This window comes from Dendrobates tinctorius, unplaced genomic scaffold (genome assembly GCF_039654945.1).
Source record: "Dendrobates tinctorius isolate UK_male_01 unplaced genomic scaffold, ASM3965494v1 ptg000184l, whole genome shotgun sequence".
NCBI lineage: Eukaryota > Metazoa > Chordata > Amphibia > Anura > Dendrobatidae > Dendrobates > Dendrobates tinctorius.
Genome location: NW_027361851.1, coordinates 15,938,838 through 16,010,926, shown reverse-complemented (window position 1 = coordinate 16,010,926; position 72,089 = coordinate 15,938,838). Strand labels below are relative to the sequence as shown.

The following is a 72,089-nucleotide window of genomic DNA, read 5'->3' as shown; positions in this document are numbered from 1 at the left end:
TGTTGGCGTGCCATCGAAGCACACACTTTTCCTGTTGGTGTGCCACCGGAGCACACCCTTTTCCCGTTGGCGTGCCACCGAAGCACAACCTTTTCCCGTTGGCGTGCCACCGAAGCACACCCTTTTCCCGTTGGCGTGCCACCGAAGCACACCCTTTTCCCGTTGGCGTGCCACCGAAGCACACCCTTTTCCCGTTGGCGTGCCACCGAAGCACACCCTTTTCCCGTTGGCGTGCCACCGAAGCACACCCTTTTCCCGTTGGCGTGCCACCGAAGCACACCCTTTTCCCGTTGGCGTGCCACCGAAGCACAACCTTTTCCCGTTGGCGTGCCACCGAAGCACAACCTTTTCCCGTTGGCGTGCCACCGAAGCACAACCTTTTCCCGTTGGCGTGCCACCGAAGCACAACCTTTTCCCGTTGGCGTGCCACCGAAGCACAACCTTTTCCCGTTGGCGTGCCACCGAAGCACAACCTTTTCCCGTTGGCGTGCCACCGAAGCACAACCTTTTCCCGTTGGCGTGCCACCGAAGCACAACCTTTTCCCGTTGGCGTGCCACCGAAGCACAACCATTTCCCTTTGGCGTGCCACCGAAGCACAACCTTTTCCCTTTGGCGTGCCACCGAAGCACAACCTTTTACCGTTGGCGTGCCACCGAAGCACACCCTTTTCCCATTAGCGTACCATCGGAGCACACGGTTTTCCCGTTGGCATGCCACCGAAGCGCACCCTTTTCCCGTTGACGTGCCACCGAAGCACACCATTTGACGTTGGCGTGCCACCGAAGCACACCATTTCCCGTTGGCGTGCCACCGGAGCACACCATTTCCCATGGCCAGAAGGTCCCAATACTTGGGCGCACAGCCATCTTGGGCTTTTTAGCCTGATATCGAGATACATTCATTGGCCTCATTGTCTGCCACCTTGGCGTCCATCTTGGTTTTTTTTTTACACAGCCACTGCGGTTCATTTTCTGTCCCTTTTGCTTACCACCGGGACACCCATCTTGGCCTTTTTAGCCTGTCACCGCAGTGCTTTGACTTTTCTATTTGCCTGCAGGGTACCCATCTGTGCCTTTTTAGCCTGCCCTGCCAACAGTATAATGCCCCCCACACATAGCCCTACATAGGAGTAGAATGGGCTCCACATAGCACAACATTTAATGTAATGGGCACCGCACAACCCAACATATAATGTAATGGGCCCCATATAAAAGGCTCTACATAACCCTCCATTTTATACAATGGGCCCCATGTAGCCCTCCAATTAATATAATGCGTCCCACAAAGAACTCAATTTAATATAATGGGACCTGCATAGCACCTATTATAATGGGACCCAGAAAGCCTTCTATTTAATATACTGTGCCCCCTATAGCATTAAATTCAAAATAATTAGCCCTACAAAGCCTTCCCTTACCCGTGCCACCGAAGTACACCCTTTTCCCGCTGGTGTACTACCGAACCACATCATTTCCCTGTTGGCGTGCCACCGAACCACATCATTTCCCTGTTGGCGTGCCACCGAAGCACACCCTTTTCCCGTTGGCGTGCCACCGAAGCACACCCTTTTCCCGTTGGCGTGCCACCGAAGCACACCCTTTTCCCGTTGGCGTGCCACCGAAGCACACCCTTTTCCCGTTGGCGTGCCACCGAAGCACACCCTTTTCCCGTTGGCGTGCCACCGAAGCACACCCTTTTCCCGTTGGCGTGCCACCGAAGCACACCCTTTTCCCGTTGGCGTGCCACCGAAGCACACCCTTTTCCCGTTGGCGTGCCACCGAAGCACACCCTTTTCCCGTTGGCGTGCCACCGAAGCACACCCTTTTCCCGTTGGCGTGCCACCGAAGCACACCCTTTTCCCGTTGGCGTGCCACCGAAGCACACCCTTTTCCCGTTGGCGTGCCACCGAAGCACACCCTTTTCCCGTTGGCGTGCCACCGAAGCACACCCTTTTCCCGTTGGCGTGCCACCGAAGCACACCCTTTTCCCGTTGGCGTGCCACCGAAGCACAACCTTTTCCCGTTGGCGTGCCACCGAAGCACAACCTTTTCCCGTTGGCGTGCCACCGAAGCACAACCTTTTCCCGTTGGCGTGCCACCGAAGCACAACCTTTTCCCGTTGGCGTGCCACCGAAGCACAACCTTTTCCCGTTGGCGTGCCACCGAAGCACAACCTTTTCCCGTTGGCGTGCCACCGAAGCACAACCTTTTCCCGTTGGCGTGCCACCGAAGCACAACCTTTTCCCGTTGGCGTGCCACCGAAGCACAACCTTTTCCCGTTGGCGTGCCACCGAAGCACAACCTTTTCCCGTTGGCGTGCCACCGAAGCACAACCTTTTCCCGTTGGCGTGCCACCGAAGCACAACCTTTTCCCGTTGGCGTGCCACCGAAGCACAACCTTTTCCCGTTGGCGTGCCACCGAAGCACAACCTTTTCCCGTTGGCGTGCCACCGAAGCACAACCTTTTCCCGTTGGCGTGCCACCGAAGCACAACCTTTTCCCGTTGGCGTGCCACCGAAGCACAACCTTTTCCCGTTGGCGTGCCACCGAAGCACAACCTTTTCCCGTTGGCGTGCCACCGAAGCACCACCTTTTCCCGTTGGCGTGCCACCGAAGCACAACCTTTTCCCGTTGGCGTGCCACCGAAGCACAACCTTTTCCCGTGGGCGTGCCACCGAAGCACAACCTTTTCCCATTAGCGTGCCATCGGAGCACACGGTTTTCCCGTTGGCATGCCACCGAAGCGCACCCTTTTCCCGTTGACGTGCCACCGAAGCACACCATTTGACGTTGGTGTGCCACCGAAACACACCATTTCCCATGGCCGGAAGGTCCCAATACTTGGCCTTTTTGCTTACCAGTTGTGTGCGCCCATCTTGGGCTTTTTAGCATGCCATCAAGATACATTCATTGGCCTCATTGTCTGCCACCTTGGTGTTCATCTTGTTTTTTTTTTGGCCTTTTTAGCCTGTCACTGCGGTGAATTCTTTGACTTTATTTGCCTGCAGAGTGCCCATCTTGGCCTTTTTAGCCTGCCCTGCCAACAGTATAATGCCCACCCACGCATAGCCCTACATAAAGTAGAATGGGCTCCATATACCACAATATTTAATGTAATAGGCCCATATAGCCCAACATTTAATGTAATGGGCACCGCACAACCCAACATATCATGTAATGGGCCCCATATAAAAGGCTCTGCATAACCCTCCATTTAATACAATGGGCCCCATGTAGCCCTCCAATATAATGCATCCCACAAAGAACTCAATGTATTATAATGGGACCTGCATAGCACCTATTATAATGGGACCCAGAAAGCCTTCTATTTAATATACTGTGCCCCCTATAGCCTTAAATTCAAAATGATTAGCCCCACATAGCTTTCCCTTACCCGTGCCACCGGAGCGTACCCTTATCCCGTTGACGTGCCACAAGAGCTCACCCGTTTCCCACTGGCGTGCCACCAAAGCACACCCTTTTCCCGTTGGCGTGCCACAGGAGCACACCCTTTCCGGTTGGCGTGCCACCAGAGCATACCCTTTTCTTATTGGCGTGCCACTGAAGCACATCCTTTTCCCATTGGCGTGCCACCGAAGCACACCATTTCCGGTTGGTGTGCCACCAGAGCATACCCTTTTCTTATTGGCGTGCCACCGGAGCACATCCTTTTCCTGTTGGCGTGCCACCGGAGCACACCCTTTTCTCGCTGGCGTGCCACCAGAGCACACCCTTTTCTCGCTGGCGTGCCACCAGAGCACACCATTTCCCGTAGGCCCGCCAGAAGGGCCCAATACTTGGCCTTCTTGCTTACCACCATAGGTACCAATCTAGGGCTTTTCAGTCTGACACCGGGGTGCTCTTTGGCCTGGGTGCCTACCACCGGGGCACCCATCTTAGGCTTTTTTTTCTGCCACCGGGGTACATTCTCTGACCTTTATATCTACCAATGTGGTGCCCACTTTGGGCTTTTTAGTCTGCCACTGAGGAGCATTCATTAGCCTTATTGCCTACCATCAGGATACACACTCTGGCTCTTTTGCTTACCACCGGGACACCTATCTTGGGCTTTTTAGCCTGCCACCAGGGTGTGTCATTTGGCCTCTTGCCTACCATCGGTGCACCCATCTTGGGCTTTTTAGCATGCTACTGGGGTGCATTTTTCGGTCTTCTTGCGGTCCGCCAGTCTGCCCCTCCAGAGCATTTTAGATTAGTAACGGGGTACACTTTCTGCCTACGACCAGGGCACCCATTTTAGTATTTTTATCCTGCCACTGGGTGCATTCTCTGACCTTTTTATTTTCAAGCGTGGCGCTCATCCTGGGTTTTTCTGCCTGCCACTGGGGTGCATTCATTGGCCTACCACCAGTGCACGTTCTTGGGCTTTTTAGCATGCCACTGACATACATTCATTGGCTTTATTGTCTACCACCATGGCGTCCATCTTAGGATTTTTTTTTACCCTGCCACTGCGGTACATGTTCTGGCCCTTTTGCTTACCACCGGGACACCCATCTTGGGCTTTTTAGCCTGTAACTGCAGTGCTTTGACTTTTCTATTTGCCTGCAGGGTACCCATCTGTGCCTTTTTAGCCTGGCCTGCCAACAGTATAATACCTCCCCACACAAAGCCCTACATAGAGTAGAATGGGCTCCATATAGCACATTTAATGTAACAGGCCCCATATAGCCCAAAATTTAATGTAATGGGCAATGCACAACCCAACATAATGTAATGGGCCCCATATAAAAGGCTCTACATGACCCTCCATTTAATACAATGGGCCAATTAATATAATGCGTCCCACAAAGAACTCAATTTAATATATTTTGCCCCTTATAGCCTTAAACTCAAAATAATTAGCCCCACATAGCCTTCCCCTACCCGTGCCACCGGAGCACACCCGTTTCCCATTGGCGTGCCACCGGAGCACACCCTTTTCTCGCTGGCGTGCAACCAGAGCACACCCTTTTCTCGCTGGCGTGCCACCAGAGCACACCCTTTTCTCGCTGGCGTGCCACCAGAGCACACCATTTCCCGTAGGCCCGCCAGAAGGGCCCAATACTTGGCCTTCTTGCTTACCACCAGAGGTACAAATCTAGGGCTTTTCAGTCTGACACCGTGGTGCTCTTTGGCCTGTTTGCCTACCACCGGGGCACCTATCTTGGGCTTTTTATTCTGCCACCGGGGTACATTCTCTGACCTTTATATTTACCAGTGTGGTGACCACTTTGGGCTTTTTAGTCTGCCACTGAGGTGCATTAGCCTTATTACCAACCATCAGAGTACACGCTCTGGCTCTTTTGCTTACCACCGGGACACCGATCTTGGGGTTTTTAGCCTGCCACCAGGGTGTGCCACTTGCCTACCATCGGTGCACCCATCTTGGGCTTTTTAGCATGCTACTTGGGTGCATTTTTTGACCTTCTTGCGTTCCGCCAGGCTGCGCCTCCAGAGCATTTTAGCTTAGTAACGGGGTGCACTTTCTGCCTACGACCAAGGCACCCATTTTAGTATTTTTATCCTGCCACTGGGTGCATTCTCCGACCTTTTTATTTACAAGCGTGTCGTTCATCTTGGGCTTTTCCGCCTGCCACTGGGGTGCATTCATTGGCCTACCACCAGTGCACGTTCTAGGGCTTTTTAGCCTGCCACCGAGATACATTCATTCGCTTTATTTTCTACCAACATGGTGTCCATCTTGGGTTTTTTTACCCTGCCACTGCGGTACATTTTCTGGCCCTTTTGCTTACCATCGGGAAACCCATCTTAGACTTTTTAGCCTATCACCGCGGTGCTTTGACTTTATTTGCCTGCAGGATTCCCACCTTGGCCTTTTTAGCCTGCCCTGCAAACAGTATAATGCTCCCCAACACATAGCCCAACATTTAAAGTAATAGGCCCCATATAGCCCAACATTTAATATAGTGGGCACCGCACAAACCAACATGTAATGTAATGGGCCCATATAAAAGACTCTACATAACCCTCCATTTAATACAATGGGCCCAATGTAGCCCTCCAACTAATATAATGCCTCCCACAAAGAACTCAATTTAATATAACGGGAACTGCATAGCACTCTATTATAATGGGACCCAGAAAGCCTTCTATTTAATATATTGTTCCCCCTATAGCCTTAAACGCAAAATAATTAGCCCCACATAGCCTTCCCTTACCCGTGCCACCGGAGCACAACCTTTTCCCGGTGGCGTGCCACCGAAGCCCAACCTTTTCCCGGTGGCGTGCCACCGAAGCCCAACCTTTTCCCGGTGGCGTGCCACCGAAGCCCAACCTTTTCCCGGTGGCGTGCCACCGAAGCCCAACCTTTTCCCGGTGGCGTGCCACCGAAGCCCAACCTTTTCCCGGTGGCGTGCCACCGAAGCCCAACCTTTTCCCGGTGGCGTGCCACCGAAGCCCAACCTTTTCCCGGTGGCGTGCCACCGAAGCCCAACCTTTTCCCGTTGGCGTGCCACCGAAGCCCAACCTTTTCCCGTTGGCGTGCCACCGAAGCCCAACCTTTTCCCGTTGGCGTGCCACCGAAGCCCAACCTTTTCCCGTTGGCGTGCCACCGAAGCCCAACCTTTTCCCGTTGGCGTGCCACCGAAGCCCAACCTTTTCCCGTTGGCGTGCCACCGAAGCCCAACCTTTTCCCGTTGGCGTGCCACCGAAGCCCAACCTTTTCCCGTTGGCGTGCCACCGAAGCCCAACCTTTTCCCGTTGGCGTGCCACCGAAGCCCAACCTTTTCCCGTTGGCGTGCCACCGAAGCCCAACCTTTTCCCGTTGGCGTGCCACCGAAAAACAACCTTTTCCCGTTGGCGTGCCACCGAAGAACAATCTTTTCCCGTTGGCGTGCCACCGAAGAACAACCTTTTCCCGTTGGCGTGCCACCGAAGCACAACCATTTCCCGTTGGCGTGCCACCGAAGCACAACCATTTCCCGTTGGCGTGCCACCGAAACACAACCTTTTCCCTTTGGCGTGCCACCGAAGCACAACCTTTTACCGTTGGCGTGCCACCGAAGCACACCCTTTTCCCATTAGCGTACCATCGGAGCACACGGTTTTCCCGTTGGCATGCCACCGAAGCGCACCCTTTTCCCGTTGACGTGCCACCGAAGCACACCATTTGACATTGGCGTGCCACCGAAGCACACCATTTCCCGTTGGCGTGCCACCGGAGCACACCATTTCCCATGGCCAGAAGGTCCCAATACTTGGGCGCACAGCCATCTTGGGCTTTTTAGCCTGACATCGAGATACATTCATTGGCCTCATTGTCTGCCACCTTGGCGTCCATCTTGGTTTTTTTTTTTTTACACAGCCACTGCGGTTCATTTTCTGTCCCTTTTGCTTACCACCGGGACACCCATCTTGGCCTTTTTAGCCTGTCACCGCAGTGCTTTGACTTTTCTATTTGCCTGCAGGGTACCCATCTGTGCCTTTTTAGCCTGCCCTGCCAACAGTATAATGCCCCCCACACATAGTGCTACATAGGAGTAGAATGGGCACCACATAGCACAACATTTAATGTAATGGGCACCGCACAACCCAACATATAATGTAATGGGCCCCATATAAAAGGCTCTACATAACCCTCCATTTTATACAATGGGCCCCATGTAGCCCTCCAATATAATGCGTCCCACAAAGAACTCAATTTAATATAATGGGACCTGCATAGCACCTATTATAATGGGACCCAGAAAGCCTTCTATTTAATATACTGTGCCCCCCCCCCTATAGCATTAAATTAAAAATAATTACCCTACAAAGCCTTCCCTTACCCGTGCCACCGAAGTACACCCTTTTCCCGCTGGTGTACTACCGAACCACACCATTTCCCGTTGGCGTGCCACCAGAGCACACCCTTTTCCCGTTGGCGTGCCACCGAAGCGCACCCTTTTCCCGTTGGCGTGCCACCGAAGCGCACCCTTTTCCCGTAGGCGTGCCACCGAAGCGCACCCTTTTCCCGTAGGCGTGCCACCGAAGCGCAACCTTTTCCCGTAGGCGTGCCACCGAAGCGCAACCTTTTCCCGTTGGCGTGCCACCGAAGCGCAACCTTTTCCCGTTGGCGTGCCACCGAAGCGCAACCTTTTCCCGTTGGCGTGCCACCGAAGCACAACCTTTTCCCGTTGGCGTGCCACCGAAGCACAACCTTTTCCCGTTGGCGTGCCACCGAAGCACAACCTTTTCCCGTTGGCGTGCCACCGAAGCACAACCTTTTCCCGTTGGCGTGCCACCGAAGCACAACCTTTTCCCGTTGGCGTGCCACCGAAGCACAACCTTTTCCCGTTGGCGTGCCACCGAAGCACAACCTTTTCCCGTTGGCGTGCCACCGAAGCACAACCTTTTCCCGTTGGCGTGCCACCGAAGCACAACCTTTTCCCGTTGGCGTGCCACCGAAGCACAACCTTTTCCCGTTGGCGTGCCACCGAAGCACAACCTTTTCCCGTTGGCGTGCCACCGAAGCACAACCTTTTCCCGTTGGCGTGCCACCGAAGCACAACCTTTTCCCGTTGGCGTGCCACCGAAGCACAACCTTTTCCCGTTGGCGTGCCACCGAAGCACAACCTTTTCCCGTTGGCGTGCCACCGAAGCACAACCTTTTCCCGTTGGCGTGCCACCGAAGCACAACCTTTTCCCGTTGGCGTGCCACCGAAGCACAACCTTTTCCCGTTGGCGTGCCACCGAAGCACAACCTTTTCCCGTTGGCGTGCCACCGAAGCACAACCTTTTCCCGTTGGCGTGCCACCGAAGCACAACCTTTTCCCGTTGGCGTGCCACCGAAGCACAACCTTTTCCCGTTGGCGTGCCACCGAAGCACAACCTTTTCCCGTTGGCGTGCCACCGAAGCACAACCTTTTCCCGTTGGCGTGCCACCGAAGCACAACCTTTTCCCGTTGGCGTGCCACCGAAGCACAACCTTTTCCCGTTGGCGTGCCACCGAAGCACAACCTTTTCCCGTTGGCGTGCCACCGAAGCACAACCTTTTCCCGTTGGCGTGCCACCGAAGCACAACCTTTTCCCGTTGGCGTGCCACCGAAGCACAACCTTTTCCCGTTGGCGTGCCACCGAAGCACAACCTTTTCCCGTTGGCGTGCCACCGAAGCACAACCTTTTCCCGTTGGCGTGCCACCGAAGCACAACCTTTTCCCGTTGGCGTGCCACCGAAGCACAACCTTTTCCCGTTGGCGTGCCACCGAAGCACAACCTTTTCCCGTTGGCGTGCCACCGAAGCACAACCTTTTCCCGTTGGCGTGCCACCGAAGCACAACCTTTTCCCGTTGGCGTGCCACCGAAGCACAACCTTTTCCCGTTGGCGTGCCACCGAAGCACAACCTTTTCCCGTTGGCGTGCCACCGAAGCACAACCTTTTCCCGTTGGCGTGCCACCGAAGCACAACCTTTTCCCGTTGGCGTGCCACCGAAGCACAACCTTTTCCCGTTGGCGTGCCACCGAAGCACAACCTTTTCCCGTTGGCGTGCCACCGAAGCACAACCTTTTCCCGTTGGCGTGCCACCGAAGCACAACCTTTTCCCGTTGGCGTGCCACCGAAGCACAACCTTTTCCCGTTGGCGTGCCACCGAAGCACAACCTTTTCCCGTTGGCGTGCCACCGAAGCACAACCTTTTCCCGTTGGCGTGCCACCGAAGCACAACCTTTTCCCGTTGGCGTGCCACCGAAGCACAACCTTTTCCCGTTGGCGTGCCACCGAAGCACAACCTTTTCCCGTTGGCGTGCCACCGAAGCACAACCTTTTCCCGTTGGCGTGCCACCGAAGCACAACCTTTTCCCGTTGGCGTGCCACCGAAGCACAACCTTTTCCCGTTGGCGTGCCACCGAAGCACAACCTTTTCCCGTTGGCGTGCCACCGAAGCACAACCTTTTCCCGTTGGCGTGCCACCGAAGCACAACCTTTTCCCGTTGGCGTGCCACCGAAGCACACCCTTTTCCCATTAGCGTGCCATCGGAGCACACGGTTTTCCCGTTGGCATGCCACCGAAGCGCACCCTTTTCCCGTTGACGTGCCACCGAAGCACACCATTTGACGTTGGTGTGCCACCGAAGCACACCATTTCCCGTTGGTGTGCCACCGGAGCACACCATTTCCCATGGCCGGAAAGTTCCCAATACTTGGCATTTTTGCTTACCAGTTGTGTGCGCCCATCTTGGGCTTTTTAGCATGCCATCAAGATACATTCATTGGCCTCATTGTCTGCCACCTTGGTGTTCATCTTGGTTTTTTTTTGGCCTTTTTAGCCTGTCACTGCGGTGAATTCTTTGACTTTATTTGCCTGCAGAGTGCCCATCTTGGCCTTTTTAGCCTGCCCTGCCAACAGTATAATGCCCACCCACGCATAGCCCTACATAAAGTAGAATGGGCTCCATATACCACAATATTTAATGTAATAGGCCCATATAGCCCAACATTTAATGTAATGGGCACCGCACAACCCAACATATCATGTAATGGGCCCCATATAAAAGGCTCTGCATAACCCTCCATTTAATACAATGGGCCCAATGTAGCCCTCCAATTAATATAATGCATCCCACAAAGAACTCAATGTATTATAATGGGACCTGCATAGCACCTATTATAATGTGACCCAGAAAGCCTTCTATTTAATATACTGTGCCCCCTATAGCCTTAAATTCAAAATGATTAGCCCCACATAGCTTTCCCTTACCCGTGCCACCGGAGCGTACCCTTATCCCAATGACGTGCCACAAGAGCTCACCCGTTTCCCACTGGCGTGCCACCGAAGCACACCCTTTTCCCGTTGGCGTGCCACCGAAGCACACCCTTTTCCCGTTGGCGTGCCACCGAAGCACACCCTTTTCCCGTTGGCATGCCACCGAAGCACACCATTTGACGTTGGCGAGCCAACGATGCACACCATTTCCTTTTGGCGTGCCACGGGAGCACAACATTTCAAATGGGCCCGCCAGAAGGTCCCACTACTTGGCCTTTTTGCTTACCACTTGTGCGACCATCTTGGGCTTTTTAGCCTGCCATCGAGATACATTCATTGGCCGCCACCTTGGAGTCCATCTTGGTTGGTTTTTTTTTTTACACTGCCACTGCGGTTCATGTTCTGGCCCTTTTGCTTACCACCGGGACACCCATCTTGGCCTTTTTAGCCTGTCACTGCGGTGAATCCTTTGACTTTTTTATTTGCCTGCAGGGTGCCCATCTTGGCCTTTTTAGCCTGCCCTGCCAACAGTATAATGCCCACCCACACATAGCCCTACATAAAGTAGAATGGGCTCCATATAGCACAACATTTAATGTAATAGGCCCCATATAGTCCAACATTTAATGTAATGGGCACCGCACAAGGCTCTGCATAACCCTACATTTAATACAATGGGCCCCATGTAGCCCTCCAATTAATAAAATGCGTCCCAAAGAACTCAATTTAATATAATGGGACCTGCATAGCACTATTATAATGGGACCCAGAAAGACTTCTATTTAATATATTGTGCCCCCTATAGCCTTAAATTCAAAATAAATAGCCCCACATAGCTTTTCCTTACCACCGGAGAACACCCTTTTCCCGCTGACATGCCACAAGAGCTCACCCGTTTACCGTTGGCGTGCCACCGAAGCACACCCTTTTCCCGTTGGCGTGCCACCGGAGCACTCTTGTTGGCGTGCCACCGGAGCACATCCTTTTCCTGTTGGCATGCCATCGAAGCACACCCTTTTCCCATTGGCATACCACCGGAGCACACCATTTCCGGTTGGCGTGCCACCAGAGCACACCTTTTTTCTAGCTGGCGGGCCACCAGAGAACACCCTTTTCTCGCTGGCGGGCCACCAGAGAACACCCTTTTCTCGCTGGCGGGCCACCAGAGAACACCCTTTTCTCGCTGGCGGGCACCAGAGCACACCCTTTTCTCGCTGGCGGGCCACCAGAGCACACCCTTTTCTCGCTGGCGGGCCACCAGAGCACACCCTTTTCTCGCTGGCGGGCCACCAGAGCACACCCTTTTCTCGCTGGCGTGCCACCAGAGCACACCCTTTTCTCGCTGGCGTGCCACCAGAGCACACCCTTTTCTCGCTGGCGTGCCACCAGAGCACACCCTTTTCTCGCTGGCGTGCCACCAGAGCACACCCTTTTCTCGCTGGCGTGCCACCAGAGCACACCCTTTTCTCGCTGGCGTGCCACCAGAGCACACCCTTTTCTCGCTGGCGTGCCACCAGAGCACACCCTTTTCTCGCTGGCGTGCCACCAGAGCACACCCTTTTCTCGCTGGCGTGCCACCAGAGCACACCCTTTTCCCGCTGGCGTGCCACCAGAGCACACCCTTTTCCCGCTGGCGTGCCACCAGAGCACACCCTTTTCCCGTTAGTGTGCCATCAAAGCACACCAGTTCCCATGGGCCAGCCAGAAGGGCCCAATACTTGGCCTTTTTGCTTACCACCAGTGCGCCCATCTTGGGCTGTTTAGCCTGCCTTCGAGATACATTCACTGGCCTTATTGTCTACCACCATGGCATCCATCTTGGGATTTTTTTAACCCTGCCACTGCGGTACATGTTCTGGCGCTTTTGATTAACACCGGGACACCCATCTTGGGCTTTTTAGCCTGACACCGCAGTGAATTCTTTGATTTTATTTGCCTGCAGGGTGCCCATCTTGGCCTTTTTAGCCAGCCCTGCCAACAGTATAATACCTCCCCACACAAAGCCCTAAATAGAGTAGAATGGGCTCCATATAGCACATTTAATGTAACAGGCCCCATATAGCCCAAAATTTAATGTAATGGGCAATGCACAACCCAACATAATGTAATGGGCCCCATATAAAAGGCTCTACATGACCCTCCATTTAATACAATGGGCCAATTAATATAATGCGTCCCACAAAGAACTCAATTTAATATATTGTGCCCCTTATAGCCTTAAACTCAAAATAATTAGCCCCACATAGCCTTCCCCTACCCGTGCCACCGGAGCACACCCATTTCCCATTGGCGTGCCACCGGAGCACACCCTTTTCCCGTTGGCGTGCCACCGGAGCACACCCTTTTCCCGTTGGCGTGCCACCGGAGCACACCCTTTTCCCGTTGGCGTGCCACCGGAGCACACCCTTTTCCCGTTGGCGTGCCACCGGAGCACACCCTTTTCCCGTTGGCGTGCCACCGGAGCACACCCTTTTCCCGTTGGCGTGCCACCGGAGCACACCCTTTTCCCGTTGGCGTGCCACCGAAGCACACCCTTTTCCCGCTGGCGTGCCACCGAAGCACACCCGTTTCTCGCTGGCGTGCCACCAGAGCACACCCTTTTCTCGCTGGCGTGCCACCAGAGCACACCCTTTTCTCGCTGGCGTGCCACCAGAGCACACCCTTTTCTCGCTGGCGTGCCACCAGAGCACACCCTTTTCTCGCTGGCGTGCCACCAGAGCACACCCTTTTCTCGCTGGCGTGCCACCAGAGCACACCCTTTTCTCGCTGGCGTGCCACCAGAGCACACCCTTTTCTCGCTGGCGTGCCACCAGAGCACACCCTTTTCTCGCTGGCGTGCCACCAGAGCACACCCTTTTCTCGCTGGCGTGCCACCAGAGCACACCCTTTTCTCGCTGGCGTGCCACCAGAGCACACCCTTTTCTCGCTGGCGTGCCACCTGAGCACACCCTTTTCTCGCTGGCGTGCCACCTGAGCACACCCTTTTCTCGCTGGCGTGCCACCTGAGCACACCCTTTTCTCGCTGGCGTGCCACCTGAGCACACCCTTTTCTCGCTGGCGTGCCACCTGAGCACACCCTTTTCTCGCTGGCGTACCACCTGAGCACACCCTTTTCTCGCTGGCGTGCCACCTGAGCACACCCTTTTCTCGCTGGCGTGCCACCTGAGCACACCCTTTTCTCGCTGGCGTGCCACCTGAGCACACCCTTTTCTCGCTGGCGTGCCACCTGAGCACACCCTTTTCTCGCTGGCGTGCCACCTGAGCACACCCTTTTCTCGCTGGCGTGCCACCTGAGCACACCCTTTTCTCGCTGGCGTGCCACCTGAGCACACCCTTTTCTCGCTGGCGTGCCACCGGAGCACACCCTTTTCCCGTTGGCGTGCCACCGGAGCACACCCTTTTCCCGTTGGCGTGCCACCGGAGCACACCCTTTTCCCGTTGGTGTGCCACCAGAGCACACCCTTTTCTCGCTGGCGTGCCACCAGAGCACACCCTTTTCTCGCTGGCGTGCCACCAGAGCACACCCTTTTCTCGCTGGCGTGCCACCAGAGCACACCCTTTTCTCGCTGGCGTGCCACCAGAGCACACCATTTCCCGTAGGCCCGCCAGAAAGGCCCAATACTTGGCCTTCTTGCTTACCACCAGAGGTACAAATCTAGGGCTTTTCAGTCTGACACCGTGGTGCTCTTTGGCCTGTTTGCCTACCACCAGGGCACCTATCTTGGGCTTTTTATTCTGCCACCGGGGTACATTCTCTGACCTTTATATTTACCAGTGTGTTGACCACTTTGGGCTTTTTAGTCTGCCACTGAGGTGCATTAGCCTTATTACCAACCATCAGAGTACACGCTCTGGCTCTTTTGCTTACCACCGGGACACCGATCTTGGGGTTTTTAGCCTGCCACCAGGGTGTGCCACTTGCCTACCATCGGTGCACCCATCTTGGGCTTTTTTGCATGCTACTTGGGTGCATTTTTTGACCTTCTTGCGTTCCGCCAGGCTGCGCCTCCAGAGCATTTTAGCTTAGTAACGGGGTGCACTTTCTGCCTACGACCAAGGCACCCATTTTAGTATTTTTATCCTGCCACTGGGTGCATTCTCCGACCTTTTTATTTACAAGCGTGTCGTTCATCTTGGGCTTTTCCGCCTGCCACTGGGGTGCATTCATTGGCCTACCACCAGTGCACGTTCTAGGGCTTTTTAGCCTGCCACCGAGATACATTCATTCGCTTTATTTTCTACCAACATGGTGTCCATCTTGGGTTTTTTTACCCTGCCACTGCGGTACATTTTCTGGCCCTTTTGCTTACCATCGGGAAACCCATCTTAGACTTTTTAGCCTATCACCGCGGTGCTTTGACTTTATTTGCCTGCAGGGTTCCCACCTTGGCCTTTTTAGCCTGCCCTGCAAACAGTATAATGCTCCCCAACACATAGCCCAACATTTAAAGTAATAGGCCCCATATAGCCCAACATTTAATGTAGTGGGCACCGCACAAACCAACATGTAATGTAATGGGCCCATATAAAAGACTCTACATAACCCTCCATTTAATACAATGGGCCCAATGTAGCCCTCCAACTAATATAATGCCTCCCACAAAGAACTCAATTTAATATAACGGGAACTGCATAGCACTCTATTATAATGGGACCCAGAAAGCCTTCTATTTAATATATTGTTCCCCCTATAGCCTTAAACTCAAAATAATTAGCCCCACATAGCCTTCCCTTACCCGTGCCACCGGAGCACACCCGTTTCCCGTTGACGTGCCCCCGAAGCACAACCTTTTCCCGTTGGCGTGCCCCCGAAGCACAACCTTTTCCCGTTGGCGTGCCACCGAAGCACAACCTTTTCCCGTTGGCGTGCCACCGAAGCACAACCTTTTCCCGTTGGCGTGCCACCGAAGCACAACCTTTTCCCGTTGGCGTGCCACCGAAGCACAACCTTTTCCCGTTGGCGTGCCACCGAAGCACAACCTTTTCCCGTTGGCGTGCCACCGAAGCACAACCTTTTCCCGTTGGCGTGCCACCGAAGCACAACCTTTTCCCGTTGGCGTGCCACCGAAGCACAACCTTTTCCCGTTGGCGTGCCACCGGAGCGCACCCTTATCCCGTTGATGTGCCACAAGAGCTCACCCGTTTCCCACTGACGTGCAACCGAAGCACACCCTTTTCCCGTTGGCGTGCCACAGGAGCACACCCTTTCCGGTTGGCGTGCCACCAGAGCATACCCTTTTCTTATTGGCGTGCCACCGGAGAACATCCTTTTCCTGTTGGCGTGCCACTGAAGCACACCCTTTTCCCATTGGCGTGCCACCGAAGCACACCATTTCCGGTTGGTGTGCCACCAGAGCATACCCTTTTCTTATTGGCGTGCCACCGGAGCACATCCTTTTCCTGTTGGCGTGCCACCGGAGCACACCCTTTTCTCGCTGGCGTGCCACCACAGCACACCCTTTTCTCGCTGGCGTGCCACCACAGCACACCCTTTTCTCGCTGGCGTGCCACCACAGCACACCATTTCCCGTAGGCCCGCCAGAAGGGCCCAATACTTGGCCTTCTTGCTTACCACCAGAGGTACAAATCTAGCGCTTTTCAGTCTGACACCGGGGTGCTCTTTGGCCTGTTTGCCTACCACCGGGGCACCTATCTTGGGCTTTTTATTCTGCCACCGGGGTACATTCTCTGACCTTTATATTTACCAATGTGGTGACCACTTTGGGCTTTTTAGTCTGCCACTGAGGTGCATTAGCCTTATTACCAACCATCAGAGTACACGCTCTGGCTCTTTTGCTTACCACCGGGACACCGATCTTGGGGTTTTTAGCCTGCCACCAGGGTGTGCCACTTGGCCTCTTGCCTACCATCGGTGCACCCATCTTGGGCTTTTTAGCATGCTACTTGGGTGCATTTTTTGACCTTCTTGCGTTCCGCCAGGCTGCGCCTCCAGAGCATTTTAGCTTAGTAACGGGGTGCACTTTCTGCCTACGACCAAGGCACCCATTTTAGTATTTTTATCCTGCCACTGGGTGCATTCTCCGACCTTTTTATTTACAAGCGTGGCGCTCATCCTGGGCTTTTCTGCCTGCCACTGGGGTGCATTCATTGGCCTACCACCAGTGCACGTTCTTGGGCTTTTTAGCATGCCACTGAGATACATTCATTCGCTTTATTTTCTACCAACATGGTGTCAATCTTGGGTTTTTTTACCCTGCCACTGCGGTACATTTTCTGGCCCTTTTGCTTACCACCGGGAAACCCATCTTAGACTTTTTAGCCTATCACCGCGGTGCTTTGACTTTATTTGCCTGCAGGGTTCCCACCTTGGCCTTTTTAGCCTGCCCTGCAAACAGTATAATGCTCCCCAACACATAGCCCAACATTTAAAGTAATAGGCCCCATATAGCCCAACATTTAATGTAGTGGGCACCGCACAAACCAACATGTAATGTAATGGGCCCATATAAAAGACTCTACATAACCCTCCATTTAATACAATGGGCCCAATGTAGCCCTCCAACTAATATAATGCCTCCCACAAAGAACTCAATTTAATATAACGGGAACTGCATAGCACTCTATTATAATGGGACCCAGAAAGCCTTCTATTTAATATATTGTTCCCCCTATAGCCTTAAACTCAAAATAATTAGCCCCACATAGCCTTCCCTTACCCGTGCCACCGGAGCACACCCGTTTCCCGTTGACGTGCCACCGAAGCACAACCTTTTCCCGTTGGCGTGCCCCCGAAGCACAACCTTTTCCCGTTGGCGTGCCACCGAAGCACAACCTTTTCCCGTTGGCGTGCCACCGAAGCACAACCTTTTCCCGTTGGCGTGCCACCGAAGCACAACCTTTTCCCGTTGGCGTGCCACCGAAGCACAACCTTTTCCCGTTGGCGTGCCACCGAAGCACAACCTTTTCCCGTTGGCGTGCCACCGAAGCACAACCTTTTCCCGTTGGCGTGCCACCGAAGCACAACCTTTTCCCGTTGGCGTGCCACCGAAGCACAACCTTTTCCCGTTGGCGTGCCACCGAAGCCCAACCTTTTCCCGTTGGCGTGCCACCGGAGCGCACCCTTATCCCGTTGATGTGCCACAAGAGCTCACCCGTTTCCCACTGACGTGCAACCGAAGCACACCCTTTTCCCGTTGGCGTGCCACAGGAGCACACCCTTTCCGGTTGGCGTGCCACCAGAGCATACCCTTTTCTTATTGGCGTGCCACCGGAGAACATCCTTTTCCTGTTGGCGTGCCACTGAAGCACACCCTTTTCCCATTGGCGTGCCACCGAAGCACACCATTTCCGGTTGGTGTGCCACCAGAGCATACCCTTTTCTTATTGGCGTGCCACCGGAGCACATCCTTTTCCTGTTGGCGTGCCACCGGAGCACACCCTTTTCTCGCTGGCGTGCCACCACAGCACACCCTTTTCTCGCTGGCGTGCCACCACAGCACACCCTTTTCTCGCTGGCGTGCCACCACAGCACACCATTTCCCGTAGGCCCGCCAGAAGGGCCCAATACTTGGCCTTCTTGCTTACCACCAGAGGTACAAATCTAGCGCTTTTCAGTCTGACACCGGGGTGCTCTTTGGCCTGTTTGCCTACCACCGGGGCACCTATCTTGGGCTTTTTATTCTGCCACCGGGGTACATTCTCTGACCTTTATATTTACCAATGTGGTGACCACTTTGGGCTTTTTAGTCTGCCACTGAGGTGCATTAGCCTTATTACCAACCATCAGAGTACACGCTCTGGCTCTTTTGCTTACCACCGGGACACCGATCTTGGGGTTTTTAGCCTGCCACCAGGGTGTGCCACTTGGCCTCTTGCCTACCATCGGTGCACCCATCTTGGGCTTTTTAGCATGCTACTTGGGTGCATTTTTTGACCTTCTTGCGTTCCGCCAGGCTGCGCCTCCAGAGCATTTTAGCTTAGTAACGGGGTGCACTTTCTGCCTACGACCAAGGCACCCATTTTAGTATTTTTATCCTGCCACTGGGTGCATTCTCCGACCTTTTTATTTACAAGCGTGGCGCTCATCCTGGGCTTTTCTGCCTGCCACTGGGGTGCATTCATTGGCCTACCACCAGTGCACGTTCTTGGGCTTTTTAGCATGCCACTGAGATACATTCATTCGCTTTATTTTCTACCAACATGGTGTCAATCTTGGGTTTTTTTACCCTGCCACTGCGGTACATTTTCTGGCCCTTTTGCTTACCACCGGGAAACCCATCTTAGACTTTTTAGCCTATCACCGCGGTGCTTTGACTTTATTTGCCTGCAGGGTTCCCACCTTGGCCTTTTTAGCCTGCCCTGCAAACAGTATAATGCTCCCCAACACATAGCCCAACATTTAAAGTAATAGGCCCCATATAGCCCAACATTTAATGTAGTGGGCACCGCACAAACCAACATGTAATGTAATGGGCCCATATAAAAGACTCTACATAACCCTCCATTTAATACAATGGGCCCAATGTAGCCCTCCAACTAATATAATGCCTCCCACAAAGAACTCAATTTAATATAACGGGAACTGCATAGCACTCTATTATAATGGGACCCAGAAAGCCTTCTATTTAATATATTGTTCCCCCTATAGCCTTATACGCAAAACAATTAGCCCCACATAGCCTTACCTTACCCGTGCCACCGGAGCACACCCGTTTCCCGTTGGCGTGCCACCGGAGCACAACCTTTTCCCGTTGGCGTGCCACCGGAGCACAACATTTTCCCGTTGGCGTGCCACCGGAGCACAACATTTTCCCGTTGGCGTGCCACCGGAGCACAACATTTTCCCGTTGGCGTGCCACCGAAGCACAACCTTTTCCCGTTGGCGTGCCACCGAAGCACAACCTTTTCCCGTTGGCGTGCCACCGAAGCACAACCTTTTCCCGTTGGCGTGCCACCGAAGCACAACCTTTTCCCGTTGGCGTGCCACCGAAGCACAACCTTTTCCCGTTGGCGTGCCACCGAAGCACAACCTTTTCCCGTTGGCGTGCCACCGAAGCACAACCTTTTCCCGTTGGCGTGCCACCGAAGCACAACCTTTTCCCGTTGGCGTGCCACCGAAGCACAACCTTTTCCCGTTGGCGTGCCACCGAAGCACAACCTTTTCCCGTTGGCGTGCCACCGAAGCACAACCTTTTCCCGTTGGCGTGCCACCGAAGCACAACCTTTTCCCGTTGGCGTGCCACCGAAGCACAACCTTTTCCCGTTGGCGTGCCACCGAAGCACAACCTTTTCCCGTTGGCGTGCCACCGAAGCACAACCTTTTCCCGTTGGCGTGCCACCGAAGCACAACCTTTTCCCGTTGGCGTGCCACCGAAGCACAACCTTTTCCCGTTGGCGTGCCACCGAAGCACAACCTTTTCCCGTTGGCGTGCCACCGAAGCACAACCTTTTCCCGTTGGCGTGCCACCGAAGCACAACCTTTTCCCGTTGGCGTGCCACCGAAGCACAACCTTTTCCCGTTGGCGTGCCACCGAAGCACAACCTTTTCCCGTTGGCGTGCCACCGAAGCACAACCTTTTCCCGTTGGCGTGCCACCGAAGCACAACCTTTTCCCGTTGGCGTGCCACCGAAGCACCTCCTTTTCCCGTTGGCGTGCCACCGAAGCACAACCTTTTCCCGTTGGCGTGCCACCGAAGCACAACCTTTTCCCGTTGGCGTGCCACCGAAGCACACCCTTTTCCCATTAGCGTGCCATCGGAGCACACGGTTTTCCCGTTGGCATGCCACCGAAGCGCACCCTTTTACCGTTGACGTGCCAACGAAGCACACCATTTGACGTTGGTGTGCCACCGAAACACACCATTTCCCGTTGGTGTGCCACCGGAGCACACCATTTCCCATGGCCAGAAGGTCCCAATACTTGGCCTTTTTGCTTACCAGTTGTGTGTGCCCATCTTGGGCTTTTTAGCATGCCATCAAGATACATTCATTGGCCTCATTGTCTGCCACCTTGGCGTTCATTTTTTTTTTTGGCCTTTTTTTTGGCCTTTTTAGCCTGTCACTGCAGTGAATTCTTTGACTTTATTTGCCTGCAGAGTGCCCATCTTGGCCTTTTTAGCCTGCCGTGCCAACAGTATAATGCCCACCCACGCATAGCCCTACATAAAGTAGAACGGGCTCCATATACCACAATATTTAATGTAATAGGCCCATATAGCCCAACATTTAATGTAAGGGGCACCGCACAACCCAACATATAATGTAATGGGCCCCATATAAAAGGCTCTGCATAACCCTCCATTTAATACAATGGGACCTGCATAGCACCTATTATAATGGGACCCAGAAAGCCTTCTATTTAATATACTGTGCCCCCTATAGCCATAAATTCAAAATGATTAGCCCCACATAGCTTTCCCTTACCCGTGCCACCGGAGCGCACCCTTATCCCGTTGACGTGCCACAAGAGCTCACCCGTTTCCCGTTGGCGTGCCACAAGAGCTCACCCGTTTCCCGTTGGCGTGCCACAAGAGCTCACCCGTTTCCCGTTGGCGTGCCACCGAAGCACACCCTTTTCCCGTTGGCGTGCCACCGAAGCACACCCTTTTCCCGTTGGCGTGCCACCGAAGCACACCCTTTTCCCGTTGGCGTGCCACCGAAGCACACCCTTTTCCCGTTGGCGTGCCACCGAAGCACACCCTTTTCCCGTTGGCGTGCCACCGAAGCACACCCTTTTCCCGTTGGCGTGCCACCGAAGCACACCCTTTTCCCGTTGGCGTGCCACCGAAGCACACCCTTTTCCCGTTGGCGTGCCACCGAAGCACACCCTTTTCCCGTTGGCGTGCCACCGAAGCACACCCTTTTCCCGTTGGCGTGCCACCGAAGCACACCCTTTTCCCGTTGGCGTGCCACCGAAGCACACCCTTTTCCCGTTGGCGTGCCACCGAAGCACACCCTTTTCCCGTTGGCGTGCCACCGAAGCACACCCTTTTCCCGTTGGCGTGCCACCGAAGCACACCCTTTTCCCGTTGGCGTGCCACCGAAGCACACCCTTTTCCCGTTGGCGTGCCACCGAAGCACACCCTTTTCCCGTTGGCGTGCCACCGAAGCACACCCTTTTCCCGTTGGCGTGCCACCGAAGCACACCCTTTTCCCGTTGGCGTGCCACCGAAGCACACCCTTTTCCCGTTGGCGTGCCACCGAAGCACACCCTTTTCCCGTTGGCGTGCCACCGAAGCACACCCTTTTCCCGTTGGCGTGCCACCGAAGCACACCCTTTTCCCGTTGGCGTGCCACCGAAGCACACCCTTTTCCCGTTGGCGTGCCACCGAAGCACACCCTTTTCCCGTTGGCGTGCCACCGAAGCACACCCTTTTCCCGTTGGCGTGCCACCGAAGCACACCCTTTTCCCGTTGGCGTGCCAACGAAGCACAACATTTCAAATGGGCCCGCCAGAAGGTCCCACTACTTGGCCTTTTTGCTTACCACTTGTGCGACCATCTTGGGCTTTTTAGCCTGCCATCGAGATACATTCATTGGCCTCATTGGCCGCCACCTTGGTTGTTTTTTTTTTACACTGCCACTGCGGTTCATGTTCTGGCACTTTTGCTTACCACCGGGACACCCATCTTGGCCTTTTTAGCCTGTCACTGCGGTGAATTCTTTGACTTTTATATTTGCCTGCAGGGTGCCTATCTTGGCCTTTTTATCCTGCCCTGCCAACAGTATAATGCTCACCCACGCATAGCCCTACATATAGTAGAATGGGCTCCATATAGCACAACATTTAATGTAACAGGCCCCATATAGTCCAACATGTAATGGGCACCGCACAACCCAACGTATAATGTAATGTGCCCAATGTAAAAGGCTCTGCATAACCCTACATTTAATACAATGGGCCCCATGTAGCCCTCCAATTAATAAAATGCGTCCCACAAAGAACTCAATTTAATATAATGGGACCTGCATAGCACTATTATAATGGGACCCAGAAAGCCTTCTATTTAATATATTGTGCCCCCTATAGCCTTAAATTCAAAATAAATAGCCCCACATAGCTTTTCCTTACCACCGGAGAACACCCTTTTCCCGTTGACATGCCAGAAGAGTTCACCCGTTTCCCGTTGGCGTGCCACCGGAGCACATCATTTTCCTGTTGGCATGCCATCGAAGCACACCCTTTTCCCATTGGCATACCACCGAAGCACACCATTTCCGATTGGCGTGCCACCAGAGCACACCCTTTTCTTGTTGGCATGCTACCGGAGCACACCTTTTTTCTGTTAGCGTTTCACCAGACCACACCCTTTTCCCATTGGCGTGCCACCGAAGCACACCCTTTTTCAGCTGGCGTGCCACCAAAGCACACCATTTCCTGTTGGCATGCCACCGTAGCACATCTGTTTCCTGTTGGCGTGCCACCGCAGCACATCCTTTTCCCGTTGGGTGTCACCGAAGCACACCATTTCCAGTTGGAGTGCCCCCCGAAGCCCACCATTTCCTGTTGGCGTGCCAACGGAGCACACCCTTTTCCCGTTGGCGTGCCACCGGACCGCACACTTTTACCATTGGCGTGCCACCGAAGCACACCCTTTTCCCGTTGGTGTGCCACTGGACACATCCTTTTCCCGTTAGTGTGCCATCAAAGCACACCAGTTCCCGTGGGCCAGCCAGAAGGGCCCAATACTTGGCCTTTTTGCTTACCACCAGTGTGCCCATCTTGGGCTGTTTAGCCTGCCTTCGAGATACATTCACTGGCCTTATTGTCTACCACCATGGCATCCATCTTGGGTTTTTTTTAACCCTGCCACTGCGGTACATGTTCTGGCGCTTTTGCTTAACACCGGGACACCCATCTTGGGCTTTTTAGCCTGACACCGCAGTGAATTCTTTGATTTTATTTGCCTGCAGGGTGCCCATCTTGGCCTTTTAAGCCAGCCCTGCCAACAGTATAATACCTCCCCACACAAAGCCCTACATAGAGTAGAATGGGCTCCATATAGCACATTTAATGTAACAGGCCCCATATAGCCCAAAATTTAATGTAATGGGCAATGCACAACCCAACATAATGTAATGGGCCCCATATAAAAGGCTCTACATGACCCTCCATTTAATACAATGGGCCAATTAATATAATGCGTCCCACAAAGAACTCAATTTAATATATTGTGCCCCTTATAGCCTTAAACTCAAAATAATTAGCCCCACATAGCCTTCCCCTACCCGTGCCACCAGAGCACACCCTTTTCCCGCTGGCGTGCCACCAGAGCACACCCTTTTCCCGTTGGCGTGCCACCGAAGCACACCCTTTTCCCGTTGGCGTGCCACCGAAGCACACCCTTTTCCCGTTGGCGTGCCACCGAAGCACACCCTTTTCCCGTTGGCGTGCCACCGAAGCACACCCTTTTCCCGTTGGCGTGCCACCGAAGCACACCCTTTTCCCGTTGGCGTGCCACCGAAGCACACCCTTTTCCCGTTGGCGTGCCACCGAAGCACACCCTTTTCCCGTTGGCGTGCCACCGAAGCACACCCTTTTCCCGTTGGCGTGCCACCGAAGCACACCCTTTTCCCGTTGGCGTGCCACCGAAGCACACCCTTTTCCCGTTGGCGTGCCACCGAAGCACACCCTTTTCCCGTTGGCGTGCCACCGAAGCACACCCTTTTCCCGTTGGCGTGCCACCGAAGCACACCCTTTTCCCGTTGGCGTGCCACCGAAGCACACCCTTTTCCCGTTGGCGTGCCACCGAAGCACACCCTTTTCCCGTTGGCGTGCCACCGAAGCACACCCTTTTCCCGTTGGCGTGCCACCGAAGCACACCCTTTTCCCGTTGGCGTGCCACCGAAGCACACCCTTTTCCCGTTGGCGTGCCACCGAAGCACACCCTTTTCCCGTTGGCGTGCCACCGAAGCACACCCTTTTCCCGTTGGCGTGCCACCGAAGCACACCCTTTTCCCGTTGGCGTGCCACCGAAGCACACCCTTTTCCCGTTGGCGTGCCACCGAAGCACACCCTTTTCCCGTTGGCGTGCCACCGAAGCACACCCTTTTCCCGTTGGCGTGCCACCGAAGCACACCCTTTTCCCGTTGGCGTGCCACCGAAGCACACCCTTTTCCCGTTGGCGTGCCACCGAAGCACACCCTTTTCCCGTTGGCGTGCCACCGAAGCACACCCTTTTCCCGTTGGCGTGCCACCGAAGCACACCCTTTTCCCGTTGGCGTGCCACCGAAGCACACCCTTTTCCCGTTGGCGTGCCACCGAAGCACACCCTTTTCCCGTTGGCGTGCCACCGAAGCACACCCTTTTCCCGTTGGCGTGCCACCGAAGCACACCCTTTTCCCGTTGGCGTGCCACCGAAGCACACCCTTTTCCCGTTGGCGTGCCACCGAAGCACACCCTTTTCCCGTTGGCGTGCCACCGAAGCACACCCTTTTCCCGTTGGCGTGCCACCGAAGCACACCCTTTTCCCGTTGGCGTGCCACCGAAGCACACCCTTTTCCCGTTGGCGTGCCACCGAAGCACACCCTTTTCCCGTTGGCGTGCCACCGAAGCACACCCTTTTCCCGTTGGCGTGCCACCGAAGCACACCATTTGACGTTGGCGAGGCAACGATGCACACCATTTCCTTTTGGCGTGCCACCGGAGCACACCATTTCAAATGGGCCCGCCAGAAGGTCCCACTACTTGGCCTTTTTGCTTACCACTTGTGCGACCATCTTGGGCTTTTTAGCCTGCCATCGAAATACATTCATTGGCCTCATTGGCTGCCACCTTAGAGTCCATCTTAGTTGTTTTTTTTTTTTTTACACTGCCACGGCGGTTCATGTTCTGGCCCTTTTGCTTACCACCGGGACACCCATCCTGGCCTTTTTAGCCTGTCACTGCGGTGAATTCTTTGACTTTTTTATTTGCCTGCAGGGTGCCCATCTTGGCCTTTTTAGCCTGCCCTGCCAACAGTATAATGCCCACCCACACATAGCCCTACATAAAGTAGAATGGGCTCCATATACCACAATATTTAATGTAATAGGCCCATATAGCCCAACATTTAATGTAATGGGCACCGCTCAACCCAACATATAATGTAATGGGCCCCATATAGGCTGTGTGCACATGCTGCGGAAAAGGTGCGGATTCATCCGCGCGGATTTTGTACAATCCGCAGGTGAAACCGCAGGTCAAAAGACCTGCGGTTTTACCTGCGGATTGCTCTGCGGTTTTGCCCTGCGGTTTTTCATCTCCTCAATGGAGGAGATGGCAAACCGCAGGAGAATCCGCAGAAAGAATTGACATGTCAATTCTTTCTGCGGATTGAAAACCGCAGATAATCCGCGCGGAAAATTCCGCACCGTCTGCACTGCGGTTTTTGATTCCCATAGGGAATCATTGTACTGTACACCGCACCAGAAACTGCTGCGGGTCCGCAGCGGCCAAAACCGCTGCGGAACCGCAGCAAAATCCGCAGCGTGTGCACACATCCAAAGGCTCTGCATAACCCTCCATTTAATACAATGGGCCCCATGTAGCCCTCCAATTAATATAATGCATCCCACAAAGAAATCAATGTAATATAATGGGACCTGCGTAGCACCTATTATAATGGGACCCAGAAAGCCTTCTATTTAATATACTGTGCCCCCTATAGCATTAAATTCAAAATAATTAGCCCTACAAAGCCTTCCCTTACCCGTGCCACCGAAGTACACCCTTTTCCCGTTGGCGTACCACCGAAGCACATCATTTCCCACTGGCATGCCACCGAAGCACATAATTTCCCATTGGCATGCCACCGAAGCACACCGTTTTCCCTTTGGCGTGCCACCGAAGCACACCGTTTTCCTGTTGGTGTGCCACCGGAGCGCACCCTTTTCCCATTGGCGTGCCACTGAAGCACAACCTTTTCCCGTTGGCGTGCCACCGAAGCACACCCTTTTCCCGTTGGCGTGTCACCGGAGCACATCCTTTTCCCTTTGGCGTGCCACCGAAGCACACCCTTTTCCCGTTGGCGTGCCATCGAAGCGCACCCTTTTCCCGTTGGCATGCCACCGAAGCACACCATTTGACGTTGGCGAGCCAACGATGCACACCATTTCCTTTTGGCGTGCCACCGGAGCACACCATTTCAAATGGGCCCGCCAGAAGGTCCCACTACTTGGCCTTTTTGCTTACCACTTGTGCGACCATCTTGGGCTTTTTAGCCTGCCATCGAGATACATTCATTGGCCTCATTGGCCGCCACCTTGGAGACCATCTTGGTTGGTTTTTTTTTAACACTGCCACTGCGGTTCATGTTCTGGCACTTTTGCTTACCACCGGGACACCCATCTTGGCCTTTTTAGCCTGTCACTGCGGTGAATTCTTTGACTTTATTTGCCTGCAGGGTGCCCATCTTGGCCTTTTTAGCCTGCCCTGCCAACAGTATAATGCTCACCCACGCATAGCCCTACATATAGTAGAATGGGCTCCATATAGCACAACATTTAATGTAATAGGCCCCATATAGTCCAACATTTAATGTAATGGGCACCGCACAACCCAACGTATAATGTAATGTGCCCCATGTAAAAGGCTCTGCATAACCCTACATTTAATACAATGGGCCCCATGTAGCCCTCCAATTAATAAAATGCGTCCCAAAAGGAACTCAATTTAATATAATGGGACCTGCATAGCACTATTATAATGGGACCCAGAAAGCCTTCTATTTAATATATTGTGCCCCCTATAGCCTTAAATTCAAAATAAATAGCCCCACATAGCTTTTCCTTACCACCGGAGAACACCCTTTTCCCGTTGACATGCCACAAGAGTTCACCCGTTTCCCGTTGGCGTGCCACCGAAGCACACCCTTTTCCCGTTGGCGTGCCACCGGAGCACTCTTGTTGGCGTGCCACCGGAGCACATCCTTTTCCTGTTGGCATGCCATCGAAGCACACCCTTTTCCCATTGGCATACCACCGAAGCACACCCTTTTCCGGTTGGCGAGCCACCAAAGCACACCCTTTTCTTATTGGCATGCTACCGGAGCACACCTTTTTTCTGTTAGCGTTTCACCAGACCACACCCTTTTCCCATTGGCGTGCCACCAAACCACACCATTTCCCGTTGGCATGCCACCGTAGCACATCTGTTTCCTGTTGGCGTGCCACCGCAGCACATCCTTTTCCCGTTGGGTGTCACCGAAGCACACCATTTCCGGTTGGCGTGCCCCCCGAAGCCCACCATTTCCTGTTGGCGCGCCAACGGAGCACACCCTTTTCCCGTTGGCGTGCCACCGGACCACACACTTTTACCATTGGCGTGCCACCGAAGCACACCCTTTTCCCGCTGGAGTGCCACCGGAGCACACCCTTTTCCCGTTGGTGTGCCACTGGACACATCCTTTTCCCGTTAGTGTGCCATCAAAGCACACCAGTTCCCGTGGGCCAGCCAGAAGGGCCCAATACTTGGCCTTTTTGCTTACCACCAGTGTGCCCATCTTGGGCTGTTTAGCCTGCCTTCGAGATACATTCACTGGCCTTATTGTCTACCACCATGGCATCCATCTTGGGTTTTTTTTTAACCCTGCCACTGCGGTACATGTTCTGGCGCTTTTGCTTAACACCGGGACACCCATCTTGGGCTTTTTAGCCTGACACCGCAGTGAATATTTTGATTTTATTTGCCTGCAGGGTGCCCATCTTGGCCTTTTTAGCCAGCCCTGCCAACAGTATAATACCTCCCCACACAAAGCCCTACATAGAGTAGAATGGGCTCCATATAGCACATTTAATGTAACAGGCCCCATATAGCCCAAAATTTAATGTAATGGGCAATGCACAACCCAACATAATGTAATGGGCCCCACATAAAAGGCTCTACATGACCCTCCATTTAATACAATGGGCCAATTAATATAATGCGTCCCACAAAGAACTCAATTTAATATATTGTGCCCCTTATAGCCTTAAACTCAAAATAATTAGCCCCACATAGCCTTCCCCTACCCTTTTCTCGCTGGCGTGCCACCAGAGCACACCCTTTTCTCGCTGGCGTGCCACCAGAGCACACCCTTTTCTCGCTGGCGTGCCACCAGAGCACACCCTTTTCTCGCTGGCGTGCCACCAGAGCACACCCTTTTCTCGCTGGCGTGCCACCAGAGCACACCCTTTTCTCGCTGGCGTGCCACCAGAGCACACCCTTTTCTCGCTGGCGTGCCACCAGAGCACACCCTTTTCTCGCTGGCGTGCCACCAGAGCACACCATTTCCCGTAGGCCCGCCAGAAGGGCCCAATACTTGGCCTTCTTGCTTAACACCAGAGGTACTAATCTAGGGCTTTTCAGTCTGACACCGGGGTGCTCTTTGGCCTGTTTGCCTACCACCGGGGCACCTATCTTGGGCTTTTTATTCTGCCACCGGGGTACATTCTCTGACCTTTATATTTACCAGTGTGGTGACCACTTTCGGCTTTTTAGTCTGCCACTGAGGTGCATTAGCCTTATTACCTACCATCAGAGTACACGCTCTGGCTCTTTTGCTTACCGCCGGGACACCGATCTTGGGGTTTTTAACCTGCCACCAGGGTGTGCCATTTGGCCTCTTGCCTACCATCGGTGCACCCATCTTGGGCTTTTTAGCATGCTACTTGGGTGCATTTTTTTACCTTCTTGCGTTCCGCCAGGCTGCGCCTCCAGAGCATTTTAGCTTAGTAACGGGGTGCACTTTCTGCCTACGACCAGGGGACCCATTTTAGTATTTTTATCCTGCCACTGGGTGCTTTCACTTTATTTGCCTGCAGGGTTCCAATCTTGGCCTTTTTAGCCTGCCCTACCAACAGTATAATGCCCCCCCACACATAGCCCTACAGAGAGTAGAATTGGCTCCATATAGCCCAACATTTAATGTAGTGGGCACCGCACAAACCAACATATAATGTAATAGGACTTCATAAAAGACTCTACATAACCCTCCATTTAGTACAATGGGCCCAATGTAGCCCTCCAACTAATATAATGCGTCCCACAAAGAACTCAATTTAATATAACGGGAACTGCATAGTACTCTATTATAATGGGACCCAGAAAGCCTTCTATTTAATATATTGTGTAAACTCAAAATAATTAGCCCCACATAGCCTTCCCTTACCCGTGCCACCGGAGCGCACCCTTTTCCCGTTGACATGCCACAAGAGCTCACCCGTTTCCCACTGGCGTGCCACCGAAGCACACCCTTTTCCCGTTGGCGTGCCACAGGAGAACACCCTTTCCGGTTGGTGTGCCAACAGAGCATACCCTTTTCTTATTGGCGTGCCACCGGAGCACATTCTTTTCCTGTTGGCGTGCCACCAGAGCACACCCTTTTCTCGCTGGCGTGCCACTAGAGCACACCCTTTTCTCGCTGGCGTGCCACCAGAGCACACCCTTTTCTCGCTGGCGTGCCAGAAGGGCCCAATACTTGGCCTTCTTGCTTACCACCAGAGCGTGCCACTAAAGCACACCCTTTTCCAGTTGTTGTGGAGCACATCCTTTTCCCGCTGGGTGTGCCACCGAAGCACACCATTTATGGTAGGCGTGCCACCGGAGCACACCCTTTTCCCGTAGGCGTGCCACCGGAGCACACCCTTTTCCCGTAGGCGTGCCACCGGAGCACACCCTTTTCCCGTTGGCGTGCCACCGGAGCACACCCTTTTCCCGTTGGCGTGCCACCGGAGCACACCCTTTTCCCGTTGGCGTGCCACCGGAGCACACCCTTTTCCCGTTGGCGTGCCACCGGAGCACACCCTTTTCCCGTTGGCGTGCCACCGGAGCACACCCTTTTCCCGTTGGCGTGCCACCGGAGCACACCCTTTTCCCGTTGGCGTGCCACCGGAGCACACCCTTTTCCCGTTGGCGTGCCACCGGAGCACACCCTTTTCCCGTTGGCGTGCCACCGGAGCACACCCTTTTCCCGTTGGCGTGCCACCGGAGCACACCCTTTTCCCGTTGGCGTGCCACCGGAGCACACCCTTTTCCCGTTGGCGTGCCACCGGAGCACACCCTTTTCCCGTTGGCAGGGCTGCCACTAGGAATTTCGGGGGCCCCATATTGGCAAAATTTTCGGGGCCCCCTTGAGACTCCGCCCAGGCTCCACCCCAGCCCCACCCCTCAAACTGTCCACAGTAAAAACTGCACTTCTCATCAATCACACATTAACAGTTCCCATTACCAGATCACACATCTAGCCAGCAGCTCTTGTTTTGGCCTAAAGATTTTGGAAATCTGCCACCACGACAAGGTAGACTCTTTTGGCCGGGCCCTACTCTACTGTAACCTACTGAACATTTGCTAAAATATCCAATACAATTTAGGTATATTTATATTTATTTTTCAATTTTTAAAATGACCAATAATAATCACAACTAAAGGGACTAATACCACCGCACCATCACCATGTCCAGACCACATATTACCACCACATAGTGACCTATAATACCACATACATGGAACAAATACAGCCACACCATGACCAGACCACATATTACCACCACAGAGACAAAATAATAGCACATACAAGGGACAAATACCACCACACCATGTCCCAACCACATATTACCACCACATGATGACCAATAATACCACATACAAGGAACAAATACTGCCACACCATGACCAGACCACATATTACCACCAGTGACAGAATAATAGCACACACAAGGAACAAATACCACCGCACCATGCCCAGACCACATATTACCACGACATGGTGACTGAATACTACAATACTGATCATTAATAAAAAAACATAATACTATCACCATAAGTGCCATTATACACAGGAGAGCTGTACTTAGCATGTAGTGTGTGTTCAGGTAATACAGTGATCACCGGTGACATTATGCACAGGACCTCCGTATACAGTGCCAGTGTACAGGTAATACAGTGACCACTGGTGACATTATACACAGGAGCTCTGTATATAGTGTCAGTGTACAGATAACAGTGATCAGTGGAGACATTGTACAAAGGCACTCTGTATATAGTGTATAGTGTCAGTGTACAGGTAACACACTGACTCACACCAGTGATGTCACTAGTGAAGTCCTTCATCTTTGTTTTTCATCTTTCATCCAGCACACACCGCCATCACGTCTTCCAGCCAGGGCTTGTCTCTGCAGGAAATAACAGAATTATCTAGAGCTCCGCTTGCAGAATACATTCCTTACTTTTTTCCCAACTTCTACACTACACCAGATGAAGAAAAAAAGGCGACAGTGTCACTCTGCACAGTAACAGAACCGCCCCCCCATTTAAAACAGTATCCTCAAAAAAATAAAATAAATACATCATTTTCGTATTTTCTGATGTAAAAATAAACTACTACAAAATACGAAAAATTTTAGTTTTTACACCAGCCCCTTATACACAATATGACAAAGGCCAAGTGTGGCTGATTCTTTTCTTTTTTTTTACTGCCGTGCTTCCCCCCCAAAAATGAAAACATTACAAAATTGCAATTTTTTTTTTTTTATTTTTTTTTTACAAAACGTTTTCTTTTTTGACACTGAAATAAATTAAAAAAATCTTTGAGGTATGTGACCACGCTCAGGAAGAGCAGCATTTTGGACGCAGCTCACCTGCACTACATACAAAAGACTGCAATCTACTGTACACATTAGAAGCACAATGGATGGGATTTATAGAAATCCCATGCCCAATGTGCTACTACTTAGCGAGGCGTATACTCACCCGCGGTGCGGGTTTACAAACATGCAGCTTCCCCCAAAGCCATTCATTAGATGCGGTAAATCCGCACAGTTCACCAAGAACATGTAGCTTTAACTACGTAACTAAATCGCAGCATTTTGGATGCAGTGAAAATACGCTGCGTCCAAAACGCTGCTATTTTCTGATAATGAGCACACAGACTGAAATCGCCGTAATAGAACTGCCCTGCAGTATCATGATGCCCAGTCCTGAAGGCGTTAAAACGTATTTAAAAAAAAAAAAAAAAAAATGATAGAAATATATTTACTTACTTCATTTTGCCAAACATTAGCATGAACAAAACCCATTACAGGAATTACTTAGAGGATTTTCAGGATCCCAATAAACAACAATTCCACCTTTTGCTGCTGATCTTCCTCTAGAATAAAAAAAAAGCTGTCTTGTCACAACAAGTGAGATATTTCAGAGTCAGTTTTACATAATAATCTTATTTTAGGTATTGCAAAGTATGTTCTCACATTTGTTTCTGTAAGGCTAAGATCACATGACCTTATTTTTGATCTGAGTGCTTTCTGTGAAAGAAAACGACAACACATGGACAGCGTTCAGGACAATGTTATTTAATGGGGCAATGCAAATTTTTTTTTTTTTCACAGACTGAATCTGCAAGTGGCAAAAAAAAATTGCAGCATGCATTAATTTCTTTCGTGTTTTGCATGAGACTTTTGCACGATGGTTGAGCAAAATATAAAAAATATCACATTTCACACAGGGCCACCATAGGGCATCCAAGGAATGGACACATTGCATTTCTCTATGAAAAAAATGCTGCACTCTATCGTGCTAAAGCAAGTCAATGTGAAATATATGAAATATGAATAGCAATACAGCTTTTGAATACTAGGAAAAAATGAATGAGACGCTTTGCACACAATTTGGCCAAATCACGTCTGCTCATCAACCAACGTCAAGGTGGTCTCATAAGGCTGATAGGTCCCTATCTACATGATTACCTCTCTTAGGCCAGGGTCACACTAGCGTAAAATACTGATGAGTGCTACGCGAGAAAACATAGCAAAGCAGTTGGACTACTGTTAACCTATGGGGCAGCTCACATCAAAGTATTTTTTCTTGGGTGTATTCTACGTGCGTGTAAAATCACAGCATGCCGCGATTTTATGCATATATTGGCCGAGCCTCGCCAGTGCAAGCCTATGGGTGCGAGAAAACATCGGACACCACACAGACCATGCAAGTGCTGTCCGATGTATACGCACCGGTGCCCTTTGAAATGCCGGCAATTCATGTGCCGCATACAGTAAAATACTGACAAGTTAGAATAGGATATATACATATACACTGGGTGCAGAATTATTAAGCAAATGAGTATTTTGATCACATCATGCTTTTTATACATGTTATCCTACTGCAAGCTGTATAGGCTTGAAAGCCAATGATTTGCATCTCTGTAATGAAGAGGGGTGTGGTCTAATGACAACAAAACTCTTTCTAAGGTGTGCTTAACTATTAGGCAACTTCTTTTCCTTTGGCAAAATGGGTCAGGAAAGAGATTTGACGGACTCTGAAAAGTCAAAAATTGTGAGATGTCTTGCAGAGGGATGCAGCAGTCTTGAAATCAGGGCTGTGGAGTCGGAGTCGGAGTTAGTTTTGGTTGGAGTCGGAGTCGGTAGAAATGTACCGACTCCAGCTTTAAAAAAAATGTATTAATATTTCATAATTGAACTTTCATATGAATCTTATAAATGTTACTCAAATATATATGTTCTATCAAACTATGAACAGTGATAAGCAGTTCTGCTGGAGATAGAGACATTTCTTACATCTTGTGTGTCACTGTTCTCCACTGCCCTTATCTAATCTTATACTTGGTTAACCTCATGCTGCCCCAACCCCCCTACTTACAATGTATGAAACAAAGTGAAAATTGCAAATTCTTAGTAGTAAAGCTCCTCCTCTAGACTAGATCATACTAGGTGTGAGTCTTCCAAGCATCTCACAGCTGCCTGCTACTCAGAAGAGGAAGACTGTAAGAAGTATTATCCTTTCAACAAACTTTGCATCAGTTAACTGTGAGTTCATGAGTAATAACAGTATTACTGACCACTATATCAGTTGTACGACCTGGCAATAATTTTGTACAATTGTTTTTAGGAAAAACAATTGTCATTTGGATTGTGAATACAGAATTAAAAACCTGAGAATGTCAAAGAAGCATCACATTAAATCAGCTGTATTTGAACATTTCACCATCACTCAAGATAGAAAACATTAGGTCTGTCAGTGTATGACAAATGATCCAGACGAAAACAAATGCTGTGAAGCCAAGATGAGTGCATATTCAGGCAAAGATAAAAATGCTCCTACCAGAGCTTCTAATCTAAAGAGACATTTACAGCGCTTTCATCCAGAAGTACTGAAAGCAGTGGATGAGAAAGACTGCATCCAAACCAATGAACCAGTGCCCAGCTTTTCCAGCCAAACAAAGGAGCAGAGAACTTTGCAGCCATCAGTTGCAAGATATTTTGTCAGTGACAAAGTTACTGTGACAATGACAGTAGATACCTTTAAAAAACAGATCATAGAGCTTGTTGTAAAGGATAGTGTGCCTATTTCATTATTTTCACGACCAGCTTTTATGTGTCTGAATGGGGAAATGGCCCGCAAGCTTGGTGTTTCTCTGGAGAGAGAGTATTAGAAAATTAGTAATCGAAGAAGCTTTTAAACAAAAGGAAGAACTTAAAAAAACTCTCAAGGGACGCGTTTTGTTTCTTAAAATGGATGCCTGCACACGTCACAGAGTGAACTATTTTGCCATCAATGTCCGATTTGTTTGTGACAAAAATGAAATAGTTACCAAGACATTGGCAGTAAAAGACACCAAAGCTCATCACACCAGTGAGTTTCTCCAGGTCTTGGTGGAAAAGGTTCTGCAAGACTATGAACTTAAAAAAGAGCAAGTTCTTTCTGTCGTAACGGACAATGCTTCAAATATGATAAGTACTATTAAGCTAATGAATGAGAGTAATGATGGTGACCAGCAGCTAGAAGAACATTCTGGGTCCACAGACACAGAAATGTTTGAAATAGAGGAACACAGTATTGTAACTGAGGAGGAAACTGAAGTTGCTTCAGATGAACAGCAACATGATAGTTTAGATCTTGTTGAAACTGTGTCAATATGTTCTTTCATTCATCACATGCGCTGTGTTGTGCATACGCTACAGCTGGCTATAAGAGACAGTCTGCAAGAAGGACATGCTGCTGCACTGATTGGCAAGGTGAGAAAATTGGCTACTGTTGCCAGAACCCCCTAAAGTTGACTCAATTTTGAAGAGACGTGCTGGAAAAGGGGCAATTATTGATCAAGCCACACGATGGGGCAGTACTTACTTAATGATTCAGCGCTTGGTTGAACTGAAAACCTTTCTTGTAGACATGGCTAACCCTCAACTGACGCTAAATGAAAGTCAGAGGAATCAGGTGACTGAGCTGGAAAAATTGCTAGAGCACCCATTTACAGTGACTAAAAAATTACAAGCAGAGGACTTAACTCCAGGTATTTTCTTAAAGGAGTGGAAGAACCTGATGTTTCGCCTGTCCCAAAGAGGAGGGTTAATTGCAAGTGGCATTGCTACATCAATGAAACGGAGAGAGGAGCTACTATTACAAAATAACATTCTTTTGGCAGCTGTTTATGTAGACCCAATGCATCGGATTCTTCTAGAAGATAAATAGCTAAGTAAAGGAAAAGAAGCTCTGTTTGAAATAGCAGTAAGGATGATAGGGTTGCAGAACAGTCAGGAGGAACAAGAAGAATTTGGTCGTCCTGCCACATCTTCACCCTCATCATCAACTGAAGAATTTTATTTCGAAAAATATTTGGATCACAAGGACCGTGCAAAGCGTTCCCGCATAGAAGAGTCATCCCCATCAAGGAACACAGCCAGTACATTTCAGCAGAATTTTTCATGTGCACTAAAAGAAATTGAGAAATTTGACCGTTCATCAAAAATAACAGTTTAACAAGCGACTCCTCTGTATCCTGACATTGTCATAGATGTTGCCCGAGTGGTTACTGCTTTGCCACCAACACAAGTTAGTGTAGAGAGGTTGTTCTCTGCTCTCAAAATAATTAGATCAGATTTGAGGGCATCCATGAAGGAGGATCTGACAGAGGCAATACTTTTTCTGAGGACAAATTTATAGATTTCTTCTTATTAACTGCATAAAAGTGTTTATTGCATATTTACTTACAGTTTAGAAAAGTTTATATAAGTTATTTGCTATATTCTAATTGTATTCTAATAAATGTAGTTTTTGCTCTAAGTGGTCTGATTACTTATATGATGGTGAAAAACTGAATAAGCACGATGTTTAATATTTTACAACAGTAAATTTGTTGTTATGAATTGGCTATTTATGAAGGAGTCGGAGCCTGATAAAATCCAGGAGTCGGAGTCGCAACTGTGGCTTACCGACTCCACAGCCCTGCTTGAAATTGCTAAACTTTTGAAGCGTGATCACCGAACAATCAAGCGTTTCATGGCAAATATCCAACAGGGTCGCAAGATGTGTGCTGATAAAAAAAAAAGGCGCAAAATAACTGCCCATGAATTGAGGAAAATCAGGGGTGAAGCTGCCAAGATGCCATTTGCCACCAGTTTTGCCATATTTCAGAGCTGCAACGTTACTGGAGTATCAAAAAGCTCAAGGTGTGCGATACTCAGGGACATGGCCGAGGTAAGGAAGGCTGAAAAACGACCACCTTTCAACAAAAAACATAAGATAAAACATCAAGGTTATGCAGACATCTGCGGGCTGATATTAATAGCCTAGGAAGTGGCCAAGGATACTGCCCCCCCCCGGCTAAAAACATCAGCTCTCAGCCGCCTCAGAAAAGGCGCATCTCTAAGATGCACCGATTGTGGCACTTAACCTCGCTCTTCCCACTTGCCCTGTAGCGGTGGCAAGTGGGGTAATAGTTGGGGGGGTTGATATCATCATCAGGTGACATCAAGCCCCAAGGTTAGTAATGGGTTGGCTGAGAGCTGATGTTTTTAGCCGGGGTGGTCAGTATCCATGGCCCCTTCCTAGGCTATTAACCCCTTCACCCCCAAGGGTGGTTTGCACGTTCATGACCGGGCCAATTTTTACAATTCTGACCACTGTACCTTTATGAGGTCATAACTCTGGAACGCTTCCATGGATCCCGGTGATTCTGACATTGTTTTCTCGTGACATATTGTACTTCATGTTAGTGGTAAAATTTCATTCAAATAACTTGCGTTTATTTGTGAGAAAAACGGAAATTTGGCGAAAATTTTGAAAATTTCGCGATTTTCCAACTTTGAATTTTTATGCCCTTAAATCACAGAGATACGGCACACAAAAAACTTGATAACTAACATTTCCCACATGTTTACTTTACATCAGCACAATTTTGGAACCAAAATTTTTTTTTGTTAGGAAGTTATAAGGGTTAAAAGTTGACCAGTGATTTCTCATTTTTACAACACCATTTTATTTATAGGACCACATCACATTTGAAGCCACTTTGAGGGGTCTATATGATAGAAAATACCCAAAAGTGACACCATTCTAAAAAACTGCACCCCTTAAGGTGCTCAAAACCACATTCAAGAAGTTTATTAACCCTTTAGGTGCGTCACAGGAATTTTTTTGAATATTTAAAAAAAAATGAACATCTAACTTTTTTTCATAAAAAAAATACTTCAGGTTCAATTTTTTTTATTTTACCAAGGGTAACAGGAGAAATTGAACTGCAAAAGTTATTGTGCAATTTGTCCTGAGTACGCAGATACCCGATATGTGGGGGGGAACGACTGTTTCGGCGCATGGAAGAGCTCAGAATGGAAGGAGCGCCGTTTGACTTTTTCAATGCAAAATTGGCTGGAATTCAGATTGGACGCCATGTCACGTTTGGAGAGTCCCTGATGTACCTAAAGAGTGGAAACCCCCTACAAGTGACCCCATTTTGGAAACTAGACCCCCCAAGGAACTTATCTAGATGTGTGGTGAGAACTTTGAACCACCATGGGCTTCACAGAAGTTTATAACATAAAGCCATACAATTAAAAAATCATTTTTTCCACAAAAATGATCTTTTCACCCTCAATTCTTATTTTTCCAAGGGTAACAGGACCCTAAAAGTTATTGTGCAATTTGTCCTGAGTACGCTGATACCCCACATGTGGGGGTAAACCACTATTTGGGCGCATGGCAGAGCTCGGAAGGGAAGCAGCGCCATTTGACGTTTTGGGCTGGAATTGAGATCGGACACCATGTCGCGTTTGGAAAACTCCTGATGTACCAAAACAGTGGAACCCCCCCACAAATGACACCATTTTGGAAACTAGACCCCCTAAGGAACTTATCTAGATGTGTGGTGAGCACTTTGACCCCCCCAGTGCTTCACAGAAGTTTATAACACCCGGGCGTGAAAATAAAAAATTCGTATTTTTTCCACAAACATGATCTTTTAATCACCATTTTTTTATTTTCCCAAGGGTACCAGGAGAAATTGGACCCCAAAAGTTGTTGTCCAATTTGTCCTGAGTATGCCGATACCCCATATGTGGGAGAAAACTACTGTATGGGCACACGTCGGGGCTCGGAAGGGAAGTAGTGACGTTTTGGAATGCAGACTTTGCTGGAATGGTCTGCGGGTGTCATGTTGCCTTTGGAGAGCCCCTAATGTACCTAAACAGTGGAAACCCCCCACAAATGACCCCATTTTGAAAACTAGACCCACTAAGGAACGTATCTAGATGTGAGGTGAGCACTTTGAACCCCCAAGGGCTTCACAGAAGTTTATAATGCCAGGGCATGAAAATAAAAAAAATCTTATTTTTTCCACAAACATGATCAATTAGTCCCCAATTTTTTCATTTTCCCAAGGGTAACAGGAGAAATTGGACCCCAAAAGTTGTTGTCCAATTTGTCCTGAGTACGCTGACACCCCATATGTGGGAGAAAACTACTGTATGGACACACGTCGGGGCTCGGAAGGGAAGCAGTGACGTTTTGGAATGCAGACTTTGATGGAATGGTCTGCGGGTGTCATGTGCGTTTGGAGAGCCCCTGATGTACCTAAACTATTGAAACTCCCCACAAGTGACCCCATTTTGGACACTAGACCCCCCACGGAACTTATCTAGATGTGTGGTGAGCACTTTGAACCCCCAAGTGCTTCACAGAAGTTTATAACACTCGGACGTGAAAATAAAAAAATCATTTTTTTCCACAAAAATGATATTTTTGCCCCCAATTTTTTATTTTCCTAAGGGTAACAGGAGAAATTGGACCCCAAAAATTGTTTTGCAATTTGTCCTGAGTAGGCCGATACCCTACATGTGGGGGTAAAACACTGTTTGGGCGCATAGCAGAGCTTGGAAGGGAAGGAGCACCATTTGATTTTTTCAACTCAGAATTGGCTGGAATTGAGATCAGGCGCCATGTTGCATTTGGAGAGCCCCTGATGTGCCCAAACAGTGGAAACCCCCAATTCTAACTCCAACCCGAAACCCAACACGCCCCTAACCCTAACCCTAGCCCTAACCCTAACCCTAGCCCTAGCCCTAGCCCTACCCCAACACACCCCTAGCCCTAACCCTAATGGAAAAATGGAAATAAATACATTTTTTAAATGTTATTATTTTTCCCTAACTAAGGGGGTGATAACAGGGGGTTTGATTTACTATTTATGGCGGTTTTTATGTTTGGCGGCTGTCGCACGCTAAAAGACGCTTTTTATTGTAAAAATAGTTTTTGCATCACCACATATTGAGAGCTATAATTTTTCCGTATTTTGACCCACCGAGTCATGTGAGGTCTTATTTTTTGCGGGACGAGTTGACGTTTTTATTGGTACCATTTTCAGGCACGTGAAATTTTTTGATCGCTTTTTATTCCGATTTTTGGGACGCAGAATGAACAAAAACCAGCGTTTCATGAATTTCTTTTGGGGGGGTGCGTTTACACCGTTCCGCGTGCGGTAAAATTGATAAAGCGGTTTTATTCTTCGGGTCAGTACGGTTACAGCGATACCTCATTTAGGTCATTTTTTATGTTTTTGTCGGTTTTATGCAATGAAAACTATTTTATATAAAAAATAATTATTTTTGCATCGCTTTATTCAGCGAGCTATAACTTTTATTTTTTCGCTGATGATGCTGTGTGGCGGCTCGTTTTTTGCGGGACAAGATGACGTTTTCAGCGGTACCATGGCTATTTATATGCGTCTTTTTGATCGCGCGTTATTACACTTTTTGTTTGGCGGTATGATAATAAATCATTATTTTTTGCTTCGTTTTTTATTTTTATTTTTTAAGGGGTTCGCTAAAGGGGTTAACTAATGGGACAGTTTTATAGGGCGGGTCGTTACGGACGCGGCGATACCTAATATGTGTACTTTTATTGTTTGTTTTATTTATTATTTCCAAAAAATGGATTTATTGGGGGAATATTTTTTTTTTTTTCTAATTTATTTGGCGATTTTTTTTTAATTATTTTTACACTTTTTTTATTTTTTTTACTTTATTAAATAGTCCCAGGTGGGACATCACTGTCCTGTGACAGATCGCTGATCTGTCACATCACAGATCACTGTGACAGATCAGCGATCTGACACAGGCACTGCAGAAGGCTTCCTCATGCCTGCGCTTTGCAGGCACTGAGGAAGCCAGCTTCCGCAGGCCCCCGTCGCCATCTTGGATTCGGGGGCCTGGAGGAAGGGAGTCCCCCGCAGCAGCGCTGCACATTGCGCTGCCGTGGGGGGCTCAGGGAAGCACGGAGGGAGCCCCCTCCCTGCCGATGCTTCCCTTTAACCCCCGGTACACCGCGATCGTGTTTGATCGCGGTGTGCAAGGGGTTAACGTGTCGGGGGTGGTCCGTGACCGCCCCTGACACATTGTGCCGGGTGTCAGCTGTGATAATCAGCTGACACCCGGCCGCGATTAGCGGCGCTCACCACGTGGGCGCCGCTGATCGCGCCGACGTACTATCCCATCCCCGGTCATACGGGCCCGGGTACCGTGGACAGGATAGTACGTCGGATGGCAGGAAGGGGTTAATATCAGCTTACAGCTGTCTGCATAGCCTTTGCTGGTTATTAATTATAGGGGGACACCAAGACATTTTTGGGGGGTTTTAACCCCTTTACCCCAAGGGTGGTTTGCATGTTAATGACCGGGCCAATTTTTACAATTCTGACCACTATCCCTTTATGAGGTAATAACTCTGGAATGCTTCCATGGATCCCGGTGATTCTGACAGTTTTCTCGCGATATATTGTACTTCACGATAGTGGTAAAATTTCTTTGACATTACTTGCATTTATTTATGGAAAAAAACGGAAATTTGGCAAAAATTTTGAAAATTTCGCAATTTTCCAACTTTGAGTTTTCATGACCTTAAATCAGAGATATGTCACATAAAATACTTAAGTAACATTTCCCACATGTTTACTTTACATCAGCACAATTTTGGAACCAAAATTTTTTTCTTAGGAAGTTATAAGGGTTAAAAGTTGAACAGCGATTTCTCATTTTTACACCATTTTTTTTTGGGGGGGGGGGGGGGGGGACTGTCTACATCACATTTGAAGCCACTTTGAGGGGTCTATATGATAGAAAATACCCAAAAGTGACACCATTCTAAAAACTGCACCCCTCAAGGTGCTCAAAACCACATTCAAGAAGTTTATTGATCCTTCAGGTGCTTCACAGGATTATTTGGAATGTTTAAAAAATTTTTACTTTAGATCCAATTTTTTTGTTTAACCCCTTTCTGCCATGAGACGTACTATCCCGTCCACGTGCCCTGGGACTTAATTACCAGGGACGGGATAGTACGTCATGGCATTTAATGCGACATTGTGACTTCAGTCGCGATGATGGCATTAAATTTCCGACGCCATCCTACCTTATGGTAGATGGCCTCGGCATCCAGGGGTCTGTCGCCGCCCTCCCTTCCTCCCCGATCCCTGTGATTGGCTGTTGAAATTGTTGAAATCGAAACAGCCAATCACAGCGCTTCTCATTGTTTCAGCCAATCGGCGCGGCTGAAACAATGATGTGCTAGGCTGGGATCGAGTACCGATGTACTCGATCCTGGATCCGATGCCTTGCAACGCGAGGCACCGGCAAAACCCCCCCGGATTGGCGCGATCGCATCGATCGCGGCAATCGCAGGGCAGAGCGGCGCTATAGCGCCGCTCTGCCCTGCCAGTATCGGTGCTGTATTAGCACTGATCCTAGGCAGGGACCTGATACAGGCCCAGTAGGGCCTGCAGGAGCTGGTTGGCGCGATCGATTAGATCGGCAATCGCGCCAACCACAGGGCACAGCAGCAGTCACTCTGTGACTGCTCTGTGCCCTCCTGATGACCTGGGCATGACCTGCCTTTGAATCGGAGCTGTGAGCTCCGATCCTAGGTGGTTGCCATGGTCACCAGGCAGTGCAGGGATTGGTGGATCGATATTATCATTCGATCCCACCAATGGCAGGTGACAGCAGTGATGTGACCGCTCTGTGACCTGCCCCTGACCTGCCTGTGACCTGTATGACAGCTCTGCAGGGGGTCCTCACACTAGATGAGGATTCCCTAGAGAGCGGTCATACGTCCGGATCTCCTGGTGTGCTGGGTATTGTGGTGCCACAGCAGCTTGTAGCATCACAATACCTGCTAAAGAAAGAAGAAAGAAAACCCTACAACTGTAAGTATTGCCTGATCCCCGATCCCTGCCCAATCTAGCTTCACCCCCCAAACTAGCTTCATCCTCCCCAATCCCCCTTCCAGCTCTTTTAACCCCCCTCCACCCCCCCTTTGCGCCACCTCCGTGCGCACATTTAGCAGCCGCCGAGCGTTGATTGGTGACGCAGTTCACCAATCAACACTCGTGCTTGCTTTTTTTTCCCTAAGCCCCCTTTGCGCCAGCTCTGTATTCGCATCCTACAGCCGCCAAACTTTGATAAGTTGACATAGTTCACTTATCATAGCTTGTGCTTGCTGATTTCCTTTTATTTTTTTTCACCCCCTCTTTGCGCCACCTGAGTACAAGCATAAGTGCTAATCCCTGTCCGATCTCTCTTCATCCCCACCCTTCCCCCTTTTTACCCCCTCAATCCCCCTTTGCGTCGCCTCTGTGCACACATTTAGCAGCCCCCTTTGCGCCACTCCGTATTTGCATCCCACAGCCGCCAAACTGTGATAAGTGACATAGTTCACTTATCAAAGCTTGTGCCTGCTGATTTCCTTTTTTTCACCCCCTCTTTGCGCCACCTAACTACAAGTGTAAGTGCTAATCCCTGATACCTGTCCGATCTCTCTTCATCCCCCCTTCCCCCACTTTTTACCCCCTCCATCCCCCTTTGCGCCGCCTCTGTGCGCATTTAGCAGCCCCCTTAGCGCCAACTCCTTATTCGCATCGCACAGCCGCCAAACTGTGATAAGTGACAGTTCACTTATCAGAGCTTGTGCCTGCTGATTTCCTTTTTTTCAGCCCCCCTTGCACCACACCTGTACGCACACCCAGCAGCCGCCACTGAACTTTGATAAGTGACGCCGTTCACTTATCAGAGCTAGGGCCTGCTGTTTTAGACTTTTCCTTTCACATGTATTTTTCTCCCCATTTCCTTTTAGCTTTTTCTTTACAGGATAGTGTGCACCAATCACTAGCCCCCCCACACCTACACATAGTTGTAAATAAAGTACACCCAAGCACCACTTTCACAGAAAATGTCCCGCCCATCGCGTTCGTCCCAACAGCGCTATTCAATGGAGGAGGCATAGTCTTACCTTGCCTCCGACACCGATAGCGAGGATGACGATCCGACTTTTCTTTATTTTTCGGATTCTTCATCCTCTTCCCCCTCCTCATCTTCCTCCTTGGGTCCTGCGGAACTGCCACGCAGACGCTCCAGGACAGAAGATGAGGCAGTGCCCACCATGCCCGAAGCTGATTCAGTAGACCCTGTATGGACTTCGCCCCCCGAAAATTACGAGCCACTGATTCCCGATTTTGTGGCAGAATCAGGAATCAAGTTTGACACCACCGGCCTCACAGAAATAAACTTTTTCAAAGTCTTTTTTTTCTCTGAGGATTTTGTTAACCTCATGGTGGAGCAAACTAATTTGTAATACGCTCGTCAATTTTTGGCGGAAAACCCGATTTCAACATATTCCAACTGGTCTCCTGTGGACGCAGTTGAAATGATGCAGTTTTGGGGCCTGGTCCTCCACATGGGGATACTGAAAAAGCCGGAAATTCGGTCATGGTCCGGACGCGTTTTGAGGCCATCCACAAGTTTCTGCATTATACCGATAATGCACTGTGTCCCGCACAAGATGACCCCAACTTTGACCGTCTGTTCAAAGTTCGGCCGGTCATCGAACACTTCAACAAAAAGTTTGCTGAAGTGTACGTGCCCCAAAGGAACATCAGCGTGGATGAGTCCTTGGTCCATTTCAAGGGAAGGCTCGGATTCCTTCAATACCTGCCCAGTAAGAGGGCCAGGGACGGAATCAAACTCTACAAACTTTGTGAGAGTACCTCAGGGTACACTCACAGGTTTAGAGTCTACGAAGGAAAGGACACCAGGATTGAACCCCCTGAGTGTCCCCCTGTCCTGGGAGTGAGTGGGAAAATTGTGTGGGATTTGATTCACCCACTGCTGGATAAAGGTTATCACCTCTACACTGATAACTTTTATACCAGCATCCCACTCTACAAATCCCTCTCCGCGCGAGGTACCGCAGCCTGCGGTACTGTCCGCAAAAATCAGAGAGGCCTTCCGAAGACGCTACTTGGGCAGATGCTCAGAAAAGGTGAGAGCAGAGCCCAATGTAGCGACCACCTGCTGGTGGTCAAGTACAAGGACAAGAGGGATGTCCATCTCTTGACCACCATACACGGTGATGGCAGCACCCTCTGCACTGTACGGGGTACCTCCACACAGGTCAGAAAACCAACCTGTGTAGTGGGGTACAACAAAAACATGGGGGGGGCGTTGATCTCTCCGACCAATACCTCCAACCGTACAATGCTCTCAGAAAGGCAAGGGCGTGGTACAAAAAGCTGGCCGTGCACATCGTACAAATGGCAATGCTCAACGCATTCCTGCTGTCACAATGTGCACACCCCACAATACGTCGTACCTTCATTTCCAGGAGGTAGTGGTTAAGGCCCTGATGTTTGGCGTTTAGGAAGGAGCGGGTCCCAGTACTTCCGGAACTGAAGGTGCTCGTATCGTACCAGGTCAGCATTTTCCGGGGGTGGTCCCGCCAACTGGTAGAAAAGGTAAGCCGCAAAAAAGGTGCCGCGTGTGTTACAAAAAGGGAATACGCAAGGACACCATTTACCAGTGCGACACCTGCCCCGAAAAACCTGGCCTGTGTATGAAGGATTGCTTCAAATTGTACCACACCTCCATGCACTACTAATTTACATTTTTTTTTTACTTTTTTATTCCAGGATATTTGCTTTGTGTTTTGCTTTTCTCTGTGTAAAGGTCATGTGTTCATATGCAATTACATTTTGCATGCACATTAATTTACTTTTTCTGCTCAGACCCAGTTTCTCATTTGTTTCATTGTGCATTCTGTGCATATAAGGGTGTGACCGCCCTGTTTCTGAGTTGGAAAATCCATCCTGTCTGGCCTATACTATTACTGGTGGTTCAGTCCCTCTGTCCTTGTTCACATTTACGTCACTTGACAAGTGGAAAGGTTTTAAATACAAGAGTTAGGACTGTCCCACAAGGGTTGCCGTGACGTGGCGGGATGGCTTCTACATTATTTTGATCAAAATTATGTTAACTAAATACCCTTATTATTACTATTATTACTACCTTCATGCAATTTTTGCAATATATTTTTTTACATTTTTATTCCAGGATATTTGCTTTGTGTTTTGCTTTTGGTTTTCTCTGTGTAAAGGTCATGTGTTCATATGCAATTACATTTTGCATGCACATTAATTTACTTTTTCTGCTCAGACCCAGTTTCTCATTTGTTTCATTGTGCATTCTGTGCATATAAGGGTGTGACCGCCCTGTTTCTGAGTTGGAAAATCCATCCTGTCTGGCCTATACTATTACTGGTGGTTCAGTCCCTCTGTCCTTGTTCACATTTACGTCACTTGACAAGTGGAAAGGTTTTAAATACAAGAGTTAGGACTGTCCCACAAGGGTTGCCGTGACGTGGCGGGATGGCTTCTACATTATTTTGATCAAAATTATGTTAACTAAATACCCTTATTATTACTATTATTACTACCTTCATGCAATTTTTGCAATATATTTTTTTACTTTTTTATTCCAGGATATTTGCTTTGTGTTTTGCTTTTGGTTTTCTCTAATTTACATTAGTGTAGTTGGGGGCACATCTAGATTTGTTCTTTGGGGGTCCAGTATACAAAATGATGTCTCATGTGGGTTTTTCTCCTGTTTAGGCACATCAGGGGCTCTGCAAATGGAACATAACGCCAGCAGACCCATCAAATTCTGTATTCCAAAACGTCACTACTTCCCTTTCGAGCCCCGACATGTGCCTAAACAGTTTTTTCCCACATGTGTACCAGCGTACTCAGGTCAAATTGGACAACGTCTTTGGGGGTCCAATTTCTCCTGTTACTCTTGGGAAAATTAAAAATTGGCGACTAAAAATAATTTATGTGGAAACAAAATAGGATTTTATATTTTCACGCCCAGGCATTATAAACTTTAGCGAAACACTTGGGGGTTCAAAGTGCTCACCACACATCTAGATAAGTTCCTTAGGGGGTCTAGTTTCCAAAATGGGGTCACTTCTGGGGGGTTTCCACTGTTTAGGTACATCAGGGGCTCTGCAAACGGAACATGACGCCCGCAGACCATTCAATTAAATGTCAAATGTCTGCATTCCAAAACGTCATTGCTTCCCTTTCGAGCCCTGCCGTGTGCCCAAACAGTGTTTCTCCCCCACATATGGGGCATCAGCGCACTCAGGACAAATTGGACAACAACTTTTGGGGTCCAATTTCTCCTGATACCCTTGGGAAAATACCAAATTGGTGACTAAACGATCGTGTTTGTGGAAAAAATATGATTTTTTATTTTTACGCCCGAGCGTTATAAACTTCCGTGAAGCCCTTGGGGGTTCAAAGTGCTCACCACACATCTAGATGAGTTCCTTAGGGGGTCATTTCCAAAATGGGATCACTTGTGGGGGGTTTCCACTGTTTAGGCACATCATAGGCTCTGCAAACGGAACATGGCGTCCGATCTCAATTTCAGCCAATTTTAGGTTGAAAAAGTCAAACGTGCCCTTCCCTTCTGAACCCTGCCATGCGCTAAAACAGTGGTTCCTCCCCACATATGGGGTATCAGCGTACTCAGGACAAATTGGACAACAACTTTTGGCGTCCAATTTCTCCTGTTACCCTTGGGAAAATAAAAAAAATGTTGCTAAAATATCATTTTTGTGACTAAAAAGTTAAATGTTAATTTTTTCCTTCCACGTTGCTTCTGCTCCTGTGAAACACCTGAAGGGTTAATAATCTTCTTGAATGTCGTTTTGAGTAGCTTGAGGGGTGCAGTTTTTAGAATGGTGTCACTTTTGGGTATTTTCTGCAATATAGACCCCTCAAACTGACTTTGAATGTGAGGTGGTCCCTAAAAAAATGGTTTTGTAAATTTTGTTGTAAAAATGAGAAGTCGCTGGTCAACTTTTAACCCTTATAACTTCCTAATAAAAAAAAAATTTTGTTTCCAAAATTGTGCTGATGTAAAGTAGACATGTGGGAAATATTATTTAGTAATTACTTTGTGTCACATATTTCTCTATTTTAAGGGCATAAAAATTCAAAGTTGGAAAATTGCAAGTTATATGAATGAAATTTTACCAATAACATGAAGTACAATATGTCACGAGAAAACAATCTCAGAATCGCCTAGATCCGTTGAAGCGTTCCAGAGTTATGACCTCATAAAGGGACAGTGGTCAGAATTGTAAAAAATGGCCCGGTCATTAACGTGCAAACCACTCTTGTGGCTTAAGGGGTTAATTAAGGGTAACAGGAGAAGTTGGACCCCACAGGTTGCTGTGCAATTTGTCCTGAGTACGCTGATACCCCACATGTGGGGGTAAACCACTGTTTGCGCACACGGCAGAGCTCGGAAGGGAAGGAGCGCTGTTTTACTTTTTCAACGCAAAATTGGCTGGAATTAAGATCAGACTCCATGTCGCGTTTGGAGAGCCCCTGATGTGCCTAAACAGTGGAAATTCCCCATAAGTGACACCATTTTAGAAACTAGACCCCCTAAGGAACCTATCTAAATGTGTGGTGAGTACTTTGAACCCCCAACTGCTTCACAGACGTTTATAACGTAGAGCCATAAAAATAAAGTCATAAAAATGATCTTTTCGCCCCCAATATTTCATTTTCCCAAGGGTAACAGAAGAAACTGGACCCCAAGAGCTATTGTGCAATTTGTCCTGAGTACACTGATACCCCATATGTGGGGGAAAACCACTGCTTGGGCACATGGCAGAGCTCAGAAGGGAAGGAGCGCCAGATTTTACTGTTAGGCTAAGTGCACACGTACCGGAACTCTCGCGGAAATTACCGAGAGAATTCCGGAATTCCATTCCGCGGGAAAATCGCATTTTAAATTCCCGCGATTTTCCCACGGAAAAACTAGCATTTTGCAAGCGTATTTAGCTTGCAGAATGCTAGCGTTTTCCAAGCGATCTGTAGCATCGCTTGGAGAACTGACTGACAGGTTGGTCACACTCATCAAACATAGTGTTTGACGAGTGTGACCAACTTCTTACTACTGAGGCCGCCTATGCGGCATCAGTAGTAAAAGATAGAATGTAAGAAAAATTAAAAAATGGTGTTATTCTCACCTTCCGACGTCCCGCGCATCCGTTCCCAGTAATCCTTTGCGAAAATGCCCGCGATGGCGTCCGTTCTCGCGGGATCGCGATGTCTCGCGGTAATTCGCGATGACGTCGCGCGATCCCGCGAGAACGGACGCCATCGCGGGCATTTTCGCAAAGGATTACTGGGACCAGGAGCGTGGAGAGAGGCGGGAATGCTGCGCGGGACGTCGGAAGGTGAGAATAACAATATTTTTTAATTTTAAATTCTATTTTTTACAGGGATATAGTACCCAAAGCCTGGAGGACAGTCTCCCCTCCTACGGACCGTGGGTACCATCCGCAATTGTTCTGCTTACTTTCCGCATGGTGTGCACAGCCACATGCGGGAAGTAAGTTTAACAATGCATTCCTATGGGTGCGGGATCGCCGCGATTCTGCAAATTAATGAGCATTCTGCGTTTTTTACCGCGAAGCGATTCCGCCGCGGTAAAAACCGCAGCATTAGCACAGCATTGCGGAATCCCATAGGAATGCATGGGATGCTTATTTTTCGCGTTTTCGTGTTAAAACCGCCGCGGAAACGCGAAAAAAACGCCACGTGTGAACTCAGCCTTATGGTTTGCAGGTGCCATGACGCACTGAAAGAGCCCATGAGGTGCCAAAACAACAGAACCCCCCATAAGTGACCCCATTTTACGAACTACACCTTTCAATGAATTCATCTAGGGATGCAGTGATCATATTGACACTATGGGTGTGTCACAGAATTTTATACCATTGGGCAGCCATGCGGAGAAACTTGGGAGGGACGGAGCGCTATTTGCCTATTCAAGTGAATGGGTCTGTGTACATGTCAGTGTGTTTCCACAGACCGTGTGTCCATGGGCAAAACACGCTGACATGTCTGTTCTTTAATGTCAGCACAGGCCACAAAACGTACAGCACACGCGTACAGCACACGCGTACAGCACACGCGTACAGCACACGCGTACAGCACATAACACATGGATGTCATCCATGTGACACGCACTGGCGCCGGGGAAGAAGCGTTACAGTAAGTGCTGTTCCCCGGCACCGGGTGCTGAACACGGCTCATCATTATCCCTTGCTTGTGCCGATCACCGGCAGAGCAGGGGAGAATGATGAGAGCGAACAGCGCTTACTCTAAAGGGGGTTTTACACAGCGATATCGCTAGCGATATCGCTATAACGTCACAGATTTTGTGACGTTATAGCGATATCGCTATGTGTGATACTTACCTCCGACCGGCTCCCCCACTGTCCATCGCTGATCGCGTGGGGGCTTGCTGGGGCTTCCTGCTGTGACGACGAGCGTGACGCGTGGAGGCGGGCAGGAGGACGTCTTCATTACTGTGTGTGAAAGGTGAGTATCGTGCGCTGCATCGCTGTGAGATCTGCCTGTGTGACAGCTCACTAGCGATCATTTAGCGATGCACCAGCGATCCTGACCGGGTCGTATCGTTGTCGGGATCGCTGGTGCATCGCTAAATGTAAAAGGGCCTTAAGGCTTCTTCCCTGACAACCGTCCTCGTAGTACTGATGCGGCACACGCATGCCACACGTGACACAAGTATTACACACACGGACACTAATATCTCTGGAAATATCAGGACGTGTGAAAGGGGAGTTATAGCGGGTTTTTCTGTTTGGCTTCTGTCACACACTAAAAGACGCTTTTTATTGCAAAAAATAGTTTTTGCATCACCATATATTGAGATATAATTTTTCCATATTTTGGCCCGCAGAGTCATGTGAGGTCTTGTTTTTTGCAGGACGAGTTGACGTTTTTATTGGTACCATTTTCGGGCACATGACATTTTTTGATCGCTTTTCATTCTGATTTTCGGGAGGCAGAATGAACAAAAACCAGCAATTCATGAATTTCTTTTTTTTTTGAGGGGGGGGGGGGTTATTTTGCGAAATAATCATGATTTTTAAAAAAAAAAATTTAATCTATCTATATTATTTATCTAATATATATATATATATATATATATATATATATACACACACACACACACACACACAAATACACACACAGCTCTTGTAAAAAATTAAGAGACCTCTGCAAAATTTTCAGTTAGTCTGATTTTTCTCTTTATAGGTATATTTTTGAGTAAAATGTAAATTGCTCTTTCAATCTATAAACTACTGACAAAAAACGATTAAGACGTTTTGCACAATTTGGCCAAATCATGTCTGCCCATCGACCAATGTCGAGGTGGTCTCAAAAGGCTAATGAGTCCCTATCTATATGATTACATCTTAGGCCGGGGTCATACTTGCGAGTGTGATGCGAGAAACTCGCGCGAGTCTCTCACATCAATACCCGGCACTGCTGCTGGCACTTAAGAGTGTGCAGCTGCATATTCTATGCAGCTGCAGACTCTGGTCCCGAGTGCCGGCGGCAGTGCTGGGTATTGATGCGAGAGACTTGCACGAGTTTCCCGCATCACACTCGCAAGTGTGACTCCGGCCTTAGGCTGATGTCTGAAATCCTGGGTGAATGTGACACCTCTCTCAGTAATGACTGCATTTATGGGTAGGTAGGAACCTGCTGTAATTAAAATCACCACATCAGCCCAAGGCCGGGGTCACACTTACCGTATGAAAAATCGGTCTGAGTCCCCCTACTGAGAGTCGCAGGAGTGTAATGCGAGTATCATGCGAACACAATCCTATTTCTCACACCTAGCATCTGATTTACATCCGAATGCATTGCGATTGTAATGCGATTTTAACATGAGCTTTCACATACAGCAATTCTGTCATTACACATCATTTTCAAACAAAATATTCCTCAAAACACACAGAATATATATATATATATATATATATATATATATATATATATATATATATATATATATATATATATATATATACACACACACATACACATACACACACTTCTCTGGCAAAAGTGTGCAGTGCGCAGGTGCCGGGAAAGATCAGAGTCATTGCAGATCTTACACATGTGCGCCACTCATTTCGCCAGCATCACTGCAGATCTCTAGATGAGTGTAGGCTTTTAGGCTTCAGATGCACACTGCACATGACTGGAACTTCAGAAGATGGCTTCTTCTGGTCATTCACAATACGATTCTGAAACCGGGAAGCGTATACCCAGCTACAGAGGTGCAGCCTAAATGAGCGGCACGCATATGAAAGATTTACATGGTCTGGTGATGACGCCGGCTCGTGATACCATGGAGAAAGGGATAACTAGTCTGGGGAAATTAATGCCTCATCGACTAGTCAAAGCCCTAATTAGGATAAGAAATGGAGACATTATGTTTTTTTAAAACATTTATTTAACTGAACAACGTTATACAGGGCTGGTTAGGTAGGGAATTTACTCATACATGGGTGAATTCTTCTGAGTTGGAGAGCATGGATATGGAGGGCAAAGATATGTTCACTCAGGTAGTAATTAGTGGAGATTTTACATCCAGAAGTTGTTGCATACTACAATACTAGCATTGAGAATGAGATGTTACAAAATCTCTTCAAAAAGCCATTGAGAAAATCCACAGTCAGGGCTGTGGAGTCCGTAACAAAACCACCGACAACTCAATTTGCCAGACTTCCAACCCCAAAGCATTGCCTCACTACTGAGCCTGTAAATAAAGGACAGCCACAGATTCATCTCCACTAAAAGCCCAGATCCTTAGATCAGGAACAGAACAGACATTTATAGGACGTTTCATAACTCCACAGCACTGGTCACTACTGAACCTGTACATAAAGTGCAGCACAGATTCATCTCCACTAAAAGCCCAGATCCTTAGATCAGGAACAGAACAGACATTTATAGGACATTTCATACCTCTGACCCCACAGCACTGGTCACTACTGAGCCTGTACATAAAGTGCAGTACAGACTCATCTCAACTAAAAGCCTTAGATCAGGAAAAGAACATTTAATATCTTTCCCAAATTCTTATGAAACATTTACAGCACAACTCAATTTGTTATGCATTTTAGGAGTCTGTTCCTTTTACACTGACTCCAACTCCACAAAAATGGACACAGACTAGTCCACAGTCTTGTGACCGCAGGTCAAATTGAACAATGCTGAGGATTTGATATCTGCAGCCTATTACGGTAATTTCTGTATGGTTAGTAATTAATCTGTGGTTACAGTAACGTACTGGAAATCGCCATGATTTGTAAACTTGTAGTAGGTCGGAGTCACACTACTGTACAACACGGCCAAGTGCTATGCGAGAAAACATCGCATAGCTCTCAGCCCAGTGTAACTCTAGGGAAAGCTCAGATCTGCAATTATTTTTGCATGCTATATCGGCATGCGAGAACAATCGCAGCATGACTCGGCTCACTCATACACATAAGTCTATGGGTGTGAGTGACAATGCACAGCACCCTGATATCACCCGAGTGCAGTGCGATATACGCCGACAGCAGAGATGGAGAAATTAATTTCTCCGCCTCCTCCGAAGCTGTGCTCCAATCCTCTCTGTGCTAGAGGATCAGAGCACAATAGCATTGATACTCGCTCGGCTCCTGCTCTGGTGTGAGCCAAGGGTCATTAGCATATTGCACACAGCATCACTAACATGTTTATCTCAAGCAAAATGTCCCAGTATTTATTGCAAAAATCACTTTTCATACTTTAAGGCCGGGGTCACACTGGCGAGGAATACGGCCGAGTGAGAGGCGCTAAAAGCACGCATTAGACACGGATCAATGATTCTCTATGGGGTCCCTCGCACCAGCCGTATATTTCTCATCCGTATTCTACGCTCCGTGCCAATCGCAGCATGCTGCGATTGTCAGCGTACTACGCCCGTAGTACGCCAACGCAAGTCTATGGGTGCGCAAAAAATACGGATTACACACGGACCACACATGTGACTTGCGAGAAATACGCACCCGGTGTCTTTCAGCAAAGCCGGCAATTCAGTGCGCTATACAGTAAACTCACCCTGACAGGTTTAATAAAGAAACGAAAGAATAGATATAGACACATAGAATACATATATATATGCATTCTATGTGTCTATATCTATTCTTTGGTTTCTGTTAGAAACCCTGTCATAGGGTTCCATTATATGTCCATTTTGCGAGCCTGCGAGAAAATCTCGCTATACGGATTACATATGGATTACATACGGATGCTTACATGCGCAAAATACGCGACCACACCTTGATTACAGATGACATACGGAGCACTGTTTAGGGGCCATTCATCCGTATTACGCATGTAAAATACTGACCGTATTCGGTTAGTGTGACCCCGGCCTTATAGAGGTGGGCAGACGCCTGGATGTAAGGGTCCAGCTGAATAGTTATAAAAAGTTCTGGTTCAGGTACCAGAACTGTACTAGGACCCACTCACTTGAATCGGGGACCCAGGTGTGAAAAACTTGTTCCATCATTCCTAAGACGACTCATGGCTGTACTAGCTCAAAAGGGTGCTTCTACTCAATGCTGAGCAAAGGGTCTGAATACTTATGAACATGTGATATTTCAGCTTTTCTTTTTAATAAATTTGCAAAAATTTCTACATTTGTTTTTTTTCAGTCAAGATGGGGTGCAGACACATTAATGAGAAAAAATGAACTTTTTTGAATTTACCAAATGGTTGAAATGAAACAAAGAGTGAAAAGTTTAAAGGGGTCTGGATACTTTCCGTACCCACTGTATCTTTAACCTTTATACCGTATTTCTTACTGCTGCGATCATCTGATCTCTTCTACTACCATGTTTCCCCGAAAGTAAGACCCTGTCTTACATTAATTTTACCCCAAAAAGTCCCACCCTGTCTTACATTAGCCGAAAAAAAATGACAATTTCTTTTTAACCAATAAATTAACATTTATTAACATGCTGTTATACCCCATAACAGTGCCGTATCCCACTGCACACAGCCCCACACCCCATAACAGTGCCGTATCCCACTGCACACAGCCCCACACCCCATAACAGTGCCGTATCCCACTGCACACAGCCCCACACCCCATAACAGTGCCGTATCCCACTGCACACAGCCCCATACCCTATACAGTACATGTTTCCCTACTTGGTTTTTAAATGCTGGACGTTTTCCTCTGCGGTGCGGCTGTGGGTGCGGAAGGCCTGTGCTGCAGGGAACGCTGTGCCAATCAGCAGGGAAACAGCGGTGACGTGGGGCTGGGGCGGCCAATTACAGCCCGAGCTGCTGGACCAATCAGTGCTCGAGCCGGGGGCCGGCGGTGACGTGGGGAACAGGGGCGGCCAATGAGCTGTTGAGCTGGGCGGATTGCGGGGTTAACACGGCGAGTTAACCCCATGGGCGCTGGACCCGCCCAGCTGCACCTGAGGACACCTCTGGAGCCTGGGGACCCAATGGGGGACAGCGGCGGCCCAAAGGTAAGGGCCTTACATTTCACAGAGGCCCCCAACCCTGCCTTACATTCGGGGGAGGCCTTACATTGAAGGACCCCCCCGTAACCCCCACCCTGTCTTACTTTCGGGGGGGTCCTACTTTCGGGGAAACACGGTATATATAGTAAAATACAAATGCATGTTCACACACACAGGAAATTACACATGCACGCGCATACACATGAAAATACACATGTACGCTCCCACAAAAAAATACACATACACGCTCCCACACAGGAAAAATACACATACACGTTCACACACAGGAAAATACACAAGCACGATTATACAGGAAAATACACATGCATGTTCACATACCAAAATACACATGTATGCTCACACAGGAAAATACAAATGCACACTCACACAGGAAAATACACCTGCATGCTCACACACAGGAAGATACATATACATGCTCGCTCACACAAACAGAAAAACACACATGCACGCACACACACACACACACACAGGATAAGACACATGCAGCTCACACACAGGATAATACACACGCACGATCAAACACACAGGAAAATACAAATGCGTACTCAAACAGTGTGCACAGAGCACAACAGTGTGATGATCTCTCTGCTGTGCTCTGAACAGGTCGGTGAGGAGAGGCACTGCAGACACTCACCCCGGACCTCCCCTCCCTGGCATCTTCTTCCCCATGCAGCTCCTGTCATCGCACTGTCCAGTGCGTGCGATGACGAGAAAATGAAGCCCACAGCTTACGCTCCGAGGTACAACAAAATGGCCGCAATCTCCTCCCACAGCTGTGACCTGGACAGCCCAGGGCGCATGCCTAGATCACAGGTAATCAGCAGGTGAAGCGGCCTCAATGCTAGAGATGTAGTCGCTGTTCGACCGCAGGCTCTTTTATGCCCATGGCTGCCGTAAGTGAGGTGTGCAAGCGTCATGGTTAGACACCCCCACTAATTAAAATGTCAGCTAAATAGAAAAAATATAAATTAGTTTTGTATTAAAAATTGATTATACAGTCATATGTAAAAGTTTGGGCACCCCTATTAATGTTAACCTTTTTTCTTTATAACAATTTTGTTTTGTGCAACAGCTATTTCAGTTTCATATATCTAATAACTGATGGACTCAGTTATATTTCTGGATTCAAATGAGGTTTATTGTACTAACAGAAAATGTGCAATCTGCATTTAAACAAAATTTTAAAAATTAAAATCATGGCACCTTCCCGCATGTGTAAAAAAGGTAAATACGCATCTGCTAGTTTGCATAATAGGTGCGGACGTTATGCAGCGTCAAAACCACAGCAGATCCTGAACGTGGGAATGTACCCTAATGCAGTGACATTGAGTACCGCGACAAGCAGAAGTCAATGGCTATGTGCACACGATGCGTTTTTTTAACGTTTTACTGACCTGCGTCGGTCTGCGCATGGCCGCCGCTAAGCTCCGCCCCCTGGCCGCTCCGACTATGGGCGCATGACGCTGCATGCGACCTGTGTACCCCATTTTTTAGCAGTGGGTACGCAGGCCGTGCGCAGGTATGCGTTTGTCGGCGCATGCGTCCTTTTAACGGTGCGCCGAGCGCACCAAAATGCAACACTGTGCGTTTGGCGCAGATAGGGTACGCAGGTCGCATGCAGCATTATGCGCCCATAGGCGGAGCGGCGGGGGCGGAGCTTAGCGGCGGCCGTGCACAGACCGACGCAGGTCAGTGAAACGCTAGCATGAAACTAGCCTAAATGATCCAAAAACGCAATGGAATACTTATCACAAGGTAATTCAATGACAATCCTGAAGTGTTGTGCACATGATCAGGAAATTTCTGTCCGTATTTGCTGCGTTTTATTTTCCGCAGCATGTCAATTCTTTTTGCGTTTCTACAGTGTGTTTTTGACTCATTGACTTCAATTGAGTCAGTGAAATCTGCAGCAAAAACACAGCTGTAAAAAGATTTGCATCTTTGCTGCATTTTTACTGCTTAGGCCTGTTTCACAAAACAGTTTTTTCAAATCAGTCAAGATCCGCCGTTTTCCAAAAAAAAACGGATCCGCATGCGCGGTCGAAAATGGCGGACACGACGCACAAAAAAAAGTTACATGTAACGTTTGTGTGCGTCGCGGCCGCCAAAACACGACGCATCCGTCGCACGATGGATGCGACGTGTGGCCATACGTCGCAATGCGTCGCTAATGCAAGTCTATGGAGAAAAAACGCATCCTGCCGACAACTTTGCAGGATGCGTTTTTTCTCCAAAACGGCGCATTGCGACGTATGTCACACGACGCTAGTGTGAAAGTAGCCTTAGATAAAAGAGAACCTAGAAATGTTTGGTGTCTATGAACTTGTAATGACCTGGAGAATCATAACGGCAGGTCAGTTTTAGCATTTAGTGAACCTAGCATAAAAGCCAAACAAAAAACAAGAGTGGGAATTCACTTTTTTTTGCAATTTCACCGCACTTGGAATTTTTTTCCCGTTTTTCTAGTACAGAACAAATGGTTCGATCAAAAGTACAACTCGTCGTGCACATAGCGCAAGTCAGCCTTTTTGTGACTTTCCTCTTGTGGTATCCTTGGGGTTGTAATGCGACCGCCATTCACCTGAATTACGCTGTGATGCACCATAGTAACAGCACATAGTGATCTTTGCCATGGGACACGTGTCGCGGCTAAAGTCAGTGTAGCCCGGGTCTTACAAGGTCAGGTACCCTAACAAAACATGCCAATGTCAAACTCCTTGCATACTAAGGCCTGTTCCACACTTCAGTCTTTTGGAATCAGTCTCAATCCGTCAAATTGTGAAAAAAACGGATCCACTGCCGATTGCAAAAAACTGATGCACCAGATCAGTCTTTTTTACGGATTTGTTGCAGCATCCGTCACTGGATTCCGCCATGTGACGGACGGCGACGGATCCGTCGCCAATAGGCATCCATTCTACCAGACAACGGACGGCGACGAATCCATCACCGTCCGTCTTTTCTACACAGACAAAAAACGTTCTTCTGGACGTTTTTTCCGGCTGATGGACAGGTATTTTATGACGGATCCGTCGCACGGCGGATGAAACGGAAGGCCATCCGTCACAATCCGTCGCTAATACAAGTCTATGGGGAAAAAGACAGATCCGCCAGGCAAATCCGTCGGATCCGTTTTTTTTCCGCTGACGGATTTTGACTGACGCTAGAAAACTTAACTGTGAAACAGGCCTAATCCATAAAAAATAAAATTACAACATTGTTACTGCAGTAATCGTACAGATCTGGAGAATCCTGTTTCCATGTTTTCGTTATCACACTATACTCTATAAAACAAATTTTAAAAAAATGATGGCAGAATAATTTTTTCACACCACTTGAGACATTTTTCCCCCGTTTTTCATTACATTATATGGTAAAATAGATGGTGTGATTCAAAGTACAACTGGTGCTGCACAATAACTAGCTCTAGTATGGCTATGTCAGAAAATAAAACAAAATAAGACTCTTGGAAGAGAAGGAAAAAGCGGAAGCGCAAACAATTAATCAATCACCGGGTCAGAAAAGGGGTTACATGCTACATCTAAACACTCATCAAAATCCTGTCAGGTGAAAGTGACCTAAAAGGCTTTCCACTATTTCCAGCTGCAGTGAACTCTGCGCAGGGGCCGACAAGGAGATAGACAAGGATGAGAGAGATTTTAGCGGCTCCCGGGACGGTAGTTAAGGGTTAAAATGCTACCCAGGGTGAAAATAGCAGACCATCACTGCAAAAAAACTTTGCAGGGTTCCTCTCATCCGCCCGGGAGTCGATAAAATCTTGGCGGGTCCGTACAATAACGTGTGACGGACGACCGTCAGTCAAGATCCGCCAATAATGTAAGTCTATGGGTGTAAAAAACGGATCTGCCCCTTTTTTGGCGGATCCTTTTTTAAAAAATTGGCGGATCTTGACTGACGGGAAAAAAACAGATGTGTGAAACAGGCCTTACAGTAACTTCTACTAATGCAGTACTAAGTTTAGCTTGCGCTATTTGCCAAGACGGTTGTATATTAATTTCCACCTCTTTATATGGATACCCTTTGCGAGTGCAATACATAAAGCCTGCCATTAGGCATGAAACTACTGAACATTAGGTCCATGCTATTTATTTCGCTACTTCTACAATTCAACGGATTTGCTGCTTATTTCTTTATATAGAAATAACATGAGCAGTGCCGCTAATTTTTCTATAGAAATATCATGTGCAGTGCCGCTAATCTTTATATAGAAATATCACGAGCGGTGCCGCTAATCTTTATATAGAAATATCACGAGCGGTGCCGCTAATCTTTATATAGAAATATCACGTGCGGTGCCGCTAATTTTTCTATAGAAATATCATGTGCGGTGCCGCTAATCTTTATATAGAAATATCACGAGCGGTGCCGCTAATCTTTATATAGAAATATCAGGTGCGGTGCCGCTAATCTTTCTATAGAAATATCACGTGCAGTGCCGCTAATCTTTCTATAGAAATATCACGAGCAGTGCCGCTAATCTTTCTATAGAAATATCACGAGCAGTGCCGCTAATCTTTCTATAGAAATATCACGAGCAGTGCCGCTAATCTTTCTATAGAAATATCACGAGCAGTGCCGCTAATCTTTCTATAGAAATATCACGAGCAGTGCCGCTAATCTTTCCATAGAAATATCACGAGCAGTGCCGCTAATCTTTCCATAGAAATATCACGAGCAGTGCCGCTAATCTTTCCATAGAAATATCACGAGCAGTGCCGCTAATCTTTCCATAGAAATATCACGAGCAGTGCCGCTAATCTTTCCATAGAAATATCACGAGCGGTGCCGCTAATCTTTATATAGAAATATCACGAGCGGTGCCGCTAATCTTTATATAGAAATATCACGAGCGGTGCCGCTAATCTTTATATAGAAATATCACGAGCGGTGCCGCTAATCTTTATATAGAAATATCACGAGCGGTGCCGCTAATCTTTATATAGAAATATCATGAGCGGTGCCGCTAATCTTTATATAGAAATATCAGGAGCGGTGCCGCTGATCTTTATATAGAAATATCAGGAGCGGTGCCGCTAATCTTTCTATAGAACTATCAGGAGCAGTGCCGCTGATCTTTCTATAGAAATATCACGAGCAGTGCCGCTGATCTTTCTATAGAAATATCACGAGCAGTGCCGCTAATCTTTATATAGCAATATCACGAGCAGTGCCGCTAATCTTTATATAGCAATATCACGAGCAGTGCCGCTAATCTTTATATAGAAATATCACGAGCAGTGCCGCTAATCTTTATATAGCAATATCATGTGCAGTGCCGCTAATCTTTATATAGCAATATCATGAGCAGTGCCGCTGATCTTTATATAGAAATATCATGAGCAGTGCCGCCAACCTGTGACCACGTTTCCCGCCAACCTGTGACCGCGCTTCCCGCCAATTTGTGACCACTAGCTACTGTGCGCAGGCGTAGTACGTCTCACGTTTTCCCGCCGAAATTGCCCGCAGTCTATGTCGCCTGCTCCAGGTGCAGCAGAACTGCGCAGTTATAAACACTGGCATGACAGATTCTATCGCGCAGTTCTCACTTGTGACGTAATAAAACCTTTATCCTGCTTCTAGGCCAGAACACAATTAGTCTCTACCCCCGCGCTGTACTGTAACCAGACAATAGTGGTATCCCCGCGCATTGCCCCGCTCCTCACCAGTTCCTGTAGGCGCCTTGCCATGTCTTCCACACATGGCGATGAGGTGAACATCTCCAGCCAGTACTCCACCCTGCCCATCTTCATCCGCCCAGGCAGAACTAGTAACTACTGATGAATGATGGCCGCCTCATAGCCCCTGACTTATTATAGGGGGCGGGACTGTAATGACACGTGTGAGGGGAAGGCTGTCCTGTCACATCTCTGCATAATGGCTTCCTGCACCACTACGCCCAATATAATATTGGCTGACAGCGCCGGGAAATATACACAGTCCCCTAAACTAATAACTGGCTCACTAATTCATTAACGTGTTATTCTCACATTCTTTAATGGGTAAATTGCAAAGTATTTGTAAAAATCAAGCAACTTTGCAAATTGCTTCTTATAAAAGGGATTTTCTGAGCAGCACAATAAAAATTAGCGTTGAGAAAAGCGACAGAGAATCTAGAGGGGACATGACCCAAGTGTACAAATTACTGTCCTGTCCACTCACTGGTGCTGGAAATACATGGTGGCAGCGTGCACATTGTCACCACTCCTCAGTCTGTGTTCACACACAAAGTGACTGCAGACTTTTCTTATTAGGCCGGGGTCACACTTGCAAGAAAGCACGAGTATCGCGTCTCAATGCCCGGCTCTGCGGCTGGCACTCGAGACCGGAGTGTGCGGCTGCAGGTATTTCTATGAAGCTGAGCGCTCCGGTCCCGAGTGCCAGCCGCAGTGCCGGGTATTGAGACGCGAGACTCGCGCGAGTTTCTCACAAGTGTGACCCCGGCCTTACTCTACAAATCCCTTTGCCGATACAACCATTTTCCGGTTTTGTGGGTTGCTTCTTTTGGACCTTTCATCCAATTAATATTTTTTATTATTTTTCCATCCACAGAGCCGTATGAAGACTTGTTTTTTACAGTATTTTTTTTTATGTGAATGACCCCAGTCATTTGACCAGAGATTGCATTGGAATTCAGGGAAAAAATCCAAGTGCAATGAAAATGCAAAAATAAATGTGCACAATTCCAACATTGAGTTTTAAGGTTTAGTTTTTCCAGCTTTCATGTTGCAGTAAAAATAACCTTACAATCCATGTCAGCATGATTACAGCAATATCAAACTTCCCCATTTTTTTATTATTTTAGTAGTGAAAACAAAAATTCAGAAATTTGTACAAAAAAAATAACTTTTTTTGTTTGTGTCACCATTTTTCGAGACCTGTCATCTTTCCATTTTTCAGTCGATGGAGTTGTGCGAGGCCTTGTTTTTTGCATGGCGAGCTAATACAATTTAATACCATTTTGAGATTAAAACGTTTTGATCTGTTCTCATTGCATTTGTTTGCGGAGTAGCGTGGACCAATAAAAGGCAATCCTGGTGCTTCAATCTTTTGTTCTCTTTACACATTTACCATTGGGATAATTCATTTTATATTTTGATAGACCTGACTTATGGATGCAACGATACCACATATGTGCATTTTATAACCCCTTTCCGACATCGGGCGTAATAGTACGCCGATGTCGGTCTCCCTCCCTTTGATGTGGGCTCCAGCGCTGAGCCCACATCTTTTCTGACACGTCAGCTGTTTTGAACAGCTGACATGTGCCTCTAACAGCCACGGGTGGAATCGCGATTTGTTATGATTAGGTAACCGATGTGGATAACAGGTGAATAGTCTAGGTAACCAGATAACCAGAGAGGTTGGTAGCTTAGTGGATTGCAGACCCCTAAACTGACGACACATCTAGAATTAGCCGTGGGATGTACCTACGATGCCCTAGACGCCTCGGCACAGCCAAATAATTAACAAAGCCTAAAGAGAGAAATGGGAAAGCTAAACTGCCCCGCAGTAGAACCCCAAAGGAATAGATAGCCCCCGAACATATATTGCCGGTGAGACAAGATGAGGCACAAAACACAGGCCAAAAATAGAGTAAGCAAATGATGGGGCCCAAACTGTCTAGATAGAACAGGACAGAAAAGGATACTGTCTGCAATCACGCAAAAAACCCTAAGAAACATCCAACACGTCTGATATGCAAAAATACTGAGGCCACATGACCTCCCCCCACTAAATCAGAACTCTGGTGTGAACTGGATGCAAAACAAAGATACTGATACAACGGGATTAGAGATACAGAAAAGGCTGACACAAGCTGTGGCATATGAAACAGAGTCCAGCACAGGTCCCAACAGGGAACCCGGCTGAACTCACACCAGCAGAGCAAAAATCAGAGAACAGCAAAAATAAATCAAAATGCAAAATGATTCAAGCAGACAAATAACTTATCTGAAAGATGCAGGACGGAGCAGGAGGCAAGCAGACTTCCAAAATGCTCAGGAAGCAAACCAAATCACCGGCAACAACTGCGGGAAGGTTGCTCACTTAAATCTCTCCAGTCTGTAGCACCTAACCTCCAATCATCATCCTCAGGTGATTGACTTCTGTCAGCCAGACCAGCTCCATTACCAGCAGCAACCACCAGAGGGAGCCCACACTCAGAAGCCAGGTCAAAGGTGTTCACAACAGCGATCCACCTGTGGCTGTTAACCCGTTAAATGCCGCTGTCAATCTCTGACAGCGGAATTTAACTTGTGCTTACCGATGGGTTGACATGAAAACCAGAAGTCTCCAGCAGACCTCTATGGTTGTCACTGCTGGATTGCCATGAGCACCACCAGTATGTAGCAGAGCCGATCGGATTATGGCAGCTTCTAGTCTCCCATAGAGACTATTGAAGCATGCTAAAAGTAAAAAAAAAACCCTGTTTTAAAAATATTAAAAATATAAGAATAAATAAATGTTTAAATCACCCCCCCCATTCGCCACATTCAAAATAATAAAACAAAGAAATCAAACATACACATACTGCATTTGGTATCACCACATTCAGAATCACCCAATCTATCGATCTAAAGAATTAACCCAATCACTAAACAGCATAGCGAGAAAAAAAGTCAAAACGCCAGAATTACATTTTTTTGGTCGCCGCAACATTGCATTAAAATGCAATAACGTGCGATCAAAACATCGTATCTGCACCAAAATGGTATCATTAAAAATGTCAGCTTGGCACGCAAATAATAAGCCCTCATCCAACCAGAGATCACAAAAAATGGAGATGCTATGCTTATCTGAAAATGGCACAATTTTTTTTTTTAAATTTGCCCGTTTTCCAGTACACGATATGTTAAAGCCAATTCTGTCATTCAAAAATACAACTCGTCCCATAAAAAACAAGCCCTCACATGGCCATTTTGACCAAAAAAAATTAGAACGTTATGGCTCTGGAAAGCATGGAAGCAAGTAGTCATGAGCTAACGTGTTCACTACTACTCGGTACTAGCCCCAGTATCACTGTACTCGGTGTACTCGGTGAGCACCGAGCATTTCCAGGATTGCACGGCGGGAACTCGGGTCTCCACCCAGTTTTTTTGGCGGACTTTACAGAACCAATCACGATGCAGGAATTGTCTGCCAGGCAATGAAACGCCGCAGCCATCTTTGATGTGGTCATACAGTGATTGGCTGGCCGCACAGCATCATCAGAGGTATAAGAGACCAGACGCCGCCCTGCTCGCCACATTCAGCTCCGGATTGAGATATTGTAGGTGGAGCTGCTGCCTTGATAGGGTTAGAATTGGGGATTTATTAGTGAGTGTGGGGTCTACCATCCTAAACAACTCAAATCCAGCTAAACCAACAGTGCTTCTAAGGACTAATTCCGGAATATATAGGTTCCAGTGTTAGGCAGGCAGGGTAGTGTACGTCGCTGTATACACATCAGTGCAAGGCCTGCACTCACTGTATGTGTGTATATACATATCATTGCATATATCAGGAGGGTCCTGTGTTCTGGTGCTGCTGCTGGTACCTGTGGGATATATTGACCGTATGTACCCCAGGGGTAATTGGCTTTGAAAATTTTTGGGGCCAGGGCTAATAGAGCTTTTTTATTGCAAAGCAAAGCCAGATCATTTTCCTAGCATAGCGTGAAAATCCAGCAATTTTAACCCCTTCACTACCAAGGGTGGTTTGCACGTTAACTCCCGGGCCAATTTTTACAATTCTGACCACTGTACCTTTATGAGGTCATAACTCTGGAACGCTTCCATGGATCCCGGTGATTCTGACATTGTTTTCTCGTGACATATTGTACTTCATGTTAGTGGTAAAATTGCATTCAAATAACTTGCGTTTATTTGTGAAAAAAAACGGAAATTTGGCGAAAATTTTGAAAATTTCGCAATTTTCCAACTTTGAATTTTTATGCCCTTAAATCACAGCGATACGGCACACAAAAAACTTAATAGATAACATTTCCCACATATTTACTTTACATCAGCACAATTTTGGAACCAAAATTTTTTTTTGTTAGGAAGTTATAAGGGTTAAAAATTGACCAGCGATTTCTCATTTTTGCAACACCATTTTATTTTTAGGGACCACTTCACATTTGAAGCCACTTTGAGGGGTCTATATGATAGAAAATACCCAAAAGTGACACCATTCTAAAAAATGCACCCCTTAAGGTGCTTAAAACCACATTCAAGAAGTTTATTAACCCTTTAGGTGCGTCACAGGAATTTTTTGAATATTAAAAAAGTCGGATGACTGCAGAACAACGCGTTTCGACGCCTCAGGTCTTAATCATGTTAAGGCGTCGAAACGCGTTGTTCTGCAGTCATCCGACTGATATGCTGTACCTGCTGGAATTTTAATATGCATTGGCACAATAAAATGGATTTTTAATTTTCCATTCCTAGCGCTGGAACTTTCTTCCCTTTTTTCTACTATTGATTGACTGCCTAGTCAAATCCGTGCGCAGGATTTGGATCCTACCAGCAAGGCAGTGCGGTGAGCTGGATTAATCTGTTCTTTTACTCCTATAACGTACAGCGGTACAATTAAAAAATCATATTTTTTCCACAAAAATGATCTTTGCACCCCCAATTTTTATTTTTCCAAGGGTAACAGGACCCTAAAAGTTATTGTGCAATTTGTCCTGAGTACGCTGATACCCCATATGTGGGTGTAAATGACTATTTGGGCGCATAGCAGAGCTCAGAAGGGAAGCAGCGCCATTTGACGTTTTTGGCTAGAATTGAGATCGGGCACCATGTCGCGATTGGAAAACCCCTGATGTACCAAAACAGTGGAAACCCCCCACAAATGACACCATTTTGGAATCTAGACCCCCCAGGGAACTTATCTAGATGTGTGGTGAGAACTTTGAAACCCCAAGGGCTTCACAGAAGTTTATAACGTACAGCAGTACAATTAAAAAATCATATTTTTTCCACAAAAATGATCTTTTCACCCTCAATTCTTATTTTTCCAAAAGTAACAGGACCCTAAAAGATATTGTGCAATTTATCCTGAGTACGCTGATACCCCACATGTGGGTGTAAACCACTATTTGGGCGCATGGCAGAGCTCGGAAGGGAAGCAGCGCCATTTGACGTTTTTGGCTGGAATTGAGATCGGACACCATGTCGCGTTAGGAAAGCCCCTGATGTACCAAAACAGTAGAAACCCCCCACAAATGACACCATTTTGGAAACTAGACCCCCCAAGGAACTTATCTAGATGTGTGGTGAGCACTTTGAACCCCCCAGTGCTTCACTGAAGTTTATAACGTACAGCAGTACAATTAAAAAATCATATTTTTTCCACAAAAATGATCTTTTCACCCTCAATTCTTATTTTTCCAAAAGTAACAGGACCCTAAAAGATATTGTGCAATTTATCCTGAGTGCGCTGATACCCCACATGTGGGTGTAAACCACTATTTGGGCGCATGGCAGAGCTCGGAAGGGAAGCAGCGCCATTTGACGTTTTTGGCTGGAATTGAGATCGGACACCATGTCGCGTTAGGAAAGCCCCTGATGTACCAAAACAGTAGAAACCCCCCACAAATGACACCATTTTGGAAACTAGACCCCCCAAGGAACTTATCTAGATGTGTGGTGAGCACTTTGAACCCCCCAGTGCTTCACTGAAGTTTATAACGTACAGCAGTACAATTAAAAAATCATATTTTTTCCACAAAAATGATCTTTTCACCCTCAATTCTTATTTTTCCAAAAGTAACAGGACCCTAAAAGATATTGTGCAATTTATCCTGAGTACGCTGATACCCCACATGTGGGTGTAAACCACTATTTGGGCGCATGGCAGAGCTCGGAAGGGAAGCAGCGCCATTTGACGTTTTTGGCTGGAATTGAGATCGGACACCATGTCGCGTTAGGAAAGCCCCTGATGTACCAAAACAGTAGAAACCCCCCACAAATGACACCATTTTGGAAACTAGACCCCCCAAGGAACTTATCTAGATGTGTGGTGAGCACTTTGAACCCCCCAGTGCTTCACTGAAGTTTATAACGTACAGCAGTACAATTAAAAAATCATATTTTTTCCACAAAAATGATCTTTTCACCCTCAATTCTTATTTTTCCAAAAGTAACAGGACCCTAAAAGATATTGTGCAATTTATCCTGAGTACGCTGATACCCCACATGTGGGTGTAAACCACTATTTGGGCGCATGGCAGAGCTCGGAAGGGAAGCAGCGCCATTTGACGTTTTTGGCTGGAATTGAGATCGGACACCATGTCGCGTTAGGAAAGCCCCTGATGTACCAAAACAGTAGAAACCCCCCACAAATGACACCATTTTGGAAACTAGACCCCCCAAGGAACTTATCTAGATGTGTGGTGAGCACTTTGAACCCCCCAGTGCTTCACTGAAGTTTATAACGTACAGCAGTACAATTAAAAAATCATATTTTTTCCACAAAAATGATCTTTTCACCCTCAATTCTTATTTTTCCAAAAGTAACAGGACCCTAAAAGATATTGTGCAATTTATCCTGAGTACGCTGATACCCCACATGTGGGTGTAAACCACTATTTGGGCGCATGGCAGAGCTCGGAAGGGAAGCAGCGCCATTTGACGTTTTTGGCTGGAATTGAGATCGGACACCATGTCGCGTTAGGAAAGCCCCTGATGTACCAAAACAGTAGAAACCCCCCACAAATGACACCATTTTGGAAACTAGACCCCCCAAGGAACTTATCTAGATGTGTGGTGAGCACTTTGAACCCCCCAGTGCTTCACTGAAGTTTATAACGTACAGCAGTACAATTAAAAAATCATATTTTTTCCACAAAAATGATCTTTTCACCCTCAATTCTTATTTTTCCAAAAGTAACAGGACCCTAAAAGATATTGTGCAATTTATCCTGAGTACGCTGATACCCCACATGTGGGTGTAAACCACTATTTGGGCGCATGGCAGAGCTCGGAAGGGAAGCAGCGCCATTTGACGTTTTTGGCTGGAATTGAGATCGGACACCATGTCGCGTTAGGAAAGCCCCTGATGTACCAAAACAGTAGAAACCCCCCACAAATGACACCATTTTGGAAACTAGACCCCCCAAGGAACTTATCTAGATGTGTGGTGAGCACTTTGAACCCCCCAGTGCTTCACTGAAGTTTATAACGTCCGGGCGTGAAAATAAAAAAATCGTATTTTTTCCACAAACATCATCTTTTAGTCCCCATTTTTTTATTTTCCCAAGGGTAACAGGAGAAATTGGACCCCAAAAGTTGTTGTCCAATTTGTCCTGAGTACGCTGACACCCCATATGTGGGAGAAAACTACTGTATGGACACACGTCGGGGCTCGGAAGGGAAGTAGTGACATTTTGGAATGCAGACTTTGATGGAATGGTCTGTGGGTGTCATGTTGCCTTTGGAGAGTCCCTAATGTACCTAAACAGTGGAAACCCCCCACAAATGATCCCATTTTGGAAACTAGACCCCCTGAGGAACTTATCTAGATGTGTGGTGAGCACTTTGAACCCCCAAGGGCTTCACAGAAGTTTATAATGCCCAGGCATGAAAATAAAAAAATCGTATTTTTTCCACAAACATGATCAATTAGTCCCCAATTTTTTTATTTTCCCAAGGGTAACAGGAGAAATTGGACCCCAAAAGTTGTTGTCCAATTTGTCCTGAGTACGCTGATACCTCATATGTGGGAGAAAACTACTGTATGGGCACACATCAGGGCTCGGAAGGGAAGTAGTGACGTTTTGGAATGCAGACTTTGATGGCATGGTCTGCGGGTGTCATGTTGCTTTTGGAGAGCCCCTGATGTACCTAAACAGTGGAAACTCCCCACAAGTGACCCCATTTTGGAAACTAGACCCCCCACGGAGCTTATCTAGATGTGTGGAGAGCACTTTGAACCCCCAAGTGCTTCACAGAAGTTTATAACGCCTGGGCGTGAAAATAAAAAAAACATTTTTTTCCGCAAAATTATATTTTTGCCCCCAATTTTTTATTTTCCTAAGGGTAACAGGAGAAATTGGACCCCAAAAGTTGTTTTGTAATTTGTCCTGAGTAGGCTGATACCCTACATGTGGGGGTAAAACACTGTTTGGGCGCATGGCAGAGCTTGGAAGGGAAGGAGCACCATTTGACTTTTTCAACGCAGAATCGGCTGGAATTGAGATCAGACGCCATGTTGCCTTTGGAGAGCACCTGATGTGCCCAAACAGTGGAAACCCCCCAATTATAACTCCAACCCTAACCTCAACACACCCCTAACCCTAATCTGAGCCCTAACCCTAGCCCTAACCCTAACCCTAGCCCTAACCCTAGCCCTAACCCTAGCCCTAACCCTAACCCTAGCCCTAACCCTAGCCCTAACCCTAACCCTAACCCTACCCTAACCCTAGCGGGAAAATGGAAATAAATACATTTTCTTTTAGTTTTATTATTTTTCCCTAACTAAGGGGGTGATAGCGGGGGGTTTGATTTACTATTTATGGCGGTTTTTATGTTTGGCAGCTGTCGCACGCTAAAAGACGCTTTTTATTGTAAAAATAGTTTTTGCATCACCACATATTGTGAGCTATAATTTTTCCGTATTTTGACCCACCGAGTCATGTGAGGTCTTATTTTTTGCGGGACGAGTTGATGTTTTTATTGGTACCATTTTCGGGCACGTGACATTTTTTGATCGCTTTTTATTCCGATTTTTGGGACGCAGAATGAACAAAAACCAGCGTTTCATGAATTTCTTTTGGGGGGTGCGTTTACACCGTTTCGCGTGCGGTAAAATTGATAAAGCGTTTTTATTCTTCAGGTAGGTACGGTTACAGCGATACCTCATTTAGGTCGTTTTTTTATGTTTTGTCGGTTTTTTGCAATGAAAACAATTTTATATAAAAAATAATTATTTTTGTATCGCTTTATTCTGCGAGCTATAACTTTTTTATTTTTTTGCGGATGATGCTGTATGTGGCTCGTTTTTTGCGGGACAAGATGACGTTTTCAGCGGTACCATGGATATTTATATGCGTCTTTTTGATCGCGCGTTATTGCACTTTTTGTTCGGTGGTATTATAATAAATCATTATTTTTTGCTTCGTTTTTTATTTTTATTTTTTAAGGGGTTCGCTAAAGGGGTTAACTAATGGGACAGTTTTATAGGGCAGGTCATTACGGACGCGGCGATACCAAATATGTGTACTTTTATTGTTTTTGTTTTTTTTTATTTTGAAAAAATGGATTTATTGGGGAATATTTTTTTTTTTTTTACTAATTTATTTAGCGATTTTTTTTAAATTATTTTTAACACTTTTTTTTTTTTTTTTTTACTTTATTACCTTGTCCCAGGTGGGACATCACTGTCCTGTGACAGATCGCTGATCTGTCACATCACAGATCACAGGCACTGCTGCAGACTTCCTCATGCCTGCGCTTTGCAGGCAGTGAGGAAGTCAGCTCCCTGCAGGCCCCCGTCGCCATCTTGGATCCAGGGGCCTGTAGGGAAAGAGCCCTCCGCAGCAGCGCTGCACATTGCGCTGCCGCGGGGGGTTCAGGGAAGCACGGAGGGAGCCCCCTCCCTGCCGATGCTTCCCTTTAACCCCCGGTACACCGCGATCGCGTTTGATCGCGGTGTGCAAGGGGTTAACGTGTCGGGGGCGGTCCGTGACCGCCCCTGACACATTGTGCCGGGTGTCAGCTATGATTATTAGCTGACACCCGGCCGCGATCAGCGGCGCTCACCACGTGGGCGTCGCTGATCGCTGGGACGTAATATTCCGTCCATGGTAGTTAGGTCCAGGGTCACATGGACGGAATATTACGTCCTTTGTAGGTAAGGGGTTAAAGGGGTCCCAAACATCCCATTTGAGTGTGCAGAGAAATATTTAATTTTTTATGTGGTATGATTGAGTTTTTTTTTTTGAGTGTCTTAAACAATTTCTTAACACTATTTTGCTGAACCCCCCAAAAAATACAGACAGGCCACATATTTTACAGTGTGGTATATCTGTGACACGCCTCATCCATCCGTCTGCTAAAAATTTTGATCTTTTTAGCCCTAAATTCATTTTTTTGGCTGTCTGGCACTGTACTTATATAATACAGCACTATTTAGCCCAAAAATTAAAAAAAAAAAACAGGCCACACATTTTTTGGTGTGATATCTGCATGCCGGCTCCTATCTGTGTGTGCTCAAAGTCTGACCAGTTTACGGCTGTTTTCTTTTTTTTTGTCTGGGGTGTCACTGGACTTACTATACAGCAGTATTTACCACCAAAAAAATAATAATAAAAAAATGTTATATTGGTATCTCCGTGCCAGCTCATATTTGTGCGTGCTCAAAGTTTGGCCAGTTTACGGCTGATTTCTTTTTTTGGTCCTGGGTATCACTGGACGTAGATACAG

At 47.9% G+C, this 72,089-nt stretch overlaps 1 long non-coding RNA gene across 1 annotated transcript; it reads right to left on the bottom strand.

Annotated features, from left to right (window-relative positions):
* Nucleotides 1–30,761: 30,761 nt before the first annotated feature.
* LOC141055087 (uncharacterized) lies at nt 30,762–61,538 on the bottom strand. Its single transcript, XR_012221476.1, has 3 exons — nt 61,347–61,538; nt 32,658–32,764; nt 30,762–31,790 (listed from the first exon to the last, which is right to left on the bottom strand). It is a non-coding gene; the product is annotated as an uncharacterized lncRNA (long non-coding RNA).
* Nucleotides 61,539–72,089: the final 10,551 nt, after the last annotated feature.